Here is a 70012-nt window from a genome sequence, read left to right as displayed (position 1 = left end):
TTTTTTTGTCTGGAAAAAGAAAATCACTCAATCAGGGAACCAAAACGAAAAAAAAAAAACAAAAAACAATTTAAAAACAGGAGGACAGCTTAAGGAAGCTGTGGGACAATGTGAAACATAACAATATTTGAATAGCAGGTGTGCCAGAAGAGGCAGAAAGGGAGAAAGGGATAGGGAAGGTGTTTGAAGAAATAATGGCAGAAAACTTCCCTAACCTGGTAAAGGAGAAAGTCACACAAGTTCAGGAGGCTCAGAGAACCCCAAGCAAGAACGTAAACAGGCCCATGCCCAGACACATCATAATTAAAATGCCAAAAATTAAAGCCAAAGATAGAATCTTAAAGGCAGCAAGAGGGAAAAAAAACACAAACTGTTACCCACAAAGGAGTTCCCATAAGGCTGACATCTGATTTCTCATCAGAAACTCTACAGGCCAGAAGGGAGTGGCATGAAGTACTCAAGGTAATGGAAAGCAATGATCTGAGACCTAGATTACTATATCCAGCAAGACTATAATTCAAAATAGATGATGAAATAAAGAGCTTCCTAGACAAAAAAAAAAAAAAAAAAAAAAAAAAGGCTAAAGGAATACATTGCCTCCAAGCCAGCATTACAAGAAATGCTAAAGGGAATACTGTAATGAGAAGAAGAAACAGAGAGAGAAACTTAGCCATACAGAATTAAAATGGCAATAAGTAAGTACCTATCAATAATAACCTAAATGTAAATGAAATAAATGCTCCATCAAAAGGGGTAGGGTAGCTGAATAAATACAAAAACATGACCTAATTATATGCTGTCTGCAAGAGACATACCTCAGAACAAAAAACTCACACAGGATGAAAGTGAAGTGCTGGAAAAAAAATTTCCATGAAAGTGAAATGAAAAAAAAGAAAGAAGCTGGAATAGCAAAACTCATATCCAACAAAATAGATTTGAAAATGAAGGCCATCAAAGAGACAACAAAGGTCACTACATAATACTAAAGGGATGATCCAACAAGAGAATAAAACCTTGGTAAATATATATGCACTCAATATAGCAGCACCTGAATATATAAAAAGACTTCTAGAGGACAGACATATAGACCAATGAAACAGAGCAGAGAACCCAGAAACTGAACCAAGCCATTACACACAATTAATATTGGACAAAGGAGGCAAGAGCATACAACGGAGTCAAGACAGTCTCTTCAATAAATGGTGTTGGGAAAATTGACAGATATACTAGTATTAAAATTTGTAAAAAAAACAAACAACCCCACACCTGTTAAGATGTTCTCACTGAGATGCAAATGCAAATGATAATGAGGTATCACCTCTGACCTATCAGAATGGCTACCATCAACAAATCAACAAATGACAAGTGCTGGAGAGGATGTGGAGAAAAGGGAACCCTCGTGCACTGCTGGTGGGAATGCAGACTGGTACAGCCACTGTGGAGAACAGTATGGAGTTTCCTCAAAAAATTAAAAATGGAACTGCCATTTGACCCAGTGATCCATTTCTAGGAATATATAGTAAGAAACCCAATTCAACAATCAGAAAGAATGTAGGCTCCCCTATGTTCATAGCAGAACAATTTACAATAGCTAAGATCTGGGCACAGCCCAACTGCTCATCAATAGATGAATGGATAAGAAAGCTGTGGTACATTTACACCATGGAATACTATGCAGCTGTGAAAAGAAGGATCTCTTACCCTTTGAGACAGCATAGAGGGACCTGGAGAAAATAAGCCAGTCAGAGTAAGACAAGTGTCACATGATCTCACTCCTATGTGGAATCTAAAGAACAAAATAAACTGATGAACAAAATAGATCCAGAGACACAGAAGCATGGAACAGACTGCGGAATCTCAGAGGGAAGGCGGGGGAGGGTAGGTAGACGGGAAGAGATCAGCCAAAGAACTTGTGTGCATATATGCATGACCCATGGACACCGACAATAGGGTGGTGACGGCCCGGGGTGGAAGGTGGGGCAGGCTACAGCGGTCAATGCGGGGTAGGGGGACATATGCAATACTTTCAACAATAAAGGTTTAATTAAAATTTTTTCTAACTCTGCAGATAGAAAGGAAGAGAGATTTTAATTTAAACATTTCCCGCTTCTTTCCAGGAGAGAGGTGGAACCTATTAATCTCGAGGTCAGGAGGTGGGAAGGAAAAGCTCTGGCGAGCAGCTTCCAGCTACTCCGCCGCCAACAGCAGTTCTGAGGGCCCTGGAGGGAGGGAACGCGCACCAGAGTTCCTGTCCAGGTTCCCCAGTGACGCAGAGGCCCCTGGTGCGCAGCCTCAGTCCACAGCGTCCCCATCTTTTCTACATTCCCTCGTCCTCCGCATGAGAGTGGCCGAGGCTGGGAAAGACGCTCCGCCCGCAGCCTGGGGTCTCTGTGATGGGCTAGGAGGGCACCAGAGCGGAGGGCAGGGGTCTCTGTGACCGGCCAGGAGGGCAGCAGAGCAGAGGGCAGGTGTCTGGTGGGAGGGGGGCCTAAGGGTGATCCACTTGCCTGCTCTCTAAATTGTGGCCTGGAAGGTTCTGCCTGGAAGGTTCTGGTTTACTGTGAACGAAATAAAAAATACACAGAGAGACAAGTAACCTTAAACAGGTGCAGCTCTGCTCACACCTGCTGAGCAGACCTCGGGGAGGGAGGCCTTGGCACAGCGAGCGTGTCCTGGGCAAGTTCTGGCCTTTGCAGGAGCGCAATATGCACATCGACCAAATGACTGAACAGCAGAACAACCTTCCGGACGACCACGCTATGACATGCTCTGGTGGCCCTGCCATGCCCCCAAGATCACCCCACAAAGGGACGCCCAGGTGATTGCCCCACAGAGGGAGGCCCAGGTCACCAGCCAGCAACACTGTAGTGGGTGTGCAGGGCCGGCCAGCGATTACCCCGCGGAGAGAGGCCCAGGCCAGCCAAGCAATCGCACCCCATGCCTGTCGCCTGCAGAGGAAGGCGACTGGTGGTGGGGGAAGGGGAGCACCACACAGATGGCAAGCTGTGGCAGCCGTGGGGTGGGGCCAGCTGCCGGCAGCCGGAGGAAGGAAAGCCCCGATAAGCCCTGATTGCCAGCCAGGCTTTGGGACTCTACCCGAGGGGTCTCGGACTGGGAGGAGGGCACAGGCCGGGCTGAGGGCCCCCCTCCCATGCACAAATTTCATGTACCGGGCCTCTAGTTTAGAGATAAAATTCCATGATGCCTTTATTTTGAAATGGATTCAGATACACAAATTCACACAGTTGAAACAAACAGGCAAAATATTGACAGTTGTACTTTTTCCAGCTTTCCTGTATGTTTAGAATTTTCATAGTGTGTGATGCTGAGCTATACTTGAAAATAGAGATTACTGGAATCTGAACCCATAAGTTGATGTGTGCCTCCTATTGAATAATTGAATTGCTCCTCCATAATAGATATTTTAAATATTTTGTTCTTTTATTTTAACTAAAATAAAATAAGCATGATGTAATGCCTGTAACATTTTGATTAATTACATGGTTATTAAATCTATAATAATAAAAGCATAATTTGCTAATTAGACCAGATGTCCTTCTGGACAACCTTCTGGACGAAGATGGGGCTGCGAGGGAATCCCAGGTCCTGGGTGCCAGAGGGAAGCCGGTGCCAGCAGCCAGGGGAAAGAAGGCCTAATCTTGCATGAATTTTGTGCACCGGGCCTCTAGAATATGCATGAAATGCGACCACTTCTTCCAGAACTTTTTCAACCATGGGTTCAGAGCACAGTCTCATTTCATCTTGGAGACAATTACCTCATTAAGTCTTATCCTTTGATAAAAATGTTCTGCAGTCAAAAATTACTAAAATACTGTCTATAGACATCTCATGAACATCAAGAATAAATTCGCCTCGCCTGTTTGGCTCAGTGGATAGAGCATTAGCTTGCGGACCAAAGGGTCCCGGGTTTGATTCTAGTTAAGGACACATAGCTGGGTTGCAGGTTCCTCCCTGGCCTGGGCCCTGGTCAGGGCTCTTGCAGGAGGCAACCAATTGGTGTGTTTCTCTCACATCGATGTTTCTCTCTGTCTTTCCCTTTTTCTTCCACTCTCTCTAAAAATCAATGGAAAAATCTCCTCTGGGGAGCATTAACAAAATAAAACAAACAAACAAAAAATAAAGTAAAAGAAAAAAAAGAATAAATTCAACTGTAAAAATATTAAGATGGTTTGTGATTTTATATTTTTCTCCATGTTTGAGATTTTATTGTCAATCCTAATCAGAAAACAGACAAGGTTAATAAAAAATAGCAAAATTCAGAAGATACATAGTTTCCAAAATCTTGCAAAGTTCTTATTTATTCCTGGTCTATAGTTTTTGTCATCCTTTTTCTGTCCTCTCACATGGTCAATACAAGCACAGGTATTGCCCTTGCCCCACTTTCCTCTCGTGGTCCTGTCCACCTTCCCCTCCTACACCCTGGTTCCCACTGGCCTCGCCCCTCATAAAGGTCCCTGTGTCTAAGCCAAGCCTGAAGGAGGGTTAGGAGGGATGGTGGGTAATGAATAGTTCTCACTCAGCCCGCTTCCTCCTCACACCGCAAAAGCAACCACTGGGAACTATTGGACTTGAACTATTGTACTTGTACTTGGGGAACAAGGTTGCTTCATTTCTTCACACTTCCTAATAGTTCTTCAGCTAAGCTCAGTTAGTTGGCCCTGGTGGGAAAAATACGTATTTCCTACAGCATGGAGGAATTTGGGCAGCAAGCTACACTTAAAAAAGGATATATATATCCTTTGTGTGTGTCTATATCTATCTATCTATCTATCTATCTATCATCTATCTATCTTTCTATCATCTATATCAAGAGGGAGAGAGAGAGAGCGAGAGAGAGAGAGAGAGAGAGAGAGGTGTAGTATGTGTTTCCAGTCTCATTCTTTGATTCAAATAGATGGAGTCAACCATATCTGGATGTTTTTTCTAAGTTTCACTTCTGAATTCCTTTTCTTGCTTATTATCTAGAACATAGCCAAAAACTTTTGGTATAGAAGAAAAAAGATAAACTTTGCAATTAGCCTTATCCTGTCTCACTAGCTCTGTGATCATATGCACATCAAGTTAGAGTTTCCTCATCTCTAAAACAGAAATAGCAATGCACATGTGATAGGGATGTGGTGTGGACTGAAAGAAATAAGAATAGAGTGCCCATCAAACAACAAGCCCACTGCATGGGAGAACATATTTGCCAATGCTATATCCGATAAGGATTTAATCTCCAAAATTTACAGGGAACTCATACAACTTAACAAAAGGAAGGTAAACAATCCAATCAAAAAATGGGCAAAGGACCTAAGTAGACACTTTTCTAAAGAGGACATAGGAAGGCCAAGAGACATATGAAAACATGCTCGAAGTCACTAAGCATCCGAGAGATCAAAACAACAGTGAGGTACCATCTCACACCTGTCAGAATGGTTATCATCAACAAATCAACAAACGGACAAGTGCTGGCGAGGATGCGGAGAAAAAGGAACCCTCGTGCGCTGCTGGTGGGAATGCAGACTGGTGCAGCCACTGTGGAGAACAGAATGGAGTTTCCTCAAAAAACTGAAAATGGAACTCCCATTTGACCCAGTAATCCCACTTCTAGGATTATATCCCAAGAAATCAGAAACACCAATCAGAAAGGATATATGAACCCCTATGTTCATAGCAGCACAATTTACAATAGCTAAGATTTGGAAACAGCCTAAGTGCCCATCAGCAGATGAGTGGATTAGAAAACTGTGGCACATCTACACAATGGAATACTACGCTGCAGTAAAAAAGAAAGAACTCTTACCATTGCAACAGCATGGATGGACCTAGTGCTAAGCGAAATAAGAAATAAGACAGTCAGTGAAAGATAAATATCACATGATCTCACTCACTTGTGGAATATAATGAAGAACACAAACTGATGAACAAAAACAGATCCAGAGACAGAAGCATTGAACAGACCGTCAAACTTCAGAGGGAAGGCGGGGGATGAGTGGAGGGGTGGGGGTGGTAAGAGATCAACCAAAAGACTTGTATGCATAACCAATGGGCACAGACACCAGGGGGGTGAGGGCATGTGCTGAGGGGTGGGAGTGGCCAGGGAGAGGTCAATGGGGGAAAAAGGAGACTTGTGCAATACTTTAATCAATAAAAAATACAAAAAGGAAAGAAATTCTAGTGTGAGATTTTAGGGGAAGAAGATAGTTTAAAAGGCTTTTAAATCATTTTTCTTGGTGTTAGAAATATAATTCAAATTTGAAAATTTTCAAGAGACTGCAATAAAAGTTTGATTTTTTTTTTTTTTTTTTTAAAGAGAGTGCCCGTCAAAATAGCTGGCAGTCAGCGAGAGCTCGGTGTCAGCCTCTCCCCTGGCTCCTCGCAGGCTCCTGGGCTGGGGAAACAAGGTCTTTCTGTGAATTTGTCCGGGGGGGGGGGGCGGGAGAGGGGGGGTAAGGAGACAAATGCCCGCCTTGCTCCGGACTGAGCCCTTGGCCACAGTCCCCCGCACAGACCGCTCTCTGAGCCGGCCGCTCCCCCCGCTCCCCGCTCAGCTGCTCATCACCGTTGCTTCTGGGCCAAATCACTGGTTAAATCACCGGGGCCCCCACTGCGGGGTCTAGTTCGAGGCTAAAGCTGGTGACGGAAGACAGGACCTGGGGGTCAGCCTGGGGCCGGGGAGGGACCCGGCGGTCTGGGTCCTGTGCGTGGAAGCAGGCCCAGCACAGGATGCAGAGTTTCAAGGGGAAGTCCAAGCATGCCGGTCCAGCACCCTCGGGAACTGGGGCCACGTAAGGAGAGTTCCCCAGCGAAGGCAGCGGTGCGACGGGAAATCTGACCCAGGAACCCGAGGGGATGGGGCAGCGCTGCTCTTTCTCAGAACCGCGGGTCCAGAACCACCACCAGCCCTTCCTGCCAAGGAGCGCTGCGGGCCGCAGGGGGGGCCCAGCCCTTTCAACGTCACAGTTAGTAACTCCAGCTTCCATCTCCCTGGGTTACTTAGGGTTAAATGTGCAAGAACAGACTAGACAGCCGGGGAAAATGGTTTGTTTGAGGGAAAAAGGATGACGGAAACCATCTCCTCGCAGCAGCTCTGGCGAGCGGTACAGACTAGGCAGGACAGGTGTCACCATCCGGAAGAATCCTGCTCTCTGTAACCTGCCTTTAGAGGGAAGCCAGTGCCACTAGACTGTGTATGCTGCAGGTGCAGAAGAAGAGAAAGTATTTCTCCATTGACCCGTTCTCCTAGTCGCAGGGATTACACCAGCCACGGACTCTCTGAGGCCTGACAGTTGCAGTTCGTTGAGGATCACTTTATTTTTTTTATTTTAAAATTGTTTAAAAGTTGAATTTATTGGCATGACCACTGGTTATCAAAATTATACAGGTTTCAGTGTGTGTGTTTTTAAACCAACTTTTAACAAATTTTTTAAAAATTTTATTGATTTGAGAGAGAGAGAGAGAAACATTGATTTGTTGTTCCACTTATTTATGCATTCACTGGTTGATTCTTGTATGTGCCCTGATCAGGGATCGAACCCACAACCTTGGCATATGGGGGCAACACTCTACCTGGCCAGGGCTGAGGATCACTTTAGAAACATGCCACTGTTTTTTTTCAAATGAACACCTGACAAAAGTCCTCATCCCTGGAGAATCCCTTTTCTCTTCCAACTTCAAATCAAACTTTTGCTTCATTGACAAGATTATCGATGCCCTCATTCGGCAAGCATGCACGAGACATTAGGTATAAATATTTACTTGTTACACAAGAACACAAAAATACATCAAACTTAGCAAGATGATTGGTTCCTCTTACTTGCACAAGGAGCGATTCTTATCTTGGCCACCTTAGACTGAGGCGACAGGCCTGGTCCTCAGGGAGGGGGGTCTCCTGGCAAGGGCGGTGAGGCGGAGCCTGAGCAAGGCGTTTGATGGGCCCTGGCACCACATGGCACAGCAGGAAGGCATGGCGTTTGGAACCAGTGATTTAGGCCGAGTTAATAGACCTCTGTGAGCCTTTGTTTCCTCCTCTATGAAGTGGGGCAATAGAATCTAATGACCAGCAGTAGAATCTAATTGGATGCCTGGAGAAGCACAAGAAGATGGTATGGAAGTGGTGAGCACGGGGCCTGGAAAACGGTAAATGCCTGGTGTACGTTAGCACTCACTGTCCCCCTCCACCGCCAAGGTGATGTAATGTCTCCCTTTCATGAGGTGACCACTCACCCCAATTTGCCCAGGACTTCCCCAGTTTTATTGCTGCAAGTCCCATGTCCTGGGCAAACCAGAGGCAGTCGGTTGTCCTCCATTTAGCACACCTTGATGACACACCCTCAGCTCCGGACGGCCAGGCCTAGGGCAGGGCTGGGGAGCCGCCTGTTGGAATCTGTGGGGGACCCTGGATGAACACAAATGCCAGGAGGTGGTGTAACCATTGTAGATGCTTACGTTTAAATGTTCCCGGCACTGGGCGGGTTAAGGCTATGATGAAAAGACAGTCCGTACCTCACAAGGGAGCTGTGGGAGACGTGTATGCATAAAGGGACAAAACTAAGGAGGAAGGAAGTCTTAAGTGTGAACTAAAAGTGGAAGTTGCCAGTCTGATTGTTCGTAGGGAGAGTCGTCCAAGGCTGCAAACAGCCACGACGGAGAGGCCACGTTAACTCAGTGCAGGGCATTCCTGCTGCTGGAGTCTGGAGACAAGGCAGTGATTGAATGGAGAGGGCCCCGTATGTTCAGTGAGGCCCTCAGTGAGGCCCTCAGTGAGGCCCTCAGTGAGGCTCAGTGAGGTTCCTTGTAGGCTTGTGTGTGTGCGTGCACGTGTGTGTGTGCACGTGTGTGTGATGGGAGATAGAAAGACAGTTAGAAAAGTCTTTACAGTGGAGGTAGCAAGTTGTTCTTGGAAATTCTGTAGGATTTGCTGATGGGAGAGAGAGAATATTCTGGGCAGAGAGAACAGCATGTGCCAAGGCCCAGTGGCAATAAGCACCATGGGAGAATCCAAACAGGCCCATCCTATCTAATAAAGAGGGAATATGCTAATTGACCCTCACGCTATCGCAAAGATGGTGATGCTGATAGCCAATAAATAGGGAATATGCTAATTGACTGCCACACTCTCAAAGATGGTAGCGCCCAGTCCCCTCAGCCCGCTGGGGCGGCAGGTGAGTGACAAGGCCGGGCCCGCCTGCCTCTGGAGTCCCCCAGTCCCCTCAGCCCCCCAGGGCCAGCCCGAGGCGCAGGCAAGCCTCGGATGGCAGCTGCCCAGAGCTGCCTGAGGCTCAGGTAACCAGGGCTGGCAGAGGCTTGCGCTGCCGGCAGTGGCAGCAGCAGAGGTGTGATGGGGCGTCGCTTTCCCCTGATGACCAGGTCGCCTCCCGCCTCCCGGACTGTGAGAGAGGGCAGGTCCGGCTGAGGGACCCCCTCTCCAGTGCATGAATTTTCATGCACTGGGCCTCTAGTCTTTATATAAATATGTATTTATTTTTATTGATTTTTAGAGAGGAAGAGAGAGATAGAAACATCAATGATGAGAGAGAATCATTGATTGGCTGCCTCTTGCCACACTGGGGATCAAGCCCACAACCTGGGCTTGTGCCCTGACTGGGAATCAAACCATGATGTCCTGGTTCATAGGTCGATGCTCAACCACAGAGCCACGCCAGCCAGGCAAGAGAAGGCTCATCTGTTGCCCCGAGTTGAGCACGGAGTTCAAGGAAGGGCGAATGAAGGACATTTCTTGGAGGCAACAAGGGCTGTAGAGAGGCTTGCAAAGCGCTTCCCACCTTAAGGGTAATAAACAGCACGATCAGATTTTTCTCTAATTAATCTCTCTGGCAGCTACAGTGTCAGGGATGGACTCATTGGATGGAAACGAGACTGTGGATAGAAGACCAGACCAGTAGTCTGAAGAGTCATGATGGTCCAGCCCAATGGGCGCTGACAGAAATGACAGAGGAAAGCTCAACAGGTGTGATGGATGAGCAGTGAGGGGGCGAGAGAGCAAGGGGCAGAAGCCCAGGCAGAGTACCAGGCTCTGGCTCAAGTGACTAGGAGACTATGGCACATTAATAATCCTGGCTCTGCTCCCACTTATTTATGGTAGAGCTGTTACCGAATCGCTCTGAGCCTCAGTCTCCTCATCTGTAAAGGTAGTGACTGCCTCATGGTGTTATTGAGGACTTACACTGGTACAGGCGCTCAGAAGTGTCTGGGACACCCCCTCGCCCTTCGCGCAATGCACGTTCGTGGTGACCTGGTGCTGAACCATTCGAGAAGACCTGCTTTTGGGTCGGGGTTTTGTATGTAGCAGAGCAACTCCCTCGCTGCGATCTATTGAAAGTCAGCCCTCGACACAAGGGTTTGTAAAAAGAACAACAACAAAAAGAAGTGTCTGGCACATTGCGAGTTCTCTATGAGTGCTTGTTCAGAAGCAGAGCAGTCACAGAGGGACACATTTAGGGGAAAAATCGGGCTGTTTCTGGACTCGTGCTGAGTGCCGGCGCCTGTGGGACATTGCCATCAGGCAGCTGAAAAACAGACTTGCTACTTTGGAGCAAGGTCTGGACAGAGTTCATGGATGGGAGTTGCCTCCAGACAAATGGGTCAAATTGCTTAGCAACAAGGTGCAAACGAGGAGAACCAAAGGGAGCACAGCATCCCCTGGGAGGCTGAGCCTGACCTTTGCGACGCCGACGAGGAGGAGCCGTGTGAAAAGTGTGAGGGTAGGAGTGGTGTCAAAGGAGCCAGCCGGGGAAGCCCAGGAGGCGCTTCCGAGAAACGCATGCTTCAAACTTGAAGTAACAGGAAGGAAAAAAGGGAAGAAAGAACCCAGAGAGGGGAGGGTGGGCACAAAATAACTAGAGATTCAGGAGGAAGTCCTGGGTGACATGCTCACCAGGTGGCGCCAGAGACCTGTGTCCGTCCTACCAAGTGTCTCCCAGCCAGCCGCCAGCCTTGGGGAGGCCATTCACACCTGCAGCCATCCAGGTGGCACTAACACTCCTTCAGTCCCTCAGTCAGACGCCCGTACTGCCGAGCTCTGTGCCTATGCGTGTCCCTGCTCTACATCGCTGCCTCTCCATCCCAAACTTCTCACTTGCTGGACCGAGCGTGACAACTGCTTTCTAAATGAGCACTCTGCATCCATCCCCGACACCCACAAACCCTGACTCCCGACAGCAATTGCTTCCAAGTATGTCTCCTCGCTGCCCACCAGCCCACGGTATTGGGGTTCAAGTCCCCCCTCCAGCACTCACTGTTGCCACTTTGGGTAAGTTCCTTACCCTCTCTCTGTGCCTCATTTCCTCATCTGTTAAGTGGAGATAATGACTTACCTCATAGAGCCAAAATGAGGATGAAATGAGCTTACAGTTTCTATCTTTTCGTCAGTAGAGTGCTTGTCTTAGATTTTTAGGATAAAAATTCAAGTCCTTTTTGTGGCTTGCCCACTTTTCTGGCCTTTTCTGAAAGCACTCCCTCCATTCTTGCTGCTTCAGCGCCACCTGCGTTCGGCCATTTCCCATCTCCTTTCCTCTGCGGACAGCGTTTACTCCCCGCCTCCTCCCTGACGCCATCACTCACCCATCAGCTGGGAGCTGTCATCTCTGATGAGCCATCTCTCAGATCAGAACCCTCCCCTATGAATTCGTTATAGACCTTTGCATATTGTGCTGCTAAGACCATTTATAATTACGAAACACACAAAAACAACCCTGCAGCTACCTGATGTTGCCCCTTTCCTCACTGCCAGCATGCCTACCCTGGGGCTGGAGGCCAGCTAGTGGGAATTGGAAGGGGCTTGCACCAAGGCAATCTGGGAAGGCGATCAGCAAAGAAGCGAGACCATGGGAACGTCAGCTCAGTTCCCACCTACCATTCCCACATCTTCCCAGCCTGCTATCAGTCCCTCTCGTTGCTCGGGGAGACCTCCCTTAGCTATTTGGGCAACCCCCCTATTTGGTCCTCGTCCTGGGAGCCCCTCACGCTGGTTCCTTGGGGAGCAGGCTTCCCAATGCGGACAGTCCTGAACGGACCTAAGAGAAAGGTTTGCAGGGCGGGACTGGGGTCACACATGGAAGCCAATCAGTACAACCACTGTTTCCGTGATTAATAATTGAACCCTACGATAGAGCAAGCTTCTGGAAGACAGGCCTGTCTTCTATCTACATCCCTACACCCCAATTTAGCAGAGCTTGTTGGGAAATAAAAAGCCGATGAGGAAACTCAACAAAAGATGTCAATTGAATAAATACTTTCTATGGAAACTAGGGGCCCAGTGCACAAATTCACGCACCTTGAAAGGAACTGTGGGCCGCAGGCTGCTGTAGGCACAGGAGCGGGTCTCGGCTCCTCCTCAATGCCCCTGTCTGGCCCCTCCCACTGCAGGCTTTGTCGGTCCGGTAGCCTCGCTCCCACTGCCTCTGCTTCCATGTGCTGACAGCGCCACCCCGCTCGCACCCACTGACGGTGTGGAGCAATTGGGGCCAGCGCCAGCAGTGATGCGAGCCAGCGCCAGTCAGCGGTGCAAGTGGCAGCTGCTGCCCCAATCACCCCTCAGGAGGAGGAGGAGGAGGTGAAGGCCCGAGGGGCGATCAGGGCCACAGCTGTAGCTTGCACCTGCTGTTGGCGCCAAGCAATTGGAGCCAGTGCCGGTGCCGGCAGTGGGTGAAAGCGGCAGCTCTGATGCTGGCAGCAGGTGCGAGCGGGGCTGGCACCGGTAGCAGGTGCGAGTGCTGGGTGGGACTGGGGCGTGTGAGAGCAAAGAATTTTCAGCAACCACCAGAGGCTCGTCCCGATTGACAGTGACCAGCGCTTTGCCTTGGTCTGGTGCCCCCGCTCACCTGCTCCACCATCCTGCTGCAGCCGACACCCATGTTCTGCACGCGCCCCCCTGATGGTTAGGGCATGTCATAGCGACTGGTTGTTCAATTGTTCGGCAGTTCGGTCTATTTGCATATCAGCCTTTTATTATATAGGATTCAAGGGGAGCAGATGGCATGAGATGAAGAAACAAAAAGCAGCGGCAGTGGTCAGCTGGGCTGCACTGGGAAGGACCCCCTCCCCCCCTGCCCCCAGCGCCAGCTGGGCAGACCAGCTACTATGGGAGGTGTTATCCCAACAGGACAGCACTCAGTTTGTCTCCTGCAACCACTACAGCGTCTAAAGGGTGGGAGAGGGTAGAGCTGGGGCTTGGACTAAGAGAGAAAGTGAATCAAGGACAGACTGGCTCAAACTGAAACCTCAAGGTTCAGGGAACACAGCAGGGACTCTACCAAAAGGTTGCTGGTCAGGAAATCCACGTGCTATGTAAACTGCCTAACGTGGCAGGGTGGGAGGTGAGCCACAGGGCCAGGCCACTTCCCCAGACTCAACCTTTTCTATGGAGGATGAGCCAGGCTCTTCTTCCAGCATTCACAGTGGTCCTCAAGTCCGGGTATAGGAAACTCAGTTTACAGGAAATTAAAGGCACAATGTTAGAAACATACCTAACATTTGATAGTTAACATTTTTTTATTTTTCCGAACTATAATAAAAAACATCTTGAGTATATGAACATAAGGCATGGAACTGTAGCTAGCCTCCTCCCCAAACTAATCCAACTCAAACATGAAATTCCTTCTGAAATGTCACGTGCCCTTTGAGTCAGCTGACTCCTGGCGACCTGTGAACACTGTCCTGTCCACAAAGCTACTCAGGTCCTGGACTCAGGCCAATGGCTTCTTCCTTGGAGTCAATCCAGCTCATACCTGGGCCCTTTCCTGTTTTATTCTTCCTAGAACTCGGTCTTCTCTTCCAAAGCCTTGCCTTGTCATCAGCCTGAAGTCCTAGACAAGAATCTAAATGAAACTGTCACCTCCACGTTTATTCCTAAGACTTTTAAATCCTAGCCCACTAACACAAACCTTGGTCAAGTACCTCTTGTTCTCAAAATCTTTTCGAACACCCGAGGACGAGAACTCAAAGGGAGCTAGCGGAGGGCACTCAGAGCACCACTTAGGTTGGCCAAAAAGCCCACTCAGGGGTCTCCTCCCCATTAAAACCAAGTGAGGAACTTGGAACAACACTAAGTAGTTTTCAATCCTGCTGCACATCACCAGCTCCCGAGCTTTTGAAAAGTGTTGCCCAGGCCCCAATTTGCTGAGAATTCATAACCATAGAATACAGAAATAATTGCATCGTTTTAATAAGCTCTGTGGTCCAAATACGTAAGCAGGGTTGAAAAATCGCTCCTTTCAAAATCTTCACTACCATTTCCACCTTCTTTCTTCCAGCATTACTTATGGGAGAATGAACCATTTGCTTTAAATTCCCAATTCAGTGTTTATTACGGTATTCGTTTCTTACGTGCCCCATTACATTAAGCTGGATGTCTGCCTTTTAGTCTGTTAAATCCTAAATTCCAGCGCCTACAAGTCCCAGATCCCTGAACTATACCCCCCCCCCCCCCCCCCCCCCCCCCCCGCTCTTAGAGCAAGACCAGGGGTTAGACTTGTGGAGGTGCTTGTGACTGGAACTTAATTGCTGGAATGCTCCGAGTTGTCGTTGTATTAATAAACTACCCGGGCCCTGTCAATCTATAATCCGAAGCCAAAGCAGCAAATTATAAAAGCAGGCACAAGTGCCTTCTCAGGCAGATGCTCAGTGGCCTGATCCCCGCTGTCCGCTTCCTCCCATTCCTCCCCAGTTGGTGGTGTTCCGGGGACAACCCGTACATGCACAGGGCTGCTGAAAACCTCAGTGTCTGCCTGTCTTGAGCTCTAACCTTATGATGAAGGCACCCAGGAACCAAAGGGTTTGCTTTGCTCATGTAAACTGACAAGAGTCATGAGCCTAAAGGTCATTCTTTAGGACTCACTTTACAATGGGCAGATGCACTTCCTTTTAGCACCACAGCAACTGCCTATGGGTTTGTATAGAAACCAAGACACAATCCAACTACAGGATGACTTCTACCTTCTCCTCACCTCAAAAATACTTTTCTCAAAATTCTCAAGATAATTTTACCAAGTTCCTTTTGAAGCACCCCAGAAACAAATGTTAAGATAACGCAAAACTTGAATAATACTTTCTTTATTTACAAGTTAGAATCAACAGACAAAGACAATCCAGGGGACCAAATGGGGAGATGACAGAAACCCCCAAGGGCCCCAAATGGAGCAGAAGAAAAAGGGAAAACAGAGTAGAAAAAATGTCAACGTAAAAAATGAGCTCCCCCTTCTTCCTTCCCCACGGAGGCCAGAGGGACCATGGCCCCACACGCCTCAGCCTTACCTAGCTTAAATAAATTAGAACAACCAACCTCACAACAGGGCCGCTACGGCCTCAAGGCAACCCCCATTGGGGTCTTTGCCCACTCCCACCGTCCGGTCCCAATCATTTTGAATGGGGCCCTATGCCCAAGAGGTCACTTTCAATGGGGCTGGGAACGCAACCTTATTTTGTCCATTATGTCCCTCCTTCGGCAAATGTCCCCGTATCCCTCCCCCCTGCAGAGCCAGCTCTCCTCCAGTGGGGGGAGTGGGTGAGATGAGGAAGTGTCACAGCACGGGGAAGGGGTGGGGCAGGGTGGTCTAAGGGTCCGGTCCTGCGGAGCCGCCTGCCCCATCTGGCCGGGCCCTTAGCCTGAGTCTGAATCACTGGTGTCTGAAGAGGAGGAAGATGAAGAGGAGGAGCTGGAATCTGAGCTGGAGCTGGAAGCGCTGAGGCGTGACACTGCCACTTGCTGAGCAGATGACGACTCCGTTTTCTCACTCGCTGCGGAAGTTAGAGATAAAGATGTGTAAGTCTGATCTCCGTTTGTGAAGAGAGGACAGTCAAACTGGCAGAATACAGTGAACTTGCAGTGGTGTACAGGACACTCACCTTTCTTGGGGGGCTTTTTGGTGGAATTGAGCTGCCCACTAACATCTTGTAACCGCTTTTCTAGTTCCCGCTTCTTCTCCAGAGCCAGCTCCTCCTTTGTCTTTCCCACAGGTTTTTTAATGGCTAGAAAAGAGATGCATCAGGCTAAGAAACTGCACCCTAATGTTGCCAAGTTCCTTCCATCCTGCAAGCTGTCAGGAGTACACCAAGTGTGCACACTACCGCCGCCTTCCTAAACTGCCCTGAGACTCACAAAGACCGGTGGGCCCCATTCGTACTCACTGTAGGGCTTCCGCGGCTTCTTTCTAAGGCAGGAGAGGACGTAACGCTCAAGCTCTCGAAGCGTGGATGGCTTGAGAGTTTCAAAATCAATCTCAATCTCTTCCGGGTTTGAGTCACGTAACGAGGGCTCCCTGGCTTGGATTATGTGCACAACTCGACCCAGCTTCTCCCCAGGTAATTTATTGATGTCCAGGCTCAACTGCCGTTTCTCATCGTAACTCATGGGCCGACTTTCCTCCTCCTCCTCTGAATCATAGCCTGTAGGCAGGGTAGGTGGGGCTGTCTTTGTGGCCTTTTTGGTTAGTCTACAAGCAAAAGAAAATTCTCAATTAGAGAAACATCCTTTAACCCTCTCTGATCAGGTTCCTACTGTTCAATCCAATAATGTCTTTTTGTTTCGTGTTATTGCATACTTCTTCCATTTCCTTTTCTAAGCTACGTGTCCTGGTTTGGGATTTTTGTGTATGGTAACCATTAGATTTATAAAAAATGAAGTTGCATATATACAGTGGCTTGAGTACATCTGATCTCCTTCCTCCTTTGCCCATTCAGACCATTACCGCCTCCCCTTTCATGGTTTTGTCACAAATTATCCGTTTATACGCGCTAAGTTTTTTGGTCTCTTACTCTTGTTGTGACACCGTGCTAAGATTTCCTGCCTAGCATGCAGCTTGGTTTCCATTAAGGCACATGAATCCGTCAGAGGTGGGCTACTGGGACACCGCATTAGGGAATGCCAACCATTTCACATTTGATATAGGTATGCTGGCTGGTGTGAGCACATCTTTTCCCCCAAATCACTACTAACCCACCCTACCATGGAAAACAAGAAAAAGTAAGTATGGATTTACTGGTTTAGAGAAGGGGGTAGTCAAACTATAGCCTGTGCCATTTGTTTTTGTAAATAATGTTTTATTGGAACATATATCCATGTTCATGTTTTTATTGCCTATGGCTACTTTTGCACTGTCAGAGTTGAGTAGCTTTGAGAGACCCTGTGGTTCTCAGAGTCTGTGTCTGTCACCTGGCCGCTTACAGGACAAAACGTTAAGGAATGGGAGAATGTATCCCCCTGTTACAACTCACTTGGTGCCACTCCCTCCAGAAGGTCCAAAGCCAGGGGGACCTAGTGTAGCAACACTGCCAACCCCACTGCCGCTTGCTTTCTTGGACTTCTTGGGCTGAGAGAGGCGGGGTGCCCGAGGCCCCCTGTCATCTTCATCTACCCCAGCTCGGCCTCGATGCTTCTCTGCCTTCCGTTTCTTCTTTTTCTCTTTTTTCTCTCTCTTCCGCTTGGGCTTGGATATTGGGCCTTGCGACAAGGCAGCCAGTTGTTCATGTACTGCCCGAAGCTAGAAAGGAAAAAAGAATAAAGATGTGAAATGAGAAAAACACATCAAGTAGAACAATTTGAAAAGAAGAAAAAACGGCAAAGACAGGCAAGAATGTCTTAATGAGCTGAACAGAGACAAGTACCTGCTCCTGCAGCTCAGCCAGGCGATGAGCCCGTTCTTCCTCAGAGTCCGAGCTTTCACTCTCTTCTTCCTCTTCCTCCTCCTCCTCCTCGGAAGAGCTCTCACTGCTACTCTCCTCACTAGAGGATTCTGAAGATGATTTGGCCAGGCCGGCAGGCAAGGCAGTAGAGATTGGCAGAGGCCCTGGCTCCAGCGGTTCATCTGGCATCTTGGCATAACGGAACTCAAATACGTCCTAGAAAGAGAGACTGACTCAAAACCATGCTGGGGGTTAGAGCCCTGACTGTACCCAGGCACCTGGTGACACGGCTCCAATTTACAACTGTAAGATTAAGAGATCCTTATGTTAAGATTGTACAGTGCAGATGACAAAAATCTCTCTCCCCAGACCTAGTCCTTCTCCAGACTCCAATCTTGATACTCACCTGTAGCTTTCGTGCCATGGCCACAACATCGTGGTCTGGGGGATTGTACTTATAGCAGTTGGAGAACATAAGCCGCACATCAGCAGCAAACTCCTGGGCATCCCGGTAATCCCGATTCTCCATCTTCCGCTGCAGAAGGAGGCAGCATCAGAAGCTGCACAGGCAGGGAGACTCACCTTTCCCTGCCAACCCGACACCGCCAAGAGCAGCCCTCTCGAGAGCACAGTGGGGGTGACTTTAAGGATCTGTGCCCTGGGGTTCAAGTTTGAAGTCAAAGGAATTTAGGTGGGTTGAAGAAATATCTATGTCTAGGAAAAAAAAATCCTTCCGAAGTAACAGGAGTCAGTGACCCCTGACTATCCTTCACCCCTTAACTAACCCAATACCCCCAATAAGCAGGACTTAAATGTATATAGTGTTGCTCTGAAGACCCACCATACAATTTCAAACTCCAGAAAATAGGAACTCTTATCAAGCACTTGACCAATTGCCACATTACTGTTTTGTAAAAGTAAAATACTAAAAAACAAAGATTGCGGTGTTCCCGTAAGGAGGTGACTGAGTTTTTATTGATTCCCTAGGCTCCGTTCACTGCCTGAGTGTCCCATCTGCCCCATGCAGTGGGTACCTTTACAGTGCTGAGGTCCATGGGGTGCTTAATGATGTCATGGTAATCATGCAGGCCAAGAGCAGAAGCATCCACTGGCTTATAGAAAGGCCATGCATAGGCAGCATGCTTCTTAGAGAGTAACTCCTTCAAAATGCCATTGCAATGTTTCAACTGTTCCGATAGCTTTCCTTTCTTGGAGCTCTGGTGTTGTTGCTGAGAGTCAGGCAAGTCTTTGCGTGGGGGCTTGATGGGGCGGCCACTCTCTCTGCGCATAGGGGGAAGCCGTGCTGCCTTCGGCTCAAGACCCCCAGGGGGGCTAGCTGGGGAACCAGGAGCCAGGATGGCTGTAGGTGTTGGGGTAGTAGTATCTGCTTTCCGCTTTACCCCCTTTTTCTGCAAAGAAAAACAAGACAGGAGCCTTTTACCTCAGGTCCACCTCAATCAAGCTTTCCCTCCCAGTTGTCCAAAAGAAATCCATGGATGTATACCTTGGCAAGGGGCTGGGCTGGGGGAGCTGCAGAGACAGCAAGGAGCGGGGGTCCGGCGGAGTGCAAGGACTTGAGAAGGGGAGAAGAGATGACCGATGGGTGGGGAATGTTGAGGACAGTGGTAGGTATCTCAGGAGGTGGAGTATACAGGGCTGTGTGAGATACAGAAGAGATAGCAGGCACCTGGTGGGCACTGGTGATACTGCCCTGGAGTGCTAAAAGAGAAAAAAAAAAAAGGTTAGTTTGGTCATCTCCCCATCTTTTGGTCTCCCATTAGCAAAACTCCGACTCTTCCTACCTGCCAATTTGGCCCCCTTCTTGTGGCTGTTCTTAGGGATGGTCACCACAAGCTCTTGTTCCTCTTGTGGCATCGAGGCCACTTTCTGTAGGAAGATCTTTTCCAGCGTTTGTGCCATCAGGACAATATCATCGGTGGGCTACAGAAAACAAACAAAAAGGCCCAAATATGAGCAAGAAATAGATTACTTTCCTCAAAGGAATTCCTAGCTTCAGGCATCATCACCACTCCTTTAGATAAGTTTGTCATGGAGTACTAAAAATTACATACACGGGCCACTAATTCCCACTTTCTCTCTCAACCCTGTCCCTCAAATGCAACCAAGAAAGAAAATTCAGAAATAAGGGAAGGGGATTTGACAAGGAAAGTAGATCCTGCGCTTTTCAGATCTCTAGGAATTTCTAACAAACAGGGCCACCCCCCCCCGCCCCCCAAGTATGAAGTGTTCTACTTAAACCTTTAACCCTGGATTTCTGAAGCCACATCACTGGGTAGTGGTACCCTTTGGAGCTCATATTTTCTAGATCCTGACTACTGAGAACATCTACTACAATAAAATCGTGTAGACAAAACTCCAGCAATGAAAACACCATCTTCCCCTGTCTATTAATGCACACACAGAGAAAAACTCACTTTGTTGTAGATGTAACAGTTGGTGAACATGGTATTAAAATCCTGCATGCACTCTGAAGCAGCCCAGTAATAGTTGTTTTCAAGTCTCCTCTTAATAGTACCCATGTCCATAGGCTGCTTTATAATTTTGTGGTAATCCTAAAAAAAAAACACAACACAAACAAACAAAAAAAGGTCAGAGCCACCAAAAAATGCTTACCTGTTCTCCTAAGCAAATTACTGACCCTCCAACACACACACACACACATACACACATACCCTGTGTCAAAGGAGTACAGAGTCCCCTAAACTGCGGCCCCAATTAAACTACAGGACAGAAAAAAATGGAATAGGATTAACACCCAGCAGGAAGCCCCTACTGTCTTTCTCTAACCACCCATACCTCCCACCCACTCTGCAAGGTTTCCCATCCTGTGACATTACCTCTGGGGCTGGCTATCCATGGGCTGCATGAGGGAGAGGAAGAAGCTAAGAATTTTGGCCACCGTGGTCCTCTCCCAACCAGGGGTGGGAATCTGTAAAATGGAGCCAGGGCACAAAAGTTAAGGAAGGACACACGGAGGGCACAAAGAGAAATGCCAAGATAGCAAACTGTTGGATCAATGGCAAAGGACCAAAAATTCAGAAATCTGGTGGCTATCTGCTCAATGGGGGAGAGATGGGAAATCCCTAGGGGCCGCAGCAACTATACTAGACAGCCCACCCCCCCACCCCCTCACACACATTCTTGTTCATTCCCACACCTCCCCCACTTCAACTTCTCAACTCACCGGCAGACCCAGTTTGACAGCATCCACAGGCTGCCGAAAGGGCCATGCAAACTGATGTTTCCACAGAGCCTTCATCACCACCTTGTGCAGGTACTGCAGTTGGTTGGTAACCCGTCCTGGCTTTTTGGGATTGGATACCTCCGGGGGTGGTGGGTTGGCAGGGGTCAGTTGTAAAGCTGGCACTGAAGCCATTGTGGGGCTTTCGAATCCCTCATACAACAGGGAGGGCTTTCGAATCCTCTTCCCAGGCGCTGCAGCTTCTGGGCCCAGCCCCAGTAACCCTGCATTCCCCTCCCCAGGGAGCCTGTGAAAATGGGAAACAAAATTAGATGTGGCAAGCAACTAGGGAAGAGTGTAATTTACACTACACACCCAATAAATCCAGACTTGGGACCTAGTGAGAGGTAGGCAAGCTTAACTACATCCAGTATCTCAAGCATCCTCAGAGATTTTGTTCTTGTCCCCCATTCCCATGTTTTTGTTTCCTTATTTCTAGCACACTTACTTAGATCCTACCTTCGGGAGTCTGACAGGCTCTATCATCTGGTTTTTTAAAATTACTTAGGAAAAAAAAAAAAACACCCACAACCAAATGGTTTCCTATAGGACATAACTTGAGAACCACATGCTTATGGGGAAGAGACTTAAGTAAAATGGGTGGAGCCTAGAAACTCAAGCCCCAAGCCTGAGGACCTCATCCACTAGGGGCTTGATGGTTGCCATGGTGGAGCCTGGGGGAAGCAGGTGAAACGAGGAAGGGAACGAAAAGGGAGAATTTCATAAATTCTGATGAGACAGCGAAGAATCCATGAGGGCAGAAGAGACCAGCATCTTTCACATGCTCTGCATACTTAACTTCAAAGTAGAAAACAGACCCCGGAAATCTAACGGAAAACCATACCAACTTAAAAAAAAAAAAAAATCAGACAAGGAACATATTTGTCGGACTTCACAGCCTGGAATAATCCAGCTGCCAGCCCCCAGAATTTTTGGCAAATCCAGTCAAGGTCACAAGAGGGATAGACCCTCGCCCCCACCTTGCCAAAAAACAAGATTCCAACAACAGTTCCCACTGGAGCATCAACTCTGGAGACTCAAGGCCGACAGTGGTTCAGGTTTACCTTCTCCTTGGTGCTCCTCTGGACCAGGTGTTTCAGGGCCCAAGATTAAGATCACCACCCTGAGATCTTATTGACAGGAATCCTTAGTTCCACCTCCCACCTTGAATGAAACTCAAGGATATCAAAACGTCCCCTCCACCGAACAAAACACTCCTCCACCCCAACACAAAACCGACCCAGTCTCTGTGAGACAAGCAGGGGTTTAATGACCCAGCCCAGATACCAAGAACCCACAGGCTAAACAATAATCCCTCTACCCTACTCTGGGAATTCCCGTAGCCAGTCCCTGAAGCTGTCACCATGGCAACCCTGTAAGGCACTAGTTGTGGCCGCGAACACCTCAAAAGGACTCAAAAACCGTCGCTAAACACAAGGCCCACTGCCCGCAGCCCAATCAATGTGGTCCTTCCCCATTACGTTCCGCCGCCAACCTAGCTGGAACCGACTCGGTTAAGACTGGGCCACCGCCGAGAAAGCAGCAGAGACATCGACAAGCTGTCCTCCCTCCGTACGCCGCGGCCCGGACAGCCCACAGTTCCAAAACCGTCGCTCAAGCCCCTCCGCGAGCCCCCGAGTCAACAGTCGCGCCACGGAAGAGCAACGCGCCCAAGTCAGTTCTGTGTTCCCTCCGAACCCGATCCCTCACCCCCGTGCCGCGGCCCCCCAACGTCCCCGTCCCGCTCGCGACGACGTACTTGTGGGGAGTTACGTTTTGCAGCATCTTGACCGCGGGGAACCGGCGCTGCACTCAGCCGCGGCAAGTCCGGGTGGCCTCGGTTCTCCTTGCCGCCCGGTCCAGCATAACCCGGGAGGTAGGGGGGGCCGCTGCCCTTGCCTTCCAGGCGACAACCCCCCCACCGGGCAGGAAAGAAAGTCTCCTCCGCTGTTTCACCGAAAGCTCCCGGTAGCTTGGCGCGCTCCGCAGGAGGCGGACAGCGAGAAAATGGCGGCGGCCTCAGCAGAGGCAGGCGAGCGAGGGGAGAGACTCTTCCAACCCTAGGAAGGCCCCCGATCCCAGACACCGTCGTCAATATCGCCCGCTGTTGGTCTGCAAGAATCCCTTCTTCCTGCGGGGACTGTCCGGGGCGGACGAAGTCCCGTTTCAATCTCGATGGAGGCGGATGAACACGGAAAGTGGTTTAAGGAGCCGCCGCCTCCATCTTTGAAATCCTCTTGAGGGCGGAGTAGAGGGGGTGGACAGATTCCGAGGATTGGGCGGGGCCCGAAAAAGGGGAGCTTCGGGGGCTTCTATGGGGTCTGTACTGTCCGCCGAGAACGGTCATAGGCCGAGACGAAGGCCATTTCCAAGCGGATGGATGTGGATTGCAATGGCGGGCCCCGACGACTCGAAAGCTCTGTATCGGTAGGCAGAATCCTCCAGCCCGTTCTAGAGGTTGCTCCACTCCAGCGCGAAATGGCGCCGCCGAGCCCCGCGCCAGCCCTTTATATATAGGCGGAGGGGCGGAGCTTCGCCGCTCATGCGCGCCACCGCGCTCGAGACTTCCCCCACCCCCGGCGCGCGCGCACGCCCGGGAAGAAGTCCAGGCGAAGGGGAAGGAACGCCTCTCCGCGGGAGCATCTTCTATTGGTCCGCTGGAGCGATTACGTCATAAACTTGATTCCCAGAGCGACGGTCACCAGGCAGAAGAGTGCCGCATACACCCTCAGGGAAGCGGCGGCCATGTCGCTGAGCCAATTGGCTGCGCTGAGGGTCGGCGGCTCCAGGGGAAGGACGTTGGCGGGGTGCAGCACCCTCTCCCCACCTCCCTTTCCAACAGTCTTCCCAGGCCTCCAGGCCCGGTGTGGCCGGCGACTGCCAAGCTCGGGCAGGTCGGGCCATTCGTAGCTCCTCCATAGGCCAGACCGGCAGGACTGGTGGGGGCCGCGTGGGCGTAGCCAAGCTCGGCCGGCAGGGTGTGGTCGCAGGACGCCTGCCCGGTGATTGTTCTCCACAGGGAGGCCGCTGCAGCGAAGAATCTGAAATGAGGAAGAAGACGCCATCTTAAAGCCACGGCCTGGTGCTCTGGCAAACAGTTAAGGGCCCCCAACGTAGCGGAGACGGGAGCCAACGTCTCCATGTCCCACAATAAAAAAATACAGGCTTGTCAGAGTCTTAAAACAGTCCCTGCCCTCCCCCAGGTCAAACAACATAAAGACAAAGGCAAAAAACTCCCCAAAACTTCTATCAACAAGGTAAATCCTAGAATTCGTTCCAAAAACTTGCACCCCAAGCACATCTCCGATCACTACCCACTCATACTTTATGAATACAAATACCTGCGGGCTCGACCAAATCTCAGCAGCCCCAAAATGGGGCCAAAAACTGGAAACACACCTATATATGAAACCCACCTCCTCCCCAAACTTCATTCCGGTGTCTGGTTCAGAGCGGAAAAAACAAGTCCTGCGAGGGGCGAATCTCGGTGAACACCTTCCCGGGCCGAGCGCTCGGACTTCCCCCCACGCTCCGCAACCCCCGAGGCCCAGGGAAAGTCCGCACCCCCTTAGGGTCCCTCCGCCGAGGGGGCGGAACGGCCCCCCATCCCCCACCAGGGTCCGCAGTCCTCCCCACGGAGCGGCGGGTCCTTCGGTCAGCGCCAGGGAGGAGGGCGAGCGGAGGAGGCGGCCGCTGCGGCTCAGTAGCCCTCCCCCTCCTCCTCCTCTCCCCTCCCCCCGGGCCGTCCGCCTCCGAGGAGGGGCAGGAGCCATTTTGGGAGCTGTTTCAACCCCCCTCCCCCAATCCACTCATTTGAGTCTTCCCACAATCTGGTTGTCTGAATAGGGCTGGACTACGAAATGATAGAATCAAGAGCATAGCAAGGTCAGGATCTCTAAAGCCCTGATCTCTGGGGCTCCCCGCCCCCTCCCATTTCCCCTTTTCTGGACACCAAAGAAAACAGACTGCATATCAGAAAGGAAATTAATGCAAGTCCACGAGTACACGGCCCCCCTCCCCTCGGAAGGGCTCCTGAGGGCCTAGATCCCTGAATTCCAATCCCGTCGCCCTCCCTCTGCAGTTCTCGAGCCTTGACCTCGTTACTGCGTCTAAAATGGCCGTCCATCTCCTGTCTTCACGACCTCCCCAGTCGGGCAGACCCTGCGGGGGAAGTGCGCCCCCGGGAGGAAGATCTGCCGGCCCCCCTTGCACCAGGGATCAGGCCTCGGCCCCAAAAGCACACGCGGGCCCGCCCGGTGGCTGCAGCAGGGAGGGCAATGACACAGCAACTTTGCAGAACCTCCTCCCCTCCCCCAGTGGCCCAGCCTCCCCAACTGCTCTCTCCTCCCGGGCCTTCAGGTCTGCGCAGAGGCCAGCCAGGAAAGAAACCTTTGGGAGGTGGGGAAAACACTGCGCCTTAGAAAGCGAAAGGGCAGCCAGGCATTACTGTGGCTTCCCTGCATTCCGGAAAATCACTGCTCCCCTCTCCCTCTCCATCCTCCCTTCCCCCACATGAGTCACTCTGGAGGCCACAGCTACTCAGTCATTTGGAAAAGCAACTCTTCCCTCCTTTCCGTTCCCTCCCCCGCAGCACACAAGGAGAGAACTGTGAAGGATGGGGGAGGGGATGGAGGCGGAAGACACCACCCTGGAGAAACCCGAGACCTTGTGAGCGATGAAATCCTAAGCCTCACTCCCCCGTTTCAGACCACGCCGTCTCCTGCCCTCCCCGCAGCCACCCTGGGCCTGGTGTCTGCTCCCAAGCAGACCCCGAGCTTTCAGCCTGCACGCCCTCCCCAGCCTGGGGTAAGCACATGCTCAGTTAAGACCCAACGGAGCACAGAAGTTTGTGCACAAGGCTCCACAGGCCGTGCCCACGTGAATGCAGTCTCGACAAGAACTCGAAGCGCAAACTGGACCAGGCCATGTGACGACGGCGCGCTGCCCACCGCTGGCAAAGGCGGCGGGAGCGCTCCTTCCGAAGTCTGGGGGGAGGAGCGGGCGCCTGGGGACGGCCTCGTTCACACGCGGACTGTCCACCCTAAACCTTCACCCCACGTAGTCACCCCCACACACCCCGCCCGCCAAAAGGAAACCTCACCAGGCTCCGGGCTTTTGTACCCCCCAGGGGACGAAGGGAATGGGGGGGGGCACCCAGTCCCAAGCCCCTTCGCCCTCCAATAGGTATGGAGGCATGAGGTTGGCCATTCCCCTCCCCCACCCGAGGTGACCTCTCCTGCTTGCCCCCCTTCACGCTCCCATTGGTTGTGAAACATTTGAAGGGCAAACCCACCCTCAGGATTATGCTCTGAACCCCAAGAATCTCCCTCCCGGACTCCCCACCACTGGTTAAGCACGTAAATGACTGGCAACATCCCCGCTCAAGGGCCCCTTCTTACCTGGATCCTGGAACCTTCCAGGGGGGATCCAGTGTTCCCCTCGGCTTGGTGTGGGGGGAAGATGTAATCCGGGGTGTCACCCCCCACCCCGGAAACTGAAGCTGTGTGGGGGGAGGGGGCGTAGCCCCCTGCCCCTCCCTTCTCGCTCGAGTAGGGGGGTGGGGAAACCATCAGGGCCGCGCGGACACGTCAGCAACACCCGGATTGGCTGACCCGCGTCACGTGCCCGCCGCCCCCCCCCCCCGGGGGCCAGCTTTCCGAAGGTTCCAGGGGGTCGCACTAGGGGCCAAGGGGCGTGCCCGGCCCAGGCCCGCTTCCAGAGTCTCCGCGCCTAACGCCGCTGCTGCTCTGGACCCCGGCTTCCTAGCCGCGGCCGCCGACCGGGTCCCCCCCACGCCTCTCCTCACGGGTTCAGCATGGCTGCCGCAGCCGGGAACGTGGCACTGCGCCGGCGCAAGGGTGCGCCCGGGCGGGGGAGGGGCAGGGCCCGGGGCGCCGGGGAGCGGCAGAGCGCAGGCGCCCGCGGCGGCGCGGCGGGGGCGCGCGGTGGGTGGGGCGGGAGCGGGCGGCGCGGCCTCCCGCCTCCCCTGCCCCCCTCCCCCCTCCCCTTCCCCGCGGCCCCGCGGGCGGCTGGACTCGCTTCCCTTTCCGCGGGCTGGAGGTGCTGCTCGGCCGGCCCTGACCGGAGCCCCGCGGAAATGCGCGCCTCGGAAGTCCTGGAGGGAGAGCGGGCCTGCCTGGTCCGGGGGTGCGAGGATGGCGGGGGCCCTTCCCCGGGCCAGCGGCGTGCTTGGACCGCGGGACAAGGACTCGGTCACCCGTGGTGCCTGCCGCGGGGGCATGAGATGTCTTAGGCCGTTTTGCAGCCTCTCGCTTGCCCTGAACCTAACTAAACTTTTAAAAATATATATATACTTTATTGATTTTTTACAGAGAGGAAGGGAGAGGGATAGAGAGTTAGAAAAACCGATCAGCTGCCTCCCGCACACCCCCTTTGGGGATGTGCCCGCAACCAAGGTGCATGCCCTTGACCGGAGTGTGGGACCCTTCAGTCCGCAGGCCGCGCTCTATCCACTGAGCCACACCGGTCAGGGCCTAACTAAACTTCTTAATGGAGACCTGCTGGTCCCGGACTCCCCGCCTTCTGCAGAACTTACCGGCCTTCTGGTCACTTTTACTTTGTACTCACCTCGTGCCCCACCACTGAAATGAAAACGGATAGTTCTTCCTTAAGGCTCTGCCCTCCGCTCTTTAAATCTTGAGTCAATCCCATAAAAAGCTAATACCGGGATTGAGCTGCCACCTAAAGCAGGCCTTTTACTCGTTAAAATATTCTCTTCCTTGCCCCTCAGAGTATGGTCAAATGTTCGCTCTGTAGTCCATACCGCCCTCCCCACCAATAACAGAAAGGCCCCCCCCCCCCGAGAACGCGCAGCTTTCCCTCGCCGTCTGCACACACGCTGTTACCACTGTGCTAGAAGTCCTCTCTGCTGCTGAAGAAAATGCCTTTTCTCTTGACCTGGTTGACCTTATCTATTACTCTGAAGCTAGCCTCTATTTTCTACAAATTGGCATTTTTAAATCTCTATTCTACAAGTTTCCCAGCCCCCAAAAGGGGAAGAAAATAACCTTATCACTATTGTACCCCTTTAGGCTCTTACTTACCTCCTCTCCCCTGCACAGTGAAGACCTGAAATTACCCAAGTTTTCCTCTCTGCCCCCCTCTTCCACTGCCGGAACCCCTGGCCGAGGCCACCAAGGCCCTCCTAGTTGGCAAAGGCAGGAAGCACTTTTCAGTTCGTACCTTAAGTGACCTCTCAGAAGCATTTGACACTTGATCATGCTTCCTTCCTGAAATTCTCACCCTGGATTTCTGTGACCAGCCTTGCTGGTTTCTCTCCCTACCTGCCCAGCGGTTCCTCTCCAGTCCCATGAATTCTCCTTGATTCCTACCAGTTGATGTTTGCCAGGATTTTGCTTCAGGTTGCTTCTAGTTCTGTTCATCTTCGCTAAGTAATTTTATTCAATGATGCAAAGCTCAAATCTGTTCCTTTTGTTCCGACTGCTCTCCTGAGCTTAACTTGCTACTAAATATTACCGCTTGGATACCCCCAGAGGTTTCCGCCCGGTCAGAATGGATGTGGTCTGTGCGCCTGGGAGACCTGCTCCTGTGTCATCCTGGCTGATGGCCGCTATTCTGTCCCAAAGCCCGGGATCTGGGAGTGCATTCTTGATTTCTTTTACTCACAACTTTCTACCCACTATACTTACCATTTTGCCTCTAAAATATCTATTGAGTCACACTGTCCTTGTCCTATCACCTGAGCTACATCAATAGCTTCCTAACTGGTTTTTCTTATCACTAAAGCTGCACTGTTCAGTACAGTAGCCACTAGCTACATGTGGCTATTTAAGTTAACATTAAATACAATTTTAAGTTTAGTGACTCAGTTGCATTGGCCACACATCAAGGTCTCATTAGGGGGCTAATGGCTGACGTACTGGACAGCACAGATTATAGGACATTTCCGTCATTGCAGAAAGCCCCGTTGATAATGCTGCTCTAGGTTTTTCTCTCTGCCTCTGCCCTGTGAGGAGTGAGGTTTCCAAAGTACAGCTCTGGCCATGTGCTGCCGCATAAACCCTGTTAGTTCCTCATGGCCTGGGAGGTAAAATCCACGTTCCTGCACTTGACAGAAAGGTCTGCCTTCCTCTTCAGCCTGTGTCTAGCCACTTCCTCTTGTGCCCTGTACTCCAGCCATAATGAACTATTCCCTAGACAGACCATTGTTTTATGCCTTTGTATTTTACACACACTGCAGTCTAACGCGTAATAGGCTTTCTCCAATCCATTTGAGTCCCCAAAGCACCTGAAAAGCCTATACTTGCCTCCCAAATTCAGCTGACTGCGCATTCCTTGGTGTCCTTATGATTTCACCTTTCACAGTGAATGGCATTTGCATGATTACATGTGCCTCTCCCTTAGTAGACTTTGATCTTGAGAACAGGGCCATGTTGTATTCTTTTCCCCCCAGTATAAATCCCCAGCTCCTGGCGTAGTCCTGGCTAGTATGAGGTGCCCACAAAGAGAGCAAATGTTGAAGGAAATTGATACTTAAGTAAGTATACAACTTAGGTAAGAATGTAATGTATGTGTTTATGAGGTACCATGCATAATATTGGGGAAATAATCATAATAAAACACAATCATTGCCACCAAGTACACATTTGAGACATGGGGGTGGTGTGAGGAAAGACAGCATTGTGGCATCGGTCCTTTTTATGCAGCAGGGCAGTCCAGCCTGGCCAGAAGAGAGTACAAACTACAAGCAGTAAAGCGATGGGAGGGAAGCTGGGAAGTTAAATTTATTTGAGGGGATATTGTGAAGGATTTCTAGTGCTGTTAAGTTTGAACTCAGTGGGGAGCCACTGGAAGCTTTTGAGCAATGACTTGATCAGGGTTATGTCATAGGATAGGAACTCTATCTTCATATCCCTAGTAGCTAGCACTATACTTGTTAATAAACACAAAATGAAGAGGGTAAAGAAGGGGTAAGTGGTGATGGAAAAAGACTTGATTTTGGGTGGTGAACACAATACAATACACAGATGATGTACTATAGAATTGTACTTTTATTGACTAATGTCAGCAATAAATTCAATAAAAAATTTAAAAACCTACACAATGAAATTATCAGGTTGGAGTGAGATGGGACTGGTGATAGCTAACATTTACTGAGTACTTGACACATACCAGGCCCTGTTAAAAGTTCTTTACATGTATTAACTCTCTTAATCATTATAACCCTACTAGAGGCCCAGTGCACAAAATTTGTGCATGTGTAGGGTCTCTAGTGGCTGCCGGCTGCTGGCCAGGGCCTCCCTTCCCCAGCTGCCAAGTGATCAAACTCCCGGTAGGTCTAACTCCCAAAGGGTCACTTTGCATATTAGGCTTTTATACACTGAGTGGCCAGATTATTATGATCTCTGAACGCATAATAATATGGCCACTCAGTGTATATCCTATATAATAAAAGGCTAATATGCAAATTGTCCCCTCGACCAGGAGTTCGACCAACAGGCAGGCCGGCCAACTGCCATGTCCCCTCCCCCTGGCCAGGCTGGCCAGACCCTACCCATGCACGAATTCATGCACCAGGCCGCTAATATATATATACTGAGTGGCCAGATTATTATGCATTCAGAGACCATAATAATCTGGCCACTCAGTGTATATATAGATAACGTAGATACTGTAGTCATCACTCTCATTTTTCACATGGAGCAACTGAAGAAAGAGATGTTAAATAATTTGCCCGTGGTCACACTTTTAGTAAGTGACCAAAGCTGGGATTTGTACCCAGGCAGTCTGCCCCTGGATGATGTGTTATTCTGGTTGCTAAGCATAGCAGGAAGTTTAAGATCCAGGATTGGAGTTGGAGAAAAACATTAGGAGAGGTAGATTTGGGAGTCATTTTTTTTAATATATATATTTTATTGATTTTTTACAGAGAGGAAGGGAGAGGGATAGAGAGAAACATCGATGAGAGAGAAACATCGATCAGCTGCCTCCTGCACACCTCCTACTGGAGATGTGCCCGCAACCCAGGTACATGCCCTTGACCGGAATTGAACCTGGACCCTTCAGTCCGCAGGCCTCAGGCCAACGCTCTATCCACTGAGCCAAACCGGTCAGGGCTGGGAGTCATCTTTGAGGCAGTGTTTGATTTATAAGGTAGGTGAGATTTATGAGGGAGGAAGTAGGAAACAGAGTTTAGTTGTGGAAGGATTGAGCTTTGGGTTCCCTCCCCAGGGAGCAAGAAAAGGAAGTGGAACCAAGGGAAGAGCATCAGAAAGGGAGGAAAAGCAGAACCAGGGAATATGAGTAAGATGTCCTCCAGTGAGGACATCGTGTTTGTCAAATGAGTTTTTTAAAAATATATTTTTATGGATTTCAGAGAGGAAGGGGAGAGAGAGAGAGAGAAATAGAAACATCAATGATGAGAGAGAATGATTTATTGGCTGCCTCCTGCACGTCCCCAACTAGGGATCGAGCCTGCAAAACGGGCATGTGCCTTTGACCAGAATCGAACCCCAGACCCTTCAGTCTGCAGGCCGACGCTCTATCCGCTGAGCCAAACCAGCTACGGCTCAAATAAGTTTGTGCTGTGGACCTCTTTGGCAGATTGGTGGCACCTTTGGACTTTGTCCAACAATAATATTTGTAAATGCATAAATATACAATTATCTAGATATTTTTAAAATGTGTGGTGGTCTAGTAATATATGTATGTTTTATAAGATTTTTTAAAATTTATTTTAAAGGGGGAGAGAGAAACATGGATGTGAGAAACATTGACCAGGGATTGAACCCACAACCTGGGTATGTGCCCTGACTGGAATTGAACCTGTGACCCTTCGGTGCGCAGGATGATGCTCCAACTGAGCCACACTGATCAGGGCAATATGTGTTTTCTTAATACCACACATATGTTTCTTAACTCATACATTAAATAAGATGACTTATTGGCAGGTCTAACAACTCCCATAATTATAAAGTAGAGATATTTTGAGATGTCTGTATATGTGGTATGAAAATATTAATTGATGATGATTTCTATTGATGACAACATTAACATACTGCTATTACTACAAAGATTTATTTTCTACATTCATAAAACTAAATTTTAGTTAGATGTTACTGAAAATAAGGTGACTTATTTATCCCATCCAGGTTCATGGACCCCTGGAATTTATGACGTGGGCTGCAGGCTAAGCACCCCTGTTCTGACTGATGAGGAAATGAGACCCCACAGGATGTGGCAGAATAAAGAAAGGGAAATAATCACTAGTTGGTACGGGGCTCACTGCTGATATTGGAGAGCAGTTTCTGTCATCTGGGGCTAGAATTCAAGAGTACAGAGGACCCAGGCCAAGTGATTCAGACCGAATGCAGTACAAAGGAAGGGGCTATTTTGATTGGGGAAGTGAGAGCTACCTTTGTAGGAAGATTTACTTAGCAACAGTGTGCACCATGGATTGGCTTTGGAGAGACTGGAGGTGGGTCAGCCATCTTTGCACATTCACGCATGAGATGAGGAGGAATAAAGTAGTTGCAGCATCAGAACTAACACTCTGTAGTCCCCACGGTCCCACGTGGCTTTACTTCTGCCTGCCTCTGGCCTCATCTGCTGGCACTGACTGTGCTCCAGCCACATGGTCCTTCCTCACTTCCTAGAAGGAGCCAGCTCCTTTCCTGCCTCAGGGCCTTCACATGCTGTTCTCTCCATCAGTGCACTCTTCCCACCTGCCTAACTTTTACCTTCAGATCCCATCTCAATATCAGGAGGTCCCCAACTCCAGTTAGTCTCTCTTATGGAATCAGAGTTCTTTTTCTTCATAGTGTCTTTTTACAATTTGCTTTTATAGATTTGGTTACTTAATGTCCCTTTATATTATAACTAGAGGCCTGGTGCACAAAATTCATGCACAGGTAGGGTCCCTAGGCCTGGCTGGCGATCAGGGCCGATCTGTGGGGCAACTGGTGGGGCAATTGGGGTCCCCGCTCACACCCATCTTGGCCTGGCACTGCCCATTCATCTGCTCCACCTTCCCGCTGCAGTCCTGCTCTTGTTGGGGCCCATATGTGCCGGCAGTGCTTCCACTGCCACCCGCTGCCAGCCAGCGCTGCATCACGACGCCTGCCATCTTCTGTGCTGCCCTCTGGTGGTCAGTGCACATCTAATTCCCAGTAGGCCGAACTCCCGCCCATGTGGACAATTTGCATATTAGCCTTTTACTATATAGGATTAGATGGTAGGTGTCTGGTATCCAGCATACTTCCAGGTGTGTAGAGGATGGTCAATAAATATTTGCTAAATAAATAAATGAATGGACATCTTTGAGCCACAGTTCTTGTTTATATAGTGAGCACAGTAAATCTCAACCTTGTAGAGCAGTTGAGAGGGTTGCTATTCCTAGTAATGTAGCTAAAGGATGTGAAGAGACACTGAGCTAGAAATGAAGGTAAAGGTGGGAGCTGGGTGGCTAGGTTTGATCTTTGAAGTAGGAGGTGGCGGGGACTAGGAAGAAAGTGGCCGTTGGGAAGAGTGGTGGGGTGCATAGGGAAGGCAGTGGGGGGTGAAGGTGCTCGTAGAGTAGAGACATTCCTGGTAAGATTTACTGTTGAGATCTCTGTTAGAAGGGACGATCTAAAGCTTGAAGGCTTCCAGGCTCAGCTTCAACACCTTCAGTAACTAACTAGCAGCCCATTTGAATTTATTTTAAAAAAGGTTTTTATTGATTTTAGAGAGCAAGAGGAACATCGATGTGAGAGGGAAGCATTGATTGGCTGTCTCCCACATACACGCCTACCGGGGATCAAGCCTGCAACCTGGGCATGTGCCCTGGCTGGGACTCGAACCCAGGACCCTTCAGTGCAAAGGATGGCACTCAACCACTGAGCCATACCAGCCAGGGCACTAGCAGCCTATTTATTCGTCCAATGAGCAGTCACTTGGTGGGCCTTCTTGGTAGATGCTGAGAAGATAAAAAAGAATATGACATGATCCCTTAAGGACCTTGCATTGGGGGTCAGGTGAAGCAGACAGAAATAGAAGAGAATAATAAAAGCGATGGCAGTGGCAGGCACAGGGTGCTGGGAACACACTGAAGACGCTGTGCACTAATCTCTGTTCAGTGCCCCAAAGGCTTCCTGAGGGCGGTCAGGTTTCATCCCATAGGGATATAGAAGTAGGTTAAGTAGGGTCCAGATCAAAAGTATGATGTGACTGAATATGCATAATAAAATATCCCTTTAGCGACACTGGACAATAACAGTGAGATTGGAGACAGAGAAACCAATGATAAGAAAGTTGCTGTAATCCAGGGAACAAACCAGTGATGGCCTGAGCCAGTGGGAATGGAAAGAAAAGGGAGGGCAGACTTAAAAGCTATGGAAGAGGTGATAGGACTTGGCAAACAATGGGATGAGAAGATTTGAGGAAAATGAGGTTGGTTCACATTTGTAGCTCACATAATTGGCTGGATAGTTAAGCTATTAAGGTCTTGAATATGAAAGTGGGAACTTGTTGGGAAGAGAAGGTGGTGAGTTTGGTTTTGTAAATTTTGATATGGAGGTGTGCATTCAGAGTAGTAATTATTCAACTTAATTTGTCTATTAGAATTCATTATTGAACCATAGGGGTTTATGAGACAATATAAAATAGAAAACTCACCAATTTAAAAAAAAATGAAAGCACAGTTTAAAAACTATAAGACACTGCTTTTCATTTAAAATATCTTTTAGACATTTTTAGATAATGGCGGGGGGAGGGGAAGAACACATTATGTTAAATGAAGTTAAGTGTTTTTAATGTTTTTGGTGAGAGTATTATAGTTATTGTAAAGAAAATTATCATCTATTATAGATTCCCTTAGAAATATTTCCTCGTGGACTATAATGACAGAATTTCTGTAAAATACAGGGAAAAAGTGTGTGGAACATGAGAATAAATGATACATGAATGGAAGACTCAGAATGTTGAAAATTGTTGAACTTATGAGAGTACATAGTAGTTTATTAGATTCTTCTCTTGTGTATGTTTGAAATATTTTTTAGTAGAATTTTAAAAAAGCATTTTAGTTATAGATCCAAAGGAAGTCTGTTAGTGGAATATAAATATTTTTATTAATCAATATCGAATCATAAGTATATTTTGAGTTTTTGGCAAGACTGGTGACAGACCAGAGCCCCAGTAGAAGACGTCGCTCCCCAGCAGCTCCTGGGCAATGCTGTCTGTCACTGGTGCAGATGCCACCCCGTTTGTGCAACTGGGATGCTGTACGTTCAAGAGGGCGGTGTTGGGGTGCTTGTTTGGTTCGTGCTGATTTCCCCCTGCTTTGGAGATAGCTCTATTGCATAGAGGTGCTGTGCCTGGCCACAGCTCATTGATCTGGAGGTACCCACCTAACACAAGCTGGGCCAGTTGGGTTGTCTCGCCCAGCAGTGTGCAACTTAAAAGCTAGAGGCTGGAGGCCTTTGAAGGTGAGGCATCTTAATGGCAACTTACCCTGCTGCTGGGCCAGGGCTCCCCTACCTGGGGCTAGCTTATTCCACTCTTGATTTCATGAGCTCACTCAGTGACCTTCTAATAAATTGCCACTTAAAAATTTAAGTTAGGCCCTAGCTAGTTTGGTTCAGTGGATAGAACATCGGCCTGCGGGCTGCAGCCGATCAATGATTCTCTCTCATCATTGATGTTTTTACCTCTCCCTCCCTTCCTCTCTGAAATCAATAAAAATATATTTAAAAGAATTTAAGTTAAGGAAGAAATAACTCTGGTAAACATATACGCACCCAATACAGGAGCACCCAAATACATAAAAAAAAAAAAAAACCTCCTGGAGGATATCAAGGGAGAGATTAACAGCAATACAATCATTGTAGGAGACTTTAATACCCCACTATCACCATTGGACAAATCCTCTAAACAAAAATATCAGCAAAGAAACATCAATCTTAAATGACTCACTAGACCAGATGGAATTAATTGACATCTTCAGAACATTTCACCCCAAAGCCACAGAATATACATTCTTCTCAAGTGCACATGGGTCATTTTCAAAGATAGACCATATGTTGGGACATAGGCAAAGTCTTTTCAAATTCAAGAAGATATAAATCATATCAAGCATTTTCTCAGATCACAGTGGCATAAAACTGGAAATCAACTACAATAAAAACAATCCAAAGAAATCAAACACATGGAGACTAAACAGCATGCTATTAAACAATGACTGGGTTACCAGAGAGATCAAGGAAGAAATAAAAAACATCATGGCAACAAATGACAATGAAAACACAACAATCCAAAATCTATGGGACACAGCGAAAGCAGTCTTGAGAGGGAAGTTCATAGCTCTACAAGCCTACTGCAAAAAACAAGAAACAATGGTAATAAATTACCTAACCCCACAACTCAAAGAGTTAGAAAGAGCAACAAGAAAAGCTCAGTGTAAGCAGAAGGAAGGAAATAATAAAGATCAGAGAGGAGATAAATGACATAGAGACCAAAGAAACAATACAAAAGATCAACAAAACCAAGAGCTGGTTCTTTGAAAGGATAAACAAGATTGACGAACCTCTAGCCAGGCTCACCAAGAAGCAAAGAGAGAGGACCCAAATAAACAAAATCAGAAATGAAAGAGGTGAAATAACAACAGACCCCGCCGAAATACAAAGGATTATTACAAAATACTATGAACAACTCTATTCCAACAAACTGGATAACCTGGAAGAAATGGACATATGCTTAGAAAAATATAACCTTCCAAAACTCAATCAAGAAGAATCTAAACAGCTCAATAGGCCAGTAACTATGGAAGAAATTGAAGCAGTCATCAAAAAGCTTCCAGAAAACAAAAGCCCAGGGCCAGATGGCTTCACAGAAGAGTTTTACCAAACATTCAAGGAAGAACTAAAACCTATCCTCCTCAGACTATTCCAAAAAATTCAAGAGGAAGGAACACTTCCAAGCTCCTTCTATGAAGCCAGCATCACCCTAATACCAAAACCAGATAAAGACAACACAATGAAAGAGAATTACAGGCCAATATCCCTAATAAACATAGATGCCAAAATCCTCAACAAAATTCTAGCAAATCAGCTCCAGCAGTACATCAGAAAGATCATACACCATGACCAAGTAGGATTTATCCCAGGAATGCAAGGATGGTACAATATCCGCAAATCAATAAACATGACACATCACATAAACAAACTGAGAGATAAAAATCACATAGTCATATCAATTGATGCAGAAAAAGCATTTGACAAAATCCAACACTCTTTCTTGATAAAAACTCTCAGCAAGGTGGGAATAGAAGGATCATACCTCAACATAATAAAAGCTATATGTGATAAACCCATAGCAAACATCATACTCAATGGGAAAAAACTAAAACCATTTTCCCTAAGAACAGGAACAAGACAGGGATGCCTAAGAACAGGAACAAGACAGGAATGCCCACTCTCACCACTCCTGTTTGACATAGTACTGGAAGTATTAGCCATTGCAATTAGACAAGAAGAAGAAATAAAAGGCATCCAAATTGGAAAAGAACAAGTAAAGCTGTCCTTATTTGCAGATGACATGATATTGTACATAAAGACCCCGAAAGACTCCATAAAAAAACTAATAGAATTAATAAATGAATTCGGCAATGTAGCAGGATACAAAATTAATGCCAAGAAATCTATGGCCTTTCTATACACCAAGAGTGAACTTACAGAAAGAGAGACTAAAAAAGCAATCCCATTTACCATTGCACCAAAAAAATTAAGATACTTAGGAATAAACTTAACTAAGGAGGTAAAAGACCTATGCGCAGAAAACTACAGGACACTGAAAAAAGAGATAGAGGAAGATGTAAACAGATGGAAGAACATACCATGTTCATGGATTGGTAGAATCAACATCATTATAATGTCCATACTACCCAAAGCAATCTACATATTTAATGCACTCCCCATTAAAATACCAACGGCATATTTCACAGACCTAGAAAGAACTCTCCAAAAATTCATCTGGAATAAAAAAAGACCCCAAATAGCCACAGCAATCCTGAGAAAGAAGAATAAAGTAGGAGGGAATCTCAATACCAGATTTCAAGCTGTATTACAAAGCCACTGTTCTCAAAACAGCATGGTACTGGCATAAGAACAGACATGTTGATCAATGGAATAGAATAGAGAATTCAGATATCGACCCAAACCACTATGCTCAATTAATATTTGACAAAGGAGGCATGAACATACAATGGAGTCAAGACAGTCTCTTCAATAAATGGTGTTGGAAAAATTGGACAGATACATGCAAAAAAATGAAACTAGATCACCAACTTACACCATACACAAAAATCAACTCAAAATGGATACAGGACTTAAACATAAGACGGGAAACCATAAAAATACTAGAGGAATCCACAGGCAGCAAAATCTCAGAACTTCTTCACTGATACTGCTCCTAGGGCAATGGAAGCTAAAGAGAAAATAAACAAATGGGACTACATCAAAATAAAAAGCTTTTTTACAGCAAAAGGAACTATCAACAAAACAACAAGAAAGCCCACTGCGTGGGAGAACATATTTGCAAATGGCATCACTGATAAAGGTTTAATCTCCAACATCTACAGGCAGCTTATACAACTTAATAAAAGGAAGATAAATGATCCAATAAAAAAATGGGCAATAGACCTAAATAGAATCTTTTCAAAAGAAGACAGAAGGAAGGCCAAGAGACACATGAAAACATGCCCAAAGTCACTAATTATCCAAGAGATGCAAATCAAAACGACAATGCGGTACCATCTCACACCTGTCAGAATGGCTATCACCAACAAATCAACAAACAAGTGTTGGTGAGGATGCAGAGAAAAAGGAACACTCATGCACTGCTGGTGGGAATGTAGACTGGTGCAGCCACTGTGGAGAACAGTATGGAGTTTCCTCAAAGAACTGAAAATGGAACTCCCATTTGACCCAGTAATCCCACTCCTAGGAATATATCCTAAGAAACTGGAAACACCAATAAGAAAGGATATATGCACCCCTATGTTTATAGCAGCACAATTTACAATAGTTAAGATTTGGAAACAGCCTAGGTGCCCGTCAGCAGATGACTGGATCAGAAAAATGTGGTACATCTACACAATGGAATACTATGCTGCCATAAAAAAGAAGGAATTCTCATCATTTGCAGCAACCTGGATGGAATTGGAGAACATTATGCTAAGTGAAATAAGCCAGTCAATGAAAGAAAAATACCACATGATCTCACTCATTTATGGATAATAAAGAATATTATAAACTGTTGGACAAAAAGATAGATACAGAGACAGTAAAGCATCAAACAGACTGTCAAATTACAGCGGGAAGGTTAGGGAGAGGTGGGGGAGATAAGAGATCAACCAAAGGACTTATATGCACGCATATAAGCATAACCAATGGACACAAAACTCTGGGGGGTGAGGGCATGTATGGGAGTGGGGTGGGGGGGCAATGGTAAGATATGTACACATATAATACCTTAATAAAAAAAAAAGAAAAAAAAGAATTTAAGTGAGCCAGAATTGTTTTCTATTGCTTATAACCAAAAGAGCCTTATTAAATGCAATAAATGATTGCATAATTATTATGTAAATGTATTGAGTGTTGAAATACATTTCAAAATAAAAAATACATTTTAAAATTTCTCAAGGGAGACTTTTGTGGGGAATACGGTCTGAGAATTGCTGTCGTCGACATCCAAATGGAGCCACACAGGCAGCTGGGGACAAGGGGTGTGAATCAGCAGAGCGGACCAAAGGGGTAGGTTGGACAATGCCAGCCAGTTGGGGGCACGGGGAGGTGTGGGAGTAAATGCCATCCCGAACATGGACAGTGCAAAAGAGACGGTTGAGAACACACCTCCTGGGACACCAACATAAAGGGTAAGTGTGTAGTTTATGAGACCAAAATACGAAGTGGCACACACACGGCCCTCTTGCAGCAACATAGCAACAATCCAGGTGACAAATGTTCAGATCCTGAGTTAAGTCATGAGGAGAGGAGAAGGGGGAATTGAATCCCATATAATAAAGAGGGAATATGCTAATTGACCACCACTCCATCACAAAGATGGCTGCACCCACAGCTGAGGCCAAGTTCCCATAAGGAGCCTTAACGAGAAATCAGCAGGGACCTGAGGCTACGCCCTCCCCCAGCCCCATGGGGCTTGACAGGAGACCTCAGGCCGTGCCCCCCACTCAGCGGGGCTTGACGGGGGACCTCAAGGTGCGCTTCCCATCCTGGTGCTGGGCTAGGGGACCTCAGGCCGAAACCCCCACCCTGGCACCAGGCTGGGGGACCTCAGACTGCACCCCCGCCTGGCAGGGCTTGACAGGGGACCTCAGGCCACACCCCCTGCCCCAGCACGGGGCCAGGGGACCTGAGGCTGTGCCCCCTGCCTGGCTGGGCTTGACAGGGGACCTCAGGCTGTGCCCCCCACCCAGTGGGGCTTGACGGGGGACCTCAAGGTGCACCCCAGTGCTGGGTCAGGGGAACTCAGGCCGTGCCCGCACCCATTGGGGCTTGATGGGGGACCTAAGGCTGCACCCCCCACTCAGTGGGGCCTGACAGGGGATCTCAGGCCGTGTCCCTCACCTGGCAGAGCTTGATGAAGGACCTCAAGGCACGCCCCCCACCCTGGTCTGGGCTGGGAGACCTGAGGCTATGCCCCCTGCCCGGCAGGGCTTGACAAGGGTGGGACTGGTGGGGTCTGGATCTAGCCCAATGCCGGAGGGCGGGGGGTCTCACACGATTTTGAGGTGCATGTGGGTGGGCGGGGACTTGACTCTGGGTGGCAGGGAGGAAGGAGTGCACGAAGGAGACAGGACGCCAGGCACAGGAGGCGCCGCCAGGAGAGAGCGCCATCTGATGTCAGAAGGGCAGGCAGGAGGCCTGGCCAACAGTGTCAAATGTTGCGGAGACTGGGAAGAGTCCACGTGACTTAGCAACACAAAAATGCTCATGGTAATTCCATTGTGGAGGGTTAAGGATTAAATGGCAAGTATGAGAGGGGAGAGATGGTGGCCACGACTTGTTCAGCAGATTTGCCAGGGAAACAAGGGTGGGAGAGCTGGTTCCGGGGGCACGCTGGCGTTCTCAGGCATTCATACCTGCAGACCAGGTAGGCAGGTTCCGGGAGGCCTAAGGGCCGCTTCGCTCCTCTCCTGCCACCGCTATCACCCCCAAACGCAGACTGTGTTTGACATCATCTATTCTGGAGGTTGTTAGAGGGTCCTGATGGGAAGAGGGAGTACATAGAGGGAAGGGTAGTTACAAGTGTTTGAACTTTTTGCCATTTCTACCCGGAGAGAGAGGAGGTAGCCACACCTCACTCTTGTCCTGGTGATGGGGGTTATGGTTCTCACGCCGGTCTTGTCCTCCTCTAGCCTTTGCCTCGTTCCTCCCGCCCCGAGGAGCTGCAGCGTCTGCTGGACGTGCGAGTCCCGGGACTGAGATGGAGGGCCCCACAGAGCCTGAAGCATTCACTGTTTGGTCCTTTACAGCGAACGTTTGCCGACACCCTGGTGGCTGCCACACGTCTCCCCCTCGGGCCTGGGCACTGCACAGCCTTCCTGCTTCCCGAGGGGCCTGAGTCTTCACCACAGCCCCGGACATGGCTTAGTCCACAAATGGGGGACATTGGGAACCGCTCTGTGTTTCCAGTGTGATACAGTGGTTTCCAAACCCTGCCCCAGCCCTGGCACTCTGCCTCCCACCCCCCACCCCCACGCACGTCTCAGACACCCAGGAGGCCATGGGCTTGGTTCTGTTTGGGGCTGTTACTGCTGTCATCTGCTTTTCTGAAGGGAATATGGACTTTGAAAGTCTCAGAAACATAGATGGGCCATATTCACATGGATTAATGTCTAAGATTACTTAATTGCCACATTAGTTCTTTCTCCCTGCGGCTCCCCCCACCCTTCTGTCTTTCTCTTTTCTTCTCTAGCGAACTTGCAGCTCCACGCTGACAGCTTCTGCCTCGCCTCCCACTTCTCAGCCCACCGCCATCTGGAGCGCTCCCACCACGCGGTGAAATTGCTCTCCCTAAATTCATCAGCCGGCTCAGACTCTCCAAACCGAAGGACACTTTCCAGTCCCTCTGAGAAGCTCCTGACAATGCTGGCCTTGCCCTTCTTCCTGGGACGCCTGTTTCTCTTCATCAGAGTCTTCCTCGTTCTCATTCCCAGGATGCTCCTGCTGCCCAGGTTCTCACAAGCTAGTGCATTTCCGTGCCTGGTTAGCAGGTCGTGTCGGCGCCTGGCGCGCCCCCCTGCAGGTGCTCTGGGCTGCTCCCCGCCGGCCAAGGCGTCTGCAGGGCCTGTGCTTCCAGCCGCCTGGCCAGCTGGCGCCCACGGGAGAGCTCGGTAGGCGGGGGAAACCGGGAGGCTTCCTGCTTTGTCTCTCAGACGCAGTAGCAGGTAGTTACAGCAGCAGCAAGAACAGGCGAGTCTGGACTCGAGCCTGCTGGGCAGAGGAAGTACCTTCTCGGTGAGCCAGCCTTGCTGGCGATGGCAGCCCTTCAGTAGATCCAGAGCCGACTATGACTGTGTGTCCCCCGGGCAACAGAGGTGCAGACACGGGTTCCAGCTCCGGCCACAGCGGCGTCTGACGTCCGGGTATTCCTCCTGTGTGCACCCCCAGCCACTCTCTGTGTCCCTTTTTCACTTCTTGCCTTTGCAACGGATTCTCGGTAGTAAACCCCAGCCTGGAATATCTAGCGTGGTTATGTGCTCCTGACTGGACCCCGGATCTTGACTGGCGTGAGGCTTGGGGTTGGAGCTCGTGCAGACCGGGTTCTATGCCACTCCCCGCCCGTCGCTGCACAGTTCACTGGGTGACCTCGTCCACCACCTCTGCTTCAACACTCACGCCTCTCAAATGAAGGCCCTTCAGCCCAGAGCTGACATCCACACCCACAAACCTCACACCTCCACGGGCATCTCAAAGTCAACACGTGCAAACCTGAATTCATTCTCCTCTTCATTAAACCTGTGTTTATGGCATTTTTTTCTACCTCAAATCTGTCCATCGTGACCAACCTGCTATCCAGTCAGAAACCTGGGTGTTATCCCTGACTCCATCTCACCTTCCCACAGCTAATCAGTAGCCAAGCCCTTTAGCTTCTACTTCCTAATTATCTCAATACTAGTGAGCCGGTGCACAAAATTCATGCACATTAAAAGGGGATTAATTAGAGGAAATAATTTAATATTGCTATTTGCCCTTTCTCTATAATAGAAGTGTCAGAGATGAAAGAAAATTAGTAAAATGTATATGAAAACCTTCCTCCTATCAGAGTCTGGGGCTCACCATGGGACCCAGAGTCAAGTCCCTGCCCACCCACATGCACCTCAAAATCGTGTGAGACCCAGACCTGGCCGCCTTCCCCCCCCAACCCCCCGCATTGGGCTAGATCCAGACCCCACCAGTCCCACCCTTGTCAAGCCCTGCCGGGCAGGGGGCATAGCCTCAGGTCCCCCAGCCCAGACCAGGGTGGGGGGCGTGCCTTGAGGTCCTTCATCAAGCTCTGCCAGGTGAGGGACACGGCCTGAGATCCCCTGTCAGGCCCCACTGAGTGGGGGGTGCAGCCTTAGGTCCCCCATCAAGCCCCGATGGGTGGGAGCATGGCCTGAGTTCCCCTGACCCAGCACTGGGGTGCACCTTGAGGTCCCCCATCAAGCCCCACTGGGTGGGGGGGCACAGCCTGAGGTCCCCTGTCAAACCCAGCCAGGCAGGGGGCGCAGCCTCAGGTCCCCCGGCCTGGTGCCGGGGTGGGGGTTTCGGCCTGAGGTACCCTAGCCCAGCACCAGGATGAGAAGTGCACCTTGAGGTCCCCCATCAAGCCCTGCCAGGTGGGGAGCACGGCCTGAGGTCCCCTGTCAAGCCCCACGGGGCTGGGGGAGGGCATAGCCTCAGGTCCCTGCTGATTGCTTGTTAAGGCTCCTTATGGGAACTTGGCCTCAGCTGTGGGTGCAGCCATCTTTGTGATGGAGTGATGGTCAATTAGCACATTCCCTCTTTATTAGATAGGATTCAATCCCCCCCATCTCCTCCCCTCATGACTTAACTCAGGATCTGAACATTTGTCACCTGGATCGTTGCTATGTTACTGCAAGAGGGCCGTGTGTGTGCCACTTCGTATTTTGGTCTCATAAACTACACACTCGTGGCCAGCAGTTTTGCCTCAATTCTGTCTGCGCTCCAGTCCGTTGTTGGAATTAGTGGAACAGTTCTTTTGAAGGTTGAAATGATTGTGCACGTGTCAGTTTTACTATCTCCATCATCTGCCAAGTAGAAGCCGGGTCCTCCTTGTGGCGTAACCGGGCTTTGTGATCCATTCTTGCCCATGTTTCCAGCTCCACGTGAACACGCCTCAGCCTGCCATGACCAGACAGGGGCGCATGAGCAGTGTCCACACACCCGCTCCAGCTTCACGAGGCGGCACAGGAAGGAGCTCTGAGCCTCTGACTTCACATGTGTGCCCATCCCTTGCCCTGGAACGCTCTTCTCTTCGCTCACGTCCTGTGTCAAACTGTTTTTTCTTCAAGACCCTTAGAAGCTGTCCTGAGGTGCTCACCTATTCCTTCACCTTCATACAAAGACTACTTCCAAAACCACTCAGCACGTGTTCATTAAATACATTAGTGTTGTGTATTGATTCATTGACCCTCTCCCCCCACTAGACTTTAAGCTCTTTGAAAGCAGGAACATGTCTTATTCGCCTTTGTATTTTCTGGCTCCAGAACGCACTGGAGCTAATGATGGAGGGGAATGCGGAGAGCCAGGGGTTTGCTGCGGGAAGAAGAGCTTCATCATGGGGCGCTGGCTGGGGTGAGAATCCTGGCTGAGGCTGAGAGGCGCCGGAGGGGCCCCCACCAGGAGGCAGACGTCCCTGCTCACTTACCCAGCCCAGTTACACACCCCGCTCTGGCCTGGGAAAGCCCTCTTCCGGAGGTTGCTGGCCCCAGGCCTCTCTCCCCAGCGACTGGTGATGTTGGAGCTTTCCCTCCTGTGATTGGTTAGCCAAAGGGGCAGGGACCCTTTTGGAAGTGAGCTGGCGGAACCGGGTCTGGGAGGGAGTTGGGCAGCTGGTGGCAGCTCCCTGCCCGCAGTGTGGGTGAAGGATGGGTCCTGAGCGGGCCCCCGGACCTGGACCTGCGCTGCTGCAGCTGCTGCACCTCCTGTGGCTGCTGCCCCACTCCGGGGCCGCCCCTCCAGGTATGACAGCACCTCCCCGTGGCTTCAGTGCCCACCCAGAGCCCTGGGGGAGAGCCCGCTCTGTAAATGGTGGGAAGTACTGCGGGTAGTGGAGACCAGCAGAATTGGGACAAAGCTACAATGGCTGGATGGCAGGCAAACTGCCAGGGGTACTTTATGCATGTCATGTAAGAGCCTCTTGAAGCAGAGATTACTATATCCATTTTCCAGATGAAGAAAGTGAGGCTCAGAGTTTGAGTAACTCCTGCAAGGTCACACTGGGAGGTGGTAGCGCTGGGATTCGAGCAAAGCAAGTGTTATTTCCACGGCTCCACGCAGGAGCCGCCGCACTCGGTCACCAGCTCACCTTGCAATTCTTGGAAGTCTTTCTTGATTTCCCTCTCTGGAAAGGATGGGGCAGGATGGAAGAATAATCTGGAAGATCCCTCTCCCTCGAAATGCCTATCATTCTAGGTATTGGGTATTGGGTAGGCTTCCTGCTCGCTGGGGGACTTCTGCCAGAAGTTGCAAAGACAAGGGCTTATTTCTTGCAGCTCTGGGGTCACTTCCCCAGTCTTGTCGTTGCAAAGGCTGGACGGTGGAGCGAGGGGAAGCTGTTTTTGGGGGGCTGGTGAATTAGACAAAGGTCTCCCCGGGGCGGATGCAGCCGCCGGCCGGGCGTGTGCTGGGTTTGAGCCGCCAGCAGTGCACGCACAGCCCGCGCTGGGACACTTTAGACAGCAGCCCCGTTACTTCCAGGCTTTGGACAGTTGGCCTTTTTACGGCAGAGGTAGTTGGGAGAGATCCCAGTGATTTCTTTTCCACCCCACGGGGTGGGGGAGCCCAGATAACAGGCCCTGGAGGGGCTCCCCCCGCTCCGGGGCCCAGGCCTGACCCGCCCTGCCCTGTCTCCTCCGCAGCAGCCGCAGGGTGGCGGGCCGGCCTGCAGAACCACACGTTCCGGCACACGGTGTACTGCCAGGACTGGAGCCCGGGCGTGGGGCTCTCCGAGACCTTCGACGAGGACCAGCTCTTCTCCTTCGACTTTTCCCAGAACACCCGAGTGCCTCGCCTGCCCGAATTTGCTGACTGGGCGCAGACGTCCAGAGATACCCCCACCATTTTCTTTGACAAAGCATTATGCCAAGCCATGGTCCAGGAAGTAGGCCCACAGCTTGAAGGGCAAATCCCGGTGTCTAGAGGTCAGGGGTCTTTTGGGGGGTGGGGTGGGTGCTGCAATCGGAACCTCATTAATCTATGCCCAGAATTGTTCCCTCACACCAGCCCCCCACCTCTGGGGCTCTGGTTCTCCCCGGTCCTTGGGTTTTCTACCAGCCGAGGCTGCGCCCGTCTCTGGGGGGGTCAGGAGACAGGGGCCTAGATTGGGGCGTCCCCAGGGTGTGTTAGACTGAAGTCAGCGGGAGCAGGGGGCCTCGGGGACATGGGCGCTGGGGACGTGCTCAGCAGGATAGACGGAGGGGGCCTGCCGGTGCTCCCTGAGGAGCAGCTGAGATCGGAGGGCACGGAGGGGCCTGGGCGGGAGGAGCCGCAGGAAGCGGGGCGGCCGCAGTGGCCGGGGCCTGGTCTGCCTCTGCCTCTAGGTCCAGCTCTGCTTCTTGCCTAGAAGACCTCAGGGCCAGCGCCCCCGAACCCCCCCAAAGCCGCCCGGTTGACGGTCTCTGCCCTCCCCTCTGTGTGCCACGCCCCCTCCAAACACTGGGCTCCCTGAAGAGTCCCCTCTGTCCCTCCACCGGCCCCTCCAGGGTTTCCTGTGGTTGAGGTGTTCACGCTGAAGCCCCTGGAGTTCGGCAAGCCCAACACGCTGGTCTGCTTTGTCAGCAACCTCTTCCCGCCCACGCTGACGGTGGCCTGGCAGCGCCACCTGGCCCCCGTGGAGGGCGCCGGGCCCACTTTCGTCTCAGCCATCGAAGGACTCAGCTTCCAGGCCTTTTCTTACCTAAACTTCACCCCGGAGCCCTCGGACCTCTTCTCCTGCATCGTCACTCACGAGATTGACGGCTACACAGCGATTGCCTACTGGGGTGAGGGCCTCCTCCCGGGAGCCTGGCACTGGGGGCACAAGGGGGCAGACCCGCCGAGCCTTCTTCTCCGCTTGGGCCTTGTCTAGTCCAGCCTCACCCTTTCACGCCTCAGGTTCTCCCTTGTCAGCCCAGACACCCACATGGTTCCCCAGGGTGGGGCGCCTAACCAGGTCTCGGGGCCCACCTGCTCCCCTTTGTCTCCAGTGCCCCACAACGCGCTGCCCTCAGCTCTGCTGGAGAACGTGCTGTGCGGCGTGGCCTTCGGCCTGGGTGTGCTGGGCGTCCTCGTTGGCTTGGTCCTCATCGTCCGCTTCCGGAACCCTTGCTCAGGCGGTACGTCGGGGGCCGGGGGCCGCGGCCCCGCCCGATTCTCCTGGGCCTGGGGAGGACTGCGAGTGGCCTCGGGCGCTTGGGTGGCGAGGCTGTATCGGCTCCGTGGGATCGGCCTGCTTGGGGGGGTCCCGGTTACACGCAGGGTGGGGGTCACAGGGCTGGCTGTGAGTGGCAGAGGAGTGACGGGAGCTGCAGGAAGGGTGTGGAGATGACGGGCAAGGAGAGATCAACTTCTGCAGGGCCTGCTGCCGGCGGGGGGCCTTTGGGGAGAAGGGGGTCCCCCTGATGGCTTTCCCCATCCTTCTCTCCTCAGACTGACTTCCTGATCCGAGTCTGACGCCGGCACCTCGGCCATCTACAGGGGCTGCTCCCGTTCCTCACAGCCTGCCCGGCTCGCTCCTCCTCGGAGCAGAAGGCCCGGGGCTCCCTGGGCTGTGCATGTGCACGTGTGTCTGTGCACATGCCTGTGCATGTGTGTTCATGTGTGTGCAGGTTTCTCAGCTGGGGCTGTGCTGCCCCGGCCTGCATCCCAGGCAACCAGTGGCCGTTCTATCATGACCACAATCCTCCCCACTTCAAGGCAATAAATCTCATTACTTTGTGTTGGTGTGGCTCCTTTTTTAACTCATGGTGTTTGTTTCTGGATATCTCAACTGAGTGAGTTGTCCTGTCAAATTCAACGTGCCTTAACCTGAACTTGGGGGGAGGAGGGGGGGAATGGGAAACCCCTGGCTCCCAGCTGCCTCCGTCCCGGTCCCAGCACCATGCGATGCTTTCACCCCCGCCAGCCAGCGTGGGGACTGTGAGGAGCGAGGCAGAGCTGCTTCCTGGTCGGGGCGCACACAGTGCTGGGGTTTTGCGTGGGGGCATCTTTGCGCTTCACTGCCTACAGAAGTGTACGCTCCCTCCCACCTTCGCCGCAGCCCGGAAACAGGGCTGCAGGAGTGGGAAAGTAAGCCTCAGGCGCTACTCTTGTTTTTATTGATTTTTTTTAAATCCTCACCTGAAGATATTTTTCCACTGATTTTTAGAAAGAGCGGGAGAGAGAGGGAAAGACAGAGAGAAACATCGATGTGAGAGAAACACATTGATTGGTTGCCTCTGGCATGCGCCCTGACCAGGGCCCGGGTCAGAGAGGAGCCTGCAACCGAGGCACGTGCCCTTGACCAGAATCAAACCCGGGACCCCTTGGTCCACAGGCCGATGCTCTATCCACTGAGCCAAACTAGTGACGGCGATTTTTTATTTTTATTTTTTTGAGAGAGAGGAAGGGGGAGGTAGAGAGAGATAGAAACATCAATGATGAAAATTGATGAGACCTTCTGCATGCCCACTACTGGGGGTCAACCCACAACCTGGGCATGTGCCCTGACTGGAGATCAGACCTCCTGGTGCATGGGGTAACAGCCAACCAGCTGCGCCACTCCGGCCAGGCCAGACGCTGTTCTAACTCTGTCACGTCAGTCCTGTGAAAACAGTACAAGTAGACTCCTGAAGTGACATTGAGCAGCCTGGAAGGGCCCGGAATTCACGTGTCCTTCCGAGTGGCTGGTCCAGGTAGAACTGAAAGTGCCGCCTGAGCCCATAGTGGGGCCCTAGGGCCGGGCACATGACTCCTGGGGCTGAACTGCTTTGCATATGCTTTGCCTCTTGCTTTCTTTAGGGATGATGATAACAGTAGGATTGATGGGATTGATGTGAAGCTTAACTAAGTTACTGTCTGTCAGATGCTTAGAACAGTGTTTGGCACATAGAAAAGTTTCCCATTGAGAAAGTGGGGTTTTTCCTTAACACTTTATATTCCAGCAAAAATTGTAACTGCCTGTGGTTAGAAAGGATTTCTTAAGATCATAAAAGCTCAAACCATAAGGATTTTAAAGGCCAAAATTAAATCTATTCGTGGGGAATCTGTGTATAAATCTATTCAGGGGGGAATCTGTGTTAACTGATGAGCTGCAAATGGAAGAAGGCATTTGCAATATTTATACTGACATAAGATTACTATATTAAAAATAAAAAGATTACTACATAAAATATATTAGAAAACCCTACAAATTCACAAGAAAATGCAGTTTTTATATTTTTAAAATTTATCTTTATTGTTGAAAGTATTACAGATGTCCTCTTTTTCGCCCAATGACCCCTTCTAGCCCAACCTCACCCCCCACTCCAGGCCTTCACCACCCTATTGTCTGTGTCCATGGGTTATGCATATATATATATATATATATATATATATACTGATTTTTTTAATACCGATGACCAAATATTCCATTTATCCCCAGGGATTTTACACTAAGTTCCCTTTATGGATGGATTTGTCTATGGATTATTCAGTTACTGTGTCAGCACCATATTGTTTTAATTACTGTAGCTTTTAAATATTCTCTTCTTTATCAAAATTGTTTAAGATACTCACGGTCCTTGTTTCCATGGACATTTTGGAATAAACTTGTCAGTTTCTCCCAAAATTCTGCTATGCTTTTGGTTGGGACATCATTTCGGTTATGTCATTTGGATATGGGGGAAATTGATTTTTTCATTATGTTAGGATGCCCCATACATGAAAATGATATGTCTCTTTACTTCTTCAGGCCTTCGTTTATGTAATTTAATAAAGTTTTTTTCCCTCATAAAGTTCTTCTACTTTTATGTTAATTTCTACATATATTATGGTTCTTATTAATATTATAAATGTTTGGCAATTTTCCATCATTTTAATCGATTATTAGAAGTACTAGAGGCCCGATGCACAAAGATTCATGCAAGAATGGGCCTTCCTTTCCCTGGCTGCCGGCACTGCCTTCACTCTGGCCAGAGCCGCCTTTCCGCCTTCCCACGCTGCCCAGAGGCCCGGAGCGGCTGGGGCTGTGCAGAATACTTGCGTCGTCACCATGGCTATGATGCAAGGTCCTGCCCCGCCCCCGCCGCTAGGTGCCTGTGTATGCAAATTAACCTGCCATCTTGGTTGGGTTAATTTGCATACTCACTCGTGATTGGCTGGTGGGTGTCGTGAAGGTATGGTCAATTTGCATTTTACTCTTTTATTAGTGTAGATAGGATTTAGGCCCTAGACGGTTGGGCTCAGTCGGTAAGAGCATTGGCCTGTGGACCAAAGGATCCCTGGTTCGATTCTGATCAAGGGCATGTACCTTGGTTGCAGGCTCCTCCCTGGCCCAGGCCCTGGTTGGGGATCGTGCAGGAGGCAACCAATTGATGTGTTTCTATACACATCGATATTTCTCTCTGTCTTTCCCTCTCTCCTACTCTCCCTAAAAATCAATGAAAAAATATCCTTGGGTGAGGATTAACAACAACAACAACAACAAAATAATAAAATCAACTTTAAAAAAAAGTATAGGATTTAGAATAAATCCGGAGTTCAAGTTATGTGCGTTACTTCGTATCTGGGTAAATCTGGGCAGCACTGACCTTCTCTCCTAATTAAATGGAGATTACGCTGGGCAAGAGCCGTGGTGGCCAATCAGGCAGCATATCCCCTGGCAGTGCAAGCGATTTGGCTGCAGGTCGGAAGGATGACCAACTAGTTACAGCAACTGGAGCCTCGAGGTCAGGGGCTAGAGCGGGAATCCCGGTGGGGGAGGGGGGAGGGGCGAGGTTGGCAGACCGGGGAGCAGCGCAGCCAGCAGGTGCAGGTGTGTGCAGTTTTGAGAAGACATTGAAGGAAGTCACAGTGTGGTCTCGGGCGGCTGCTTTTAGATGACAAATGATTGGTGGCGGGGCAGCTCTTGAGTTTATGACGTGGAGGCTGAGTTAAAAGCACCTGTGCCGAGGAGGAACCTGAGAACCCGCGGGCGTGGCGGTAGGACGATCCCAGAAGAGATCTGTGCCTATGGCCACCCTCTCGGGGAAAGCCGCCACCACAGCGCGATCCCTTCTCCGGAATCCGGTCGCACCCGCGCACCTGCAGGCCCGGATGGACAGTGCTCCCCGCTCTAACATAAAGGCTTCTCCTCACGGATGTTACTCTCCTCCCCCACGACGCTCAGTGAATGAGAAATGGGGGGGAGGTGGGGGGCAGAGGCCGCACCCCCCAGCTCTGGGGGGACGCCCTGCAGCGCTTTGCGAAGTAACACCTCGGTTCGTCCACTTGTGGCACGTGGGCAGGGGCTCAGGCCTGGGGCCCTTGCACGGGGGCAGTGACATTGGGACAGCTGTGGGAGGCCGGCTGGGGTCCCCCAACCTCTCAGTCCCAGCGCTGCGTGCAGAGCGATCCAACCCCGCCGCCGCGGGAGCTGGAGCACTCGACTGGGGTGGACGGCTGCGTCTGTAACAAGCAGAGCGGCGCTAAGAGGAAGACACTGCTTCGCTGAGCGCAGGTCTCTGGGTTTTTCCGCCCCCCGTTCTAAAGCCGCCCGCAGGCTTCCCTGTAACAGAGAAGTGAAATCTGGTCTCATGCTGCGGCCTCACGAGTTTCACATCCCTCCGCCGCCGAGACCTGGGCGCGGGGGGCGCTTGCTCAGCCTCCGCGCGCGGGCCCGCAGGCGCGGGTTTGGGTGCGGGGTGGGTGGGTGCGGGCACTGGACCGCACGGAGCAGTCCTCGGCGGGCCCGGCTCTGTCAGCGGGAGCCCCAGGCCTAGTTCCTGCGAGGTTGGGCTCCTCCTACCCCGGGGGAGGGAGGGTGCGAGGAGGAGTGTGTGTGTGTGTGTGTGTGTGTGTGTGTGTGTGTGTGTGTGTGTGCAGAACGCACCCAGTTTGGAGCCGTTGGCAGAGAAAGTGGGAGGGACTTTAATTAGTTCTAAGAGCAGAAGGAATTGAGGAGAGGAAAGACGAGGCCTGGCTGGATCCGGGGCGCTTCCCTTTCTCCTTTCTTCAGCTCAGGCCACCACCAGCTTGCGGGTGGTCTCAGTCCCAGGGGTAGTGAGTGTGTGTGTGTGTGTGTGTGTGTATGTGTGTATGTGTGTGTGCGTGTGTGTGTGTGTGTGTGTGTGCGTGCGCGCCTCTAGACTTGGGTGTGTACCTTGGGACCTGTTTCCAAAACTGAAAAATGAGGACAATTAAGAGGTCTTTGAGAAAGGCCCGCCTAGGAATGTCTCCGTCACCACACAGAAGCTCCACACGTTTGGGGTCTCCACCCATTTCCTGCCACTCCCACACACTGGGTGCTCATTGGGGGGGCAGTCTCTAGATCAGGCTCATCGCCGGGCGGCCAGGAAACACCTCCAGTTAAGCTCCGTTATACGAAACAAGTCTTTTCTTTCTGATATTCCTTCACCTTAGTACTCCTTTTGGTGCATGCTTTTCCTCCTCCCTTTTTTCTTCATAAAGATCAGAAATTTCTTGGGGTGGAGGACAGACAAGTGTGGCACAGCCCCCCCTCTTTTGTTTAACTCACTATTAAACCAAATCCAAGAGCTTTCAGAGACCCCGGTGAGAAGAGGCAGCCCTGAGACTGTTGGGGAGCTGAGAGAGACCAAGTTAAGGCTGTAACTTTGTGATGGAAAAAGCCACCAATGCTATAGCTCACAATGGGACAGGAGAATGAATTGCCATTTAAAGTCTGTCTTTTCACCCTCGCTGGTTTGGCTCAGGTGCTAGAGCCTCAGCCTGCGGACTGAAGGGTCCCAGGTTTGGTTCTGGTCAGGGGCACATGCCCAGGTTGTGGGCTTGATCCCACATCCCTCACTCCTGCTCCAGTGAGGGATGTGCAGGAGGCAGCCGATCAATGATTCTCACTCATCACTGATGTTTCTATCTCTCCCTCTCCCTTCCTCTCTGAAATAAATATAAATATATTTTTGTCTTTTCCAGGTTAATGGAAAGATATTTTATGTTCATGGATGGGAAGAATCAACATAGCTAAAATGGTTATATTACCCAAAGCAATATACAGATTTAATGCAATCCCCATCAAAATACCAATGTCCTTCTGTAAAGAAACAGAATGAGAAATCACCAGATTTGTATGGAACCACAAAAGATTCTGAATAGCTAAAGCAAACGTGAGAAAAAAGAACAAAGCTGGAGGTGTCACACTATCTGACTTCAGATTTTACTACAGAGCTACAATAATCAAAACAGTAAGGTACTGGCAGAAAAACATACACACAGACCAATGGAACAGAATCAAGAGCCCATATATAAAACCACATGTATATGGGCAAGTAATTTTTTTTTATATTTTATTGATTTTCTACAGAGAGGAAGGGAGAGGGATAGAGAGCTAGAAACGTTGATGAGAGAGAAACATCGACCAGCTGCCTCCTGCACACCCCCCACCGGGGATGTGCCCGCAACCAATGTACATGCCCTTGACCGGAATCATACCCGGGACCCTTCAGTCCGCAGACCGACGCTCTATCCACTGAGCCAAACCGGTTTCAGCTGGGCAAGTAATTTTTGACAAAGGAGCAAAAAACACACAATGGAGAAAGCCTCTCCAATAGAAGGACGGTGCTGTGAAAATTGGAAAGCCACATGCAATAGAATGAATTACAGTTTGTCCTCATGTACAAAATCTAATTCAAAATGGATCAAAGACATAAATATAAGACCTGAAACAGGAAATTATATAGAAAAAAACATAGGTACTAAACGTATGGACCTTGGTCATAGAGAACATTTTATGAATTTGACCCAGAGGCAAAGGAAGTAAAGGCAAAAATAGATGAATGGGACTGTATCAAACTAAAAGCTTTTGAACAGCAAAAGAAACTGACAACAAAACAAAAAGGCACCAACCGAATGGCAGATGATATTTGCAAACAACAGCTCCGACAAGGGGGTAATATCCAAAATATATAAGTAAGTCATACAACTCAACACCAAACAAACAATCCAATTAAAAAGTGGCCAGAGGACCTGAACAGACACTTCTCCCAAAGCATACACATGGCCAATAGATACATGAAGAGATACTCAACTTCACTAGTATAGGGAAATGCAAATAAAAAGTACAATGAGACACCACCTCACACCCTACAATGGCTATCGTCCACAAGACTAGTCATGACAAGTGTTGGAGAGGCTGTGGAGAAAAAGGAGCCCTCATTCACTGCTGCTGGGAATGTAGACTGGTACAGCCACTGTGGAAAACAGTCTTGCAATCCCTCAAAAAATGAAGAATAGAGTTACCATATGACCAGCAATCCCTCTTCTGGGTATCTACTTGAAAAACTTGAAAACTTTTATTTCCAAGGACATATGCACCCCTATGTTCATTACAGCGTTATTCACGGTGGCCAAGATATGGAGACAACAAAGTGTCCTTCGATAGAGCATTGGATAAAGCAAAGGGGTACATGTACACTATGGAACACTACTCAGCCATAAGAAAAGATGAAATAGTGTCATTTGCAATAACATAGATGGACATGAGAATATTATGGAAAGTGAAAGAAGTCAGTCAGTAAAAGCTAAGAACCATATGATTTCACTCATATGTGGGATAGAAAACAGACAGCAAACAGTGTAGTGGTTACCAGAGGGAAGGGGGTGAGGGGCAGTAAAAGTAACGGGGCCAAATACAGTGATGGAGAATGATTTGATTTTGGGTGGTGGGCACACAGTGCAATGTCTGTATAGATCTTGTATCACAGACATGCACACTTGAAACCTATATGGTCCTATTAGCCAATGTCACCCAATAAATTTAATTAAAAACAAATTCTGTTTTTTTCCAGGGGAAGAAAAGTAGGGAGGATTTATCTTATTTTTCTCATGGCCTCATAATGCAGGGATCTGCCCCGGCTCAGGTGGGACCAGTGGGGGAAGCACACAGGGGAGTTTTGAGTTTGGGGCAGACAGGCGAGCTCTGGGCACTGGCCCGTCACCAGCATTTATCAAGGGGTTTAAGCAGAGTTGGACTGCTGGCTGCCCTGAGGTGGCTCAGAGCGTAGGAGGTAGGGTTTCCTGCTCCGGGAAGCAGAAAGGAGGACATGAAACTCCACTGGCCAGACAAAGGAAGACGGGAGGCCCAGGGGGGTTTCAGGCCATGTCCCTGACCCTGGGGGAGCCTCCTTCCTTTATTCTGCGCTCTCCTGTGCCTCCTTCCTTCTCCACATTCCTGCCTCTGTCACCTGCCCCAGAAGGTCCCTTCCTTGTCCTCAGCCTGCTGGGTGACAGGGCAGACCACGGGTTATGGAATATTTTCCCAACTTACCTCCCTTTAAGGAACAAAATATGTTATCTAGTTAGTTTTTGGGGAGGACATTGAGAGGAAACAGCTTAACCAGCGTGCAGAACTGGTGCAGGTCAGTGGATTTCCCTCCACTGACCCAGGAGAATCCACATACAGACTGGTTATTCCATTCCACAGTAAGAGCTAAGAGACCAGGAGTTTAGAGCCTAGGGAAAGATGAGATTTACCTAGCAACTGATGACGCTACCCTGAGGCACTCACCGATTTGTCTCTATGTTTGTCCCTAGCCAATCTGACAACCCTCAGTTTGGGACACAACTTGGGTGAGCTGGTAGGAACAAGTTAGTATCTATCACTTATTTATTGGGGATCAAGGGGCCCGGGCAATACCATATTCTGCTCAGGGTCTGGAGATCAACACCCAGGCTGGGGTTTCTGGGGCAAACGAGGACTCAAGGCCCCTGGAAGAGCTGGTCCAGGGGACCGAATGCCCCGAGTCTCCCCAGACAGATCATGAGCACACTCCTGCGGCTGCTGCTGGGCCTCAGCCTGGGCTGCACGGGAGCAGGTAAGGACATTCCTTCCTGGGACCCGCCTTCCTCTGCTCCTGTTCCGGGGTAGGGGGCTCAGTCTTGTTATTGGGTTTGGATGCACTGACTGGTTTGTCTCCCTGCTACATGCTCCGATGGCACTTGCACTGTACCTTTGTAGGGGTTTTACTAGTAACGGAGCTGTGGCATCATCTGTGTGGTAAGGACCTCGGGCTGGGATGGAGGCAAAGGCTACATCCCCCGCTCCTCCCTCAGTGCCCGGCGCCGCCAGAGCTTCCTGAGTATGTACGGAGTGACTAGTGACTATTGTAACATCCAGCACAGAGCGAGGCTGACTCTTTCTCGGGACCCTTTCTCTCACTCAGTAATGTGCCTTCTTGAAGGTCTTTGCCTGGGCAAATGGTCATTTTTAAACATGCAGATAATTTTGGGCCACTCCTGCCCCCATACTTGGTCTCACATAAGGAGGAAACATGTTCTAAAAACACCCCTGCTGGACCCATCTAATTCCTTAACCGGGGCTCCTGGGGACTCCAGGTCATGGCTTGGTCAGTAGATGCTGCCCAAGGTGGGACACGTGTGTCTGGTCTCCGGGTGTCGCTGACCCTGGCTTCTGCCCCGCCCTCTCCTCTGGCTCCTGCAGGCGGCTTTGTGGCCCACGTGGAAAGCACCTGTCTGCTGGATGATGATGGGATTCCACAGGATTTCACTTACTGTGTCTCCTTCAACAAAGACTTGCTGACCTGCTGGGATCCAAAGAATGGAGCAATGGTCCCTCGTGAATTTGGGGTGCTGAATCCCTTGGCCACTGACCTCTCAGATGACCTCAACAAACAGGAAACCCTGCGCCAGCGCTTGTCTGTGGGGCTCCAGGACTGTGCCACACACACACAGCCCTTTTGGGGATCCCTGACCCAAAGGACACGTAAGGAGAGAGGGGTGCGGAGGGCCTTTTAGGGAGCACAGCTGAGAGAGGGGAGGCCAGGGAGGAGCCCTGCAGGCAAGGGGTTTGAGATTTGGGCAGAAAGTGTGTGGACCTGGATGTAAAAAGAGGGAGAGTTGGCCCTAAAGCGGACACAGGTGGTCGGCGGGGGTGGAGGAGGCACAGAGGAGGGAGGGGGTGCCTGAGCCCGAGTGCAGCTGTGGAGGAGACAGGCCGCTGTCTTCCTCCTAGGCAGGCATCTCCGGGGCAGGTCCCAGCTCCCCCGGGCGGGCGTGTCAGCATAGCCAGGATGGCTTCCCCACGCGCACGCCTTTCTGTCCCAGGATCTGAGCTTCCAGGTCTGGGGTGACCCTGGGCCTGGGAGCTGAGGGAAGCCTCCGACCGGGTATGCTCTCTGCACTGAGAATGACTCAGAGCGGTCTAAGGAGACTTGCTCTCCACAGGGCAGAGTACTGTGTCCTGAGGTGTGGTCTCTGACCCACCTTTCTGGGAATTGCCTGGGGAAGGTGCTCCTGAAAAGGGCAAGCCCTAGCGAGCCCCTCGGACACATGGAATGACAGCCCCTGGGGATTCACCGAGGGGATCTGCATTTACCAGAGCTTCTGGGATTTTGTTTGAAAAGCACCAAGATAGAGGCAAGCAGGAGGGTGACCTAGGAGAGTAAACTAGTAAAAACGTGCACACTAACAACCGCATTAATTTGAACTACATTTATCCAAATTTAAGAGAGTCCTGAGTTGGGCTTGTTTCCTTAAATTATCTGAGGAAAAGGGGCTTTATTTAGCAAATTAATTTGTTGAATGAGGTTTAGGACAAAGTCTTTTGCTACCTTTACCCTAATTGATAACTTGGGACCACCGTCAGCTTATGTTTCTGAGGTAAATACAGGCCGCCTGGATCAGCTTGCAGTTCAGACCTGGCTCATGCTTATTGTGATCAAACATAATTTTGGAGAAGAAAAAACGGGAGGGGCAGTGAAGGAATGGGAGAAAATAAAGAGCAAAGCAGGAGTAAATCCTAATTCCTTATTTCAAAGGGATGTGTGGTGGCCCGGGAGGGCGTAGGGAGGGTGGTTTGGCAAACTCCATGAAGAATTAAAGGAGGAAAAAACACACAAACAAAACCAAAAACAAACATAAAAAAAAAGAATTAAAGAAGGAAGAAGCCAGGTCGGAGAAAAGGCTCTCCCTCCTTCCTGACCGCTGTTTCCTCCATGCAGGGCCACCATCCGTGCAAGTAGCCAAAGCCACTCCTTTCAACACGAGGGAGCCCGTGATGCTGGCCTGCTACGTGTGGGGCTTCTACCCCGCCGATGTGACTGTCACGTGGATGAAGAACGGACAGCTTGTCCCCCCTCATGGCAGTGCCCATAAGATTGTCCAGCCCAATGGAGACTGGACCTACCAGACCCTCTCCCATTTAGCTACAACACCCTCTTTCGGGGACACCTATACCTGTGTGGTGGAACACTTTGGGGCTCCTGAGCCCATCCGTCAGGACTGGAGTAAGTGCATGGTAGGGGATGGGGGCGGGGGGAGTAGGGTTAAAGCAGAGAGCTATTGCATGTGCTGGTTGGAAGTGAACACCAATATTTCAGCAGAAGGGGTGAGATGTGGAGAAGTCCACGGTGTATGGGAGAGAGGGAGATGCCGAGAATGAGAAATGGGTCTGGAGGGGCTATGGAGGGCTTATGACTGGAGATGGGGCAATGGGATCCAGGAACGGAGAGTCAGTTATTGCTGCCGTTGTTATGGTGGTGTGGTTGATGTCATGTGCTTGTCTGAGGTGGGAGGGAGCGGGGCTGTTCTGAAAAGAGGATGTAGATTTCAGAGCCAAAAATTGTGATGTAATATTCTAGGGTCCTCAGATGTCCACTGTTCTGTTGTCGGGTCAGAAATGGGAATTGGAGAAGTAGAGAAGGTTGCAGAAGAAGGGGACTCTCTCCTGGCCGGGGCAGTGCTGGGTTTGGGCTGCTCTATCAGGGAGGAAAAGCTGTGGCTGGTGGATGCTTGGGTGTGCATGCTTGGGGGCTAAAGAACAAGAAACCAGTCATGATTGCTCAAACCCCGGGACTGGAGGTAGTGAAAGGAACTGAGAGAAGTTGCACACAGATGTGGGGATCCTTGGGAAAGAGAAGAGGAAGAAATGAGGAAGAGGAAGTGTGTAGAAAGGGCCAGGGAACAGGATGCCACACCCGCTGCTGAGAGCAGACGTCTCCCCATGGGAAGTGTGCCTTGTTGGGCATCTGAGAAGGGCATGAGGGGCAGAGAGTGGAACCCACAGGCTCGCCTGAGCTCTCCTGGTAGTCTCCTTCACAGCCCGCCCAAGAAGTTCCCTCTGGTGGTGGAATGTTCATTAAACATGGGGAAGGAATCCAGGTGGGACAGGACCTAGAGTAGCATCAGCTCTAGGCTGTGAATGGGCTGGAGACAGGTTCTGGAAGAACACACGGGAAATCCGGATATGGACAGGAGACACGTAACTCGTGGAATAGAACCACTGGAAGTTAGGAAAGGTGGAAAGACATTTTAATTGGAAAAACTCAGAGCGAGTAAGGGAGCAGACATTGTCACCATGCGTCATTGGAAAGGGGCATGAGGAACCCTTTCTTCTTCGGTGAGGGTGCCTCTGGGGAGAAGGAAGGGAGGCCCCACCATATCTGAGAGGAACTAGAAGCCAGGGCGCTAACTCTAGGGGTCCCCTAGGATTATTCTAGGAATATTCACAGGCTGGGAGTTTTGAGGAGGGAGGTGGTGTGAGCTAGACCTTAGGGGTTGGGAAAAAGCCCTTTGAATCTGCTAGGTGGAGGTAGAAATAAATGAAGTTGCTCTGGGGATGAGCAGCAGAGATTGGTTCTAGTGGGTTTCTGTTTTTGCAGCACCTGGCCTGTCCCCGGAGCAGACGGTGAAGGTTTCTGTGTCTGCAGTGGTTCTGGGCCTGGGCCTCATCATCTTCTCCCTGGGTTTGCTCAGCTGGCGGAGAGCTGGCCCCTCTGGTGAGTGGCCTTCCTGAACTCCCAGTCTCTGCTCACTCCTGTCTGTGACTGGTTCTCCCATTGCTACTTCATTTGCTGTGAATAATGCCAGATACTTTTGTCCACAAAGACTTCCCTCTAATCAACTATTTTTCTCTCCTAGGCTATACTGTCCTTGCTGGGTCCACTTATCCAGGAGGTAACATCTGTGTTTGTCTGTTTGCCTACGGGCCCTTTGGGAGGGGTGAAGTTTGAGGGGACAGCATTGGGTTCAACTAGTGTTGCTTTTTGGAGCTTCCACCGGGATCAGGCCAAGAGCATGAGTTAGCCACCACTCGGGATTAGGAGCGGCTTCCTGTGTGTGCCTACCTTCCTCTTCTACCCAGTGGAGTGTCTCCAGCAGCGGTTCTCAACCTGTGGGTCGCGACCCCTTTGGGGGTCGAATGACCCTTTCACAGGGGTCGCCTAAGGCATCCTGCATATCAGATATTTACATTATGATTCATAACAATAGCAAAATTACAGTTATGAAGTAGCAATGAAATAATTTTATGGTTGGGGGTCACCACAACATGAGGAACTGTATGAAAGGGCCGCGGCATCAGGAAGGTTGAGAACCACTGGTCTACAGCGGGGAGGCTGCGGGTGGCTCTGGGGTTTTCAGTGTCCCTGTGTTAAGGGCTCTGGCACGATGGTCACAGAGACAAAGGTTGGGGTCAGGTTGGGTTGAAGCCTGTTGTCTCCTTTCTGTTTCTCCGCAGGCCGGCACATTTCCTAGAGGCAGGATTCTGCAGCTTCCACGCCACGAGAGAGACCCACACTCTCAGTGATGTCTGCGCCCCTCCAGCATCCTCAAACCTCTGATTTCCTGGAACCCCACGGATTCTCCATCCAATTCTTTGAGTTTCCCAGTCTCCTCCCTATGTAACCCTTAGCGACCTGGAGGAGCTCATTTCTGGGAATACTCTGTAACCAAGTTATTGTCCACGGCTGTATTTCTGGGGTGAATATAATCTGGGGAAGGAGGCCGAGGTTCCTCCTCGGGCCCGCTGTGACATCGCTGAGGAATAAACTCTGCTGGAGCATTGCTTTTCCCTGTCTTTTCCTGAGGCGCTGGGCGGGGGCTGTGGGCAGAGCTGGGGGCTGGGGTTGATGCTCTCCTACTTGAGTGGAGGAGTTCTTCCATTTCTCCAACGAGAAAGACAGAATTTGGGGCAGTTTTTAAGTTTGTAATTTGTAAGAAGAAATTGAACGGCGGAGGGATGGACTCAGGAGGAGAGGAAGGGGTTCACAGTTCATCCTGCTCGCTTCCTCAGGGACCCTGTGAGGATGAGATGAGCTTAAACTTGTAAACGGCTACGAACAATGCGTGGCACAAAGCGAGCCCACAGCAGTGACGTCAGCTATGATCAGTTCCTCGCCGTTCTGGGCCAGGCTCTGTACCAGGTGCTTCACATGCAAAATCATTCCATCCTCATCACAACCCGACAGACCCTCAGTCAGGACCCAGGGGCGGAGCTTAACCTCAGACTGAGTTCTGGGAGTCACTTCTTCCGTGCCCTGTGCCCTACGTGGGGCAGGGAACAGAGCTGAGTGCCCATCACGACCTTGCCCTAGGCTGAGAGCTTTATGTTTGTATCTCACCATAACCCATAACCCCATAAGGAACAGATTGTCTCCCTCCACATCACACACGAAGAAAGGGAGGTTCAGAGAGGTTCAATAACCTGACTAAGGTCACAGACAGATTTTTAAAAATTTAAATTGATTTGAGAGGGGGAGAGAGAGAGAGGCATCGATCTGTTGTTCCACCGATCCCTGCGCTCATTGGCTGCTTCCTGTGTGTGCCCTGACGAGGGATGGAACCCACAACCCTGGCACGTCCAGACAGAGCTCTGACCAACTGAGCTACCGCCAGGACAAAGAACAGATTCTTCAGAGGATGGCTGTCTACCTGAGCCGAAGTAACTAGACCGCTATATTCTGAGGCCCCTGGAGCGGGTGAGCACACTGCTCTTCAGAGCCAGCCTCCCCCCACCCCTCCAACCCAAGGGGCACCCCGTTGGGGGCTGGTTTCAAACTGCGGAAGGCAGGTGCTGTTGGCGCCCAGCGAAGGGCCAGGCCTGCTGCACACAGAACGCTGCTGGCAGCCCGTCTGGAAGGAGAGCTGGAGGCTGACTTCAGGCAGAGAAGGGAAGCCAGGAGCGAAATCAAGTGCGGGAGGAGCTCAGCCCGGCAGCAGCCTGGCAGGAGGGCAGGGGCCAGGCGGGCCGGGTGGGGTCTCCAGATAGGAGCACCACGAGGAGCCTGAGGAGCTGGGGCGGAGACTGTGGGGCCCTCCTGTGTGCGCCGTCCAGGGTGGGTGGTGGGTGGACAGTGTCTATGGGGGCGGGCCTGCCTGAGAGTGGGCGGAGTCCCATTCAATCAGACTCGATGTCCCAAGTGGGTGCTCAGTGTTTGTCCCGTCAGTGAACCGATGGCCTCCAGCCCGTGGTTTCCCCGCAGACCCTGTGCTCAGGGCATCTCTGGGAGGAGTTTAGAGGAGGGCACGGGGAGCGGAGAGCTCACGAATTCAAAACGGTTATTCTCTGAGCAAGACCATGGAGGTTGGAAGAGAAGGGTGCAGGGTGCTAATCGCTAAATGTAGGCTCAGAAACTAATCTCCAGACCCTGGATCAGTTCTATGTTTCGTTTTAAGTTTTTCGATAGTGTTCACTTAATTAGCGTGGGCATCGTGTACTAACCCTCCACCACACTGCCCGCGTTTCCTTTCATAACTTGCTGTTCGAAGGCTTGTCAGGTTTCATTTTCATTTTTCCACCCATTGTTCTTGTTTCTGCTTGTTTGACCGGAAATTCCCTTTGAAATTCTAGTCTAGCCCGGGGTGGGCTTTGTGTCTGGGCCAGGCCTGGCCGGTTTGGAGAAGCTGTGCATGGGGGGGGGGGGGGGGAGGAGGGAGATTGGGGCTGGCCACAGAGGAGGGAGGCAGGACAGGGCCCCAGGGCAGGAAGTGGGTCAGCTGGTTGGACAGCTTCCAGGCCTCCGGAGACTTCCGTGCCCTGACCGTGAGGTTTTCGTTTTATCCAGGTGCGGAGCAGGGAAAGTGCCCTGTAGGTCTCCTGGGGCCCAGCACAGCAGGCCGAAACAGGGAGGAAGGGAGGATGTACGAGTCGTTACACAGGGGAGCGCCTGGTGCCTGGGAGGGAGGTGGATGAGGGGTAACGGGCCAGCTCCAGGGCTGAAAGGACAGTAGAGTGTGGAACAGAACAAAATTCCCGAAAGGCATGTGTGTGTGAGAGAAAGTGTTGGTTTTGGGTTATCTAGTCCAAGTGGTACAACAAATGATTCTCTTTCTTCAATCTCTTGTGTATGTTTTTTTAAAATCCTCACCTGAAGATATTTTTCCATTGATTTTTAGAGAGAGTGGAAGAGACAGGGAAAAACAGATAGAAATATCAACAGAGAAACACGTCAATTGGTTGCCTCGAGCCTGCAACCAAGGCATGTGCCCTTGACCGGAATCAAACCCGGGATCCTTCGGTCCACAGGCTGACACTCTATCTACTGAGCCAAACCAGCTAGCGTGTCTTGTTTGTTTTAAAAGCTGAACTTGGAGCTGGCATTGACTTTGAAGGTCATGCAGCCCTATTTGTCACCATCGACGATCTGGCTCTGTGTCCAGGAGGGCGCCCACCCTGCAGGGAGAACTCAACCCTCCGGGCAGTACCACCGCTTCAGGGAATGTGTTGGCTTCAAGTTGGAGGTTTTCTTTTGACCATTAAAGACAACGGGAATAAAGTCCAAATATACAGCGGTGTGTGTGTGTGTGCGTGTGTGTGCGCGCGCGTGCGCGCGCGCGCGCGCATGCGTGTCCTCAGCGTTCTCTCCTGTGTTCCAGGTCCGCTCTGTCTCCTGACTCATGCACACATTCGTGTGAAAGGAACAGACAAAACTGGTATTTAATCTCAATGTTTATTTAGGAAAATTGTATTTCGATCATCTCCTCCAGTACTTCTGCTTGCAGAGTAAAATTAGGGAAATGAGATGACAGGTGAGGGGGAGTCTAACCCCTTCCCCTCTTTGGTTCCACAGGGAGTGCCTGCCATTCCCGAGCCCTCACACCGCCTTGAAGGAGGGCCCGGCGACTCTTTGTGCTTCCTGCCACCCCAGGCCAGACTGTCCCCAGGGCTGCAGAGCATGGAGAGGCCTCAAACCACAGAAATCATGCCCAGACAGGGGCTCGCTGCCCGCCCCCCACTTCCTCTCCCACAGTTTCATTGCATATGAGGGTTCCAAAGCCTCTGGCCAGACCGCTCTGGGGCAGCGAAGGAGCAACAAATGGCTTTCACTGTGTCAGGGCCACAACAGAAATGAGGGCTCACTCCAAGGAGGCTGGTCCAAGGAGTGTCTACTTACAAGGCAGTGTTACAGAGAAGGGGGTGCAGGTGGTGCAGGCACCTGGCCCGCAGCTGGGCTCCCCAAGGCCTGAAGAGACAGGGATGGCGGTTATCAACTCAGGAGGACGGCGAGCTCTAGCGAGTCTCCACTTGCCGGCAGCAGTTCCCCCAGTCAAGGGACACAGCCAGCCCAAGGTGACCTTCAGGGAGGGAGCCAAGGGCACAAAAACCCTGACCTCGCCCGCCTCCCTGGCTTTCGGGGTGAGGCTGATAGCAAGGAGCTCGGCCCTTGTGCTGTCCTGCAGGCTGGCAGCGGACGTCACCAGGGCGGAGGAGTGAGGGTCGGGAAGGACAGCTGGAGGGCCGTGGGCACGTGTGCAATATGAAGGAAAGGCTGGTGAGTCTTTCTTCCTGGCTTGCAGATGGCTGCCTTCTGGTCCTCACTTGGAGATCACGGAGTGGAGAGAAGGAATAGTTTGATCTCTCTTTCTCTCTCTCTTTTTTAATCCTTACCCGAGGATATTTTTCCATTGATTTTTTTAGAGAGAGTGGAAGGGAGAGAGGCAGAGAGAGAGAGAGAGAGAGACAGAGAGAGAGAGAGACAGAGAGAGAGAGAAACATTGATGTGAGAGAGACACAACTGTTTGTTTCCCACATGCACCCGGACCGGGGCCAGGGATCCAGCCTGCAGCCAAGGTATATGCCCTTGACCAAGAAATGACCCTGAGACGCCTTGATATTAGGGCCAACACTCTAAGCACTGAACAAACCAGCCAGGGCTTTTTCTCTTTTTATAAGGACACTAATCCTATCAGATCAGGGCCCTTCACTTATGACCTCATTTAACTCTAATTACTTCCATTAAGGCCCTATCTCCAAATTCATTAGATGTTAGAACTTCAATATATGAATTTTTTTGGGGGGCACAAAATTTAGCCTCTAGTAATATGGGAGGGCTTTTGGGGGGTTATTTTATTTATTTTTTCTCTGTTTTGCATTTCTGTTTATTTTATTCTTCTTTTCTGTGGCTTACTTAAACTTTTATTTAATAATTTGGTTTTTATTTATCTACTAGAGGCCCGATGCATGAAATTTGTGCAAGGAGCTCGGCCCTCACAGCTCTGGCTGCCCCTCGGCCCCAAGGCACCACCCTCCTTCCACTGGTCATTCTAGAAGGTTGTTCCAGAAGGTTGTTCCTCCGTCTGGTCTAATTAGCATAGTAGCTCTTTATTATAAAGGTTGGTGTTTTTGAGCATATCTTTTGTATAGCAACTTCAGTGGGTTGTTTTAGGTGTAACATTATATATACACTAGAGGCCCGGTGCACGAAATTCGTGCACAGAGGGGGGTTGTCCCTCAGCCCAGCCTGTACCCTCTCCAATCTGGGACCCCTCAAGGGATGTCTGACTGCCCTCTCACAATCCAGGACTGCTGGCTCCCAACTGCTTGCCTGCCTGCCTTCCTGATTGCCCCTAACCGCTTCTGCCTGCCAGCCTGATCACCCCCTAACCACTCTGCTGCCAGCCTGTTTGCCCCCATCTTCCCTCCTCTGCCGGCCTGGTTACCCCTAACTGCCCTCTCCTGCAGGGTTGATCACCTCCAACTGCCCTCCCTTGCAGGCCTGGTGCTTCCCAACTGCCCTCTCCTGCTGGCCATCTTGTGGTGGCCATCTTGTGTCCACATGGGGGCAGGATCTTTGACCACATGGGGGCAGCTATATTGTGTGTTGCAGTGATGATCAATCTGCATATTACTCTTTTATTAGATAGGATAGAGGCCTGGTACAGGGGTGGGGGCCAGCTGGTTTGCCCTGAAGGGCATCCCAGATCAGGTGGGGTTTCCCTTGGGGTGTGGGGTGGCCTGAGTGAGGGGCCTGTGGTGGTTTGCAGGCCGGCCACGCCCTATGGCAATGCAGGCGGAGGCCCTGGTATCTGGAATTTATTTTCCTTCTACAATTGAAACTTTGTAGCCTGGAGCAGAGCCAAGCCTGGGGCTCCTTCCGAGGCCCACAGCCATTTGTGTTGGGTTATAATTGAAACTTTGTTGCCTTAAGCGGGTGGGCCCGGCCAGGGTGTGTGGAAAGCTTTGCTTCCCCTGTTGCCGGCAGCAACCCTGGCCTGCTCTCTCAAGCTCCATTCTGCCGCCATTTGTTTGAATTTGTTTACCTTCTATAATTGAAACTTTGTAGCTTGAGTGGAGGCTTAGGCCTGCAACGGCTGGCAGAAAGCTTGGCTTCCTCTGTTACCTAGGAAACCTTGGTCTCTGTGGCTGTAGCCATCTTGGTTTGGGTTAATTTGCATGGTCGCTCTGATTGGATGGTGGGCGTGGCTTGTGGGTGTGTCGGAGGTATGGTCAATTTGCATATCTGTCTATTATTAGATAGGATAATTATCCCTGTCTACTGTACCATCATTTATCAGTTTGAATGTATGGAAACCTTACTTCCCTTTATCTCCCTTTTTCTTCCCTCATTTATCATATAACTAGTGGTTTGATGCACAAATTTGTGCACATTGAAAGGAAATTAATTAGAAGAAATATTTTAATATCGCTACTCAGCCTTTCTCTATAATAGAAGTGTCAACCAAATTCATGATTGACAATGACAGATGGAAACACACACGTGCAATTGGCGCCAGTGAGAGCTTTATATGTATTGCACATGTGTGAGTCAACTTAGCCTTTTATAGATATAGAATAAACTTGCTTAATTAGACCTGCTTTCTGATGTAGATAAACTTTTTCCACCCCAGTGAAGCACCCCAACTTCTCTTTCAAGTAATTGTTGGCAACACAGCAATAAATATCAACATGAAGCAGATTATTATTGCAGATCAGGCAGGGAGAACAAAGGGTAAAATATTTAACTGCAGCAGTGTTTGACTATATTCTGCACAGTGAGGAAACCTGAAGTCATTTTCAAGGTCCACCATTTCTTACTTCTTTTCAGTTGGGTCAAGTTTCTAAGCTTTCTAAATCTTTGTTTTCTGGCTAATGAAAATAGGATTCCACCGAGTCTCCTATATACCTACTCCAGGACTTCTGTGAGGATCAAATGAGATGAGACACGGGAAAATGCTTCACAGACATTTGGTTATAGTGTGAAATGTTTGCACCTGGCTATAAAGCAAGTCGTGTTCCTGGGCTGAAGAAACTGCAAGGAGGCTAGTGCTAAAATAGTTCCTATTTTGTCATTTTCATTCTGTTTAGTTAACTTCTTTCAGGCATTGTCATTATGCTGTTCAGGTGTGGGACATCCCTCCCCCTTCCCCCGCCCTATTTCTTCTGCCATTGACTTCTAGGGGAGGGGACCTCATTACTGGTCTGAAGAAATGAAATTCTTGGCATCCAAACTGGTCTACTCAGACAGCACTGCAGGGAGAGTTGGCGTGCCTCTTAGTAGAGCCTCAAGAAAACGGAAGTCCAGGCTTCCAATTGGTTCCTTCTATGTGAGTAGGCGTGGGGCTAGTTATTTCTGTGGTGTTTGCCTGGCTTAGAGCAGTTCTTGTCTAAAAGTTTTCTGTCTTGAAAGGCTACCTCTGTCCTGATCTTTTGGTTATTGCTATCAGCCATGTGTGTGTGTGTGTGTGTGTGTGTGTGTGTGTGTGTGTGTGTGTCTGGGATACAGGAGTTCAAAGGAACACCCAGGGAACTCGCCATGTGTCATTCCTCAGGTCCTGGCCTCCTACAGGGTCTGCCTTCTTATCTCTCCCCTCAGAGTCCTCTTATGTTTGTTTTGTATGTAACGTCCAGGGTTCTTGGTTGTACTTAGAGGGAGGAATAGAGAAAAGTATGTTTATTTCACCTTTCCAGAAGCAGATGTTCTTGCTGTAGGTTTTTATGTATCAACTTTTCTAAATTAAGTAGGTTTTCTTTTTATTCCTAGTTTTCTTGAAGTTAAAAAAAATCAAACATCAATAGATGTTGACATTTAAAAAATCGTTTTAAATTTTGCATTGATTTTTTTTTCATTTGTAGATTTGTGTTTTCCCTCTTAATCTCTTAGCAGTGGTGAGTTATATCGAGAACTTTTGATATGAAATATCTTCGCTTTCCTGGAATAAACCCTGTTTGATCATCCTATAGTTACACATTTACTGTTGGTTTCACTTAGTTAATATTTCACTTGGGGAGCTGCGTTTACTTTAATAAAGCATGGGCACAAAACTTGTTTTTCTTGTATTTATTTTGCAATAAAAATTCTTATAGACGATGCGCTGAGTAGATTTTGTTCTTTATCCTCTTTTCTGGAACAACTATATATGTGTCTTTTTAAAGGCCAACTTTAGTTTTCATTAAAACCTTTGTTGCTTTTAGTTCTCAGTGACCTCTATCCTTCTCTTTATTAATTCCTTCCTTCTTTTGGGGGGTTTGTTCTGTTCCTTATAAACTAACTTTTAGCTTTACTTTATTTAGTTTTTGTTGATAAGTGTAATTAAAGGTAAAAAACTTTTCCACTAAATTCTGTTCTAAACACATCTCATAAATTTTGTTAACTAATGTTTCAATTTCTATTCAGTTCTACATTTTAATATTCTTTATAACTTTTTATTTTAACTCAAATGTTATTTATGAAAGCTTTAACCTTCTTATTTTGCAATAATTCCAAACATAGAGAAAGAAAGCTATAAGAATTCCTAAGGCGCTTTGTCTAGATTCCACAACTTTTAACATTCTGCTGTGTCGCTTTCTTTCCCTCTCTGCTTCTGTCTCTGAGGCTTTTTCCTAATCATTGTAGAGTAAGTCGCACACATCACGCCCCTTCACTGCTAAATATTTCGGTGAGTTTTTTAAGAACAAGGATATTCTTTTATAGAAACACAGGAATGATAATATTCAGGAAATTTAACTTCGATATCATACTGTCATCTACTCTACAGTATATATTCCAATTCCACTAGTTTTTCAATAAAGATCCTTGTGGTCCCTCCACTCCCCCAACCTCCTGCCCTGCAATCCAGGACCACGAATTTCAGTAAATTGTCCTGTTTCTTTAGTCATTTTTAATCTGAGGAATTCTTTGGTTCTTATTTATTAAGGCTTTATTAATAAGCTTGAGCATAAACAATTTAATTGTTCTGTTCTTCAAGATCTCTGCTTATTTTCTAGTCTACCTACCATTTTTGAGAGAGGTTTGTTAAAATCAACTGTAATGAGAAAAAACCTTCTACCTGTAGTTCTCTTAGTCATTGCTTTATAAATTGTGAGGTTGTATTGTTGATGTTATGTTGTATTTGTGATTGCTGCATCTTCTTGCTAATCTTTTTCCTCCTTTTAATTTCAACCTTCATGTGTTTTTGTTTTAAGTGTACTTGTTGTAAATAACACGTTGTTTGGTATTTTTATTTCCTCCGTTATGAGCCTCTGTCTTTTCATTGGTAATAGCTGATGCATTAAGACATATATTTACAACTCATTTCACATTTTGTATTTATTATATACTAGTAGCCCTGTGCACGGATCCATGTGCCTGTAGCTCTCTGCAGGGCCTGGCTGCTCTGTACCCGCTGCCCAGAGGCCCATCCACAGCCAGGTGTGGAACACTTGCCTTGTCGCTGCAGC

The 70012-nt window shown here is 49.8% G+C and overlaps 3 protein-coding genes across 6 annotated transcripts; 2 read left to right on the top strand and 1 right to left on the bottom strand.

The window, feature by feature from the left end:
• Positions 1-15059: 15059 nt before the first annotated feature.
• BRD2 (bromodomain containing 2) lies at positions 15060-23231 on the bottom strand. Of its 4 annotated transcripts, none has more exons than XM_008160082.3 (12): positions 22665-23231; positions 20849-21152; positions 20079-20216; positions 19446-19584; positions 19148-19362; positions 18678-19052; positions 18050-18178; positions 17626-17859; positions 17236-17501; positions 16150-16454; positions 15868-15990; positions 15060-15759 (listed from the first exon to the last, which is right to left on the bottom strand). In XM_008160082.3, the coding sequence occupies exons 1-12, from the start codon at positions 22688-22690 to the stop codon at positions 15623-15625; spliced, it is 2391 nt and encodes a 796-aa protein (XP_008158304.1). In that variant the 5' UTR covers positions 22691-23231; the 3' UTR covers positions 15060-15622. The 4 variants fall into 4 exon arrangements, with proteins under 4 accessions (XP_008158304.1, XP_054577687.1, XP_054577685.1 ...); XM_054721712.1 differs by lacking the exon at positions 22665-23231 and adding an exon at positions 22401-22501; XM_054721710.1 differs by lacking the exon at positions 18050-18178 and having other exon boundaries at positions 22665-23229.
• Positions 23232-44963: 21732 nt separating this feature from the next.
• Positions 44964-48078, top strand: LOC103303049 (HLA class II histocompatibility antigen, DM alpha chain). The gene is made up of 5 exons (XM_008160098.3): positions 44964-45129; positions 46029-46310; positions 46872-47150; positions 47355-47483; positions 47797-48078. Exons 1-5 carry the CDS (start codon positions 45036-45038, stop codon positions 47799-47801), a joined length of 789 nt encoding a protein of 262 aa, XP_008158320.2. The 5' UTR covers positions 44964-45035; the 3' UTR covers positions 47802-48078.
• Positions 48079-55930: 7852 nt separating this feature from the next.
• LOC103303050 (HLA class II histocompatibility antigen, DM beta chain) lies at positions 55931-61141 on the top strand. The gene is made up of 6 exons (XM_008160099.3): positions 55931-56153; positions 56780-57061; positions 58299-58583; positions 59958-60074; positions 60217-60252; positions 60815-61141. The coding sequence occupies exons 1-6, from the start codon at positions 56099-56101 to the stop codon at positions 60829-60831; spliced, it is 792 nt and encodes a 263-aa protein (XP_008158321.3). The 5' UTR covers positions 55931-56098; the 3' UTR covers positions 60832-61141.
• The last annotated feature ends 8871 nt before the right edge of the window (positions 61142-70012 follow it).

This window comes from Eptesicus fuscus, chromosome 10 (assembly GCF_027574615.1).
Source record: "Eptesicus fuscus isolate TK198812 chromosome 10, DD_ASM_mEF_20220401, whole genome shotgun sequence".
NCBI lineage: Eukaryota > Metazoa > Chordata > Mammalia > Chiroptera > Vespertilionidae > Eptesicus > Eptesicus fuscus.
Note: the sequence above shows the minus strand (reverse complement) of the source record. Positions and strands in the feature narration are given on the sequence as shown.

Excerpts from the sequence above, each read along its gene's own strand:
- LOC103303049 (XM_008160098.3), top strand. The coding sequence starts at position 45,036 with ATGGGTCCTGAGCGGGCCCCCGGACCTGGACCTGCGCTGCTGCAGCTG. Across the intron at positions 45,130-46,028 it reads CTCCGGGGCCGCCCCTCCAG|CAGCCGCAGGGTGGCGGGCC; the intron begins GTATGACAGCAC and ends TCTCCTCCGCAG. Across the intron at positions 46,311-46,871 it reads GCAAATCCCGGTGTCTAGAG|GGTTTCCTGTGGTTGAGGTG; the intron begins GTCAGGGGTCTT and ends CGGCCCCTCCAG.
- LOC103303050 (XM_008160099.3), top strand. The coding sequence starts at position 56,099 with ATGAGCACACTCCTGCGGCTGCTGCTGGGCCTCAGCCTGGGCTGCACG. Across the intron at positions 56,154-56,779 it reads CCTGGGCTGCACGGGAGCAG|GCGGCTTTGTGGCCCACGTG; the intron begins GTAAGGACATTC and ends TGGCTCCTGCAG. Across the intron at positions 57,062-58,298 it reads ATCCCTGACCCAAAGGACAC|GGCCACCATCCGTGCAAGTA; the intron begins GTAAGGAGAGAG and ends TCCTCCATGCAG.
- BRD2 (XM_008160082.3), bottom strand. The coding sequence starts at position 22,690 with ATGCTGCAAAACGTAACTCCCCACAA. Across the intron at positions 16,455-17,235 it reads TCTGGAGGGAGTGGCACCAA|ACTAACCAAAAAGGCCACAA; the intron begins GTGAGTTGTAAC and ends TTTTGCTTGTAG. Across the intron at positions 15,760-15,867 it reads CAAAAAGCCCCCCAAGAAAG|CGAGTGAGAAAACGGAGTCG; the intron begins GTGAGTGTCCTG and ends TAACTTCCGCAG.